This window comes from Vanessa cardui, chromosome 28 (assembly GCF_905220365.1).
Source record: "Vanessa cardui chromosome 28, ilVanCard2.1, whole genome shotgun sequence".
Taxonomy (NCBI): Eukaryota; Metazoa; Arthropoda; class Insecta; order Lepidoptera; family Nymphalidae; genus Vanessa; species Vanessa cardui.
In genome coordinates, this window is record NC_061150.1 from 4,749,666 (window position 1) to 4,821,754 (window position 72,089).

Below are 72,089 nucleotides of genomic sequence, written 5' to 3' on the forward strand. Positions count from 1 at the left end.
CGAAATAAGATTTTTTACAAATGTTCTCTTGCTGTCTGTTTGTATGTTCTGAGTAATCTTTGAAACGGCTAGACCGATTTTGATGGGACTTTCACTGGCAGACAGCTGATGCGATGAATAGTAACTTAGGTTACACCAATAACTTTTAATTTAATTCCAAACGCGCGCAAAGTCGCAGGCACACATATTTATTAAAAGTTCTTTTAATATGCCTTACAGTTGAGTTGAACAGTAAGAAGTTCTTACGTAAAAAAAAAAAAAAAAACGTAATTATAAAGCGTTACGAACCTCCAGTCAAACTTTCCCTTTACTTATTGCTCTTTTATAAAATCTTGCTATCGTTTCATTTCACGCAGAATTTTTTTATGTTATAGGGAGCAAACTGTCAGGCTCACCTGATGGAAAGTGGTTACCGCATATGGACATCTGCAACACCAGGGGGCTTGCTTGCGTTGGCTGCCTTTAAATTTATCATTAAATTACAAGATATTAAGTTGTTATAAGTTTTTATAACAATTTAATTTCTTGTTGTTTGATGACAACCTCCGTGGTCGAGTGTGTACACCGGTTTTCATGGCACGCCACTCCGAGTCGATGTGGAAAAAGTTCATTAGTTTTCTACGTTGTCTTGGGTCTGGGTGTTTGTGTTGCCGTCGTGGACACCTGCAGCTTGCAGGTGCATTGCCGCCTTTTAAGGATTGAGTAAGCTCTTTGATTGAGTCGTGATGGCCCAGAGAATAGAACGCGTGCATCTTAACCGATGATTGCGGGTTCAAACCCAGGCAAGCACCGCTGATTCATGTGCTTAATTTGTCTTTATAATTCATCTCGTGCTCAGCAGTGAAGGAAAACATCGTGAGGAAACCTGCATGTGTCTAATTTCAACGAAATTCTGCCACATGTGCATTCCACCAACCCGCATTGGAACAGCGTGGTGGTATATGTTTCAAACACTCTCCTTAATGGGAGAAGAGGCCATTAGCCCAGCAGTGGGAAATGTACAGGCTGTTACTTTACTTTACTTTAAGCATAACACCTGTATACCCTTAAAATACGATATAAGTCACCGGCTACTAATAGTATATACTAAATAACCCTAAAGAAAATATTAGAACAGTATAGTTGTTATATTTAATGTAAGCATTGTGATATTATATATGTATGTAATTTATAAATCAACGTTTGGTTGTACCCATACAAAGTATATGAAGCGATTACTTGTAATTTGATCAGAATTGACAGGGGTGTAATTCTACTAACAAATTGTCACTAGTTTTGGTTGCAGTCGAATTGTTACCGCTCAGCTGTTCTCCAATTCTATTAACACAGGAATACCGCTTCGTTTTGGGTTCCTCTAAATCATAGCTGGAGGACAATTCTACTAATCTATAACGAAATATTTTCGATTATATTTCAATCCATCTTTAATCAGAGCCATCTCAACCATTTCTCGGGCCCTTGGGCACTCCTGAATTTGGGGCCTGATTGGTAGGTATTTATTACCATCTACAAATATTTTGCTCATAGCCAGGCCTTGAGTGTTGTGCCAAATAAACGGTTCGATATTTTTTGTATTTTTATTTATATATTTATTATTTATAAGCAATTTTTGTTCTGATTGGTTGTACAATCTTCTGGGCATAGTATATCTATATATCAATATATTATATCATGATGTATTGATATATAGATCATGAGCACGTCTGTAGCTTTCTACTTTTAATAACGACTATCGTCACTAGCCTTTTGATATATATTTTAGTTATTTCTTACAAATAAGGCAATTTCGAAAACATACTTATCAGTTAACATGAGCACAAACGTGTGAATGGCATTGTTGGTTCTTTGGTGGCCCTCTCAGAAAAGGGGCCCCGTCCTTTGGTAAGATGGTAATGACTTCAATTTTTCCTCACTAAAATAATTGAAGGCGTTCATTTGTGTAGAGTTATAAATTCGTAGAATAACCCAGGATGGATTCTCGGAAGACACGTAAGGGAAGCGTCGCATTTCGACACGTAGAGATAAAATGCCGGATGTTTTAAACAATAATCCTAAGAGACATTCGCAAATGACATGACTTCGAACTGTCAATATCGTTTAAAAGAAAATAATACTGAAATAACAAATTAAATGAATGCCTTCTCGTTACCTCATATTATAATTCAAAAAGAAAATCAATGATATCGTATATATTTTTCAAATATATTACTTCTCTGTTTAACATTTTAACGATTCTGGAGGAAACCTGCATGTGTCTCTATTTATTTGACGCTGACTGCAAAACACTTAAATTCTAATTATCTTATTACGCGTTAATTCTACTTTCAAAATTCACAAACATAAGAATATACCTCAATCAATAATACACGAAACCTTTTTTATGAATAATAATAAATAAAAAGTACGTCTATTCATACCAAGACTATACAATGTGTATTCTGTATTGATTGATTATTGCAAATGAATTATGTTTGAGTGTAAACATGGCCGTATTAATCCGTCATAATTCGCAAATTCTTCTTAAAACAATTGATGATTGGCAGCATGTACACATTGCCTATTTTTTTCATAAAATTCATAAAACAAAGTTATTTCTTCACGTGTATTGCTATGACATATTATTGTTTTACGTAAGAAATGGCTGTCTGCCCGAAATGTCGATGACGTAACGGGTGCGGCGTTTTCGTGGCGTTGCGTAAAATATCCCCATTGCAGTGTGTAATAGAATGGAATAGCATTTTGGGGGAGGGGGTTAAAACATGTCTTATGTTTTCTTATAGGGTGGGAAGGTAAATATATTCAGCTTATTTCGTCTAAACAGTAAAGGTTGGAGCCTTTTTTTAAGTGCAGCAGGGTACCTCTGCCAGAAGACACCGCTCACCCAATCAATATCTTACATAAGCATATGTATATTGTAAGTGTGTGTGTGTGGTGTGTGTATGTATGTGTCTCTTTTACCCATATAAGTTATATATATATAATATATTAAATTCAAATCAATCGAAAAAGCGTACCTTTAAAACCTTTAGAATTACCAATAAACATTTAAAAAAAAATGTTACTTTGATAAATAAACTAAACTCATTTATTTTTTCCTTTTGATTCTTACGAAATTAATATTGTACATGGGGAGGAGGTCGGACTATTATCTTTTCTTATAATAGGGAAGGTGTTGCAGATGTCCATTAGTTGTGGTAGTCAATTCCCATAAGGAGACTACTGCTAGTTTGCAACCTATCATATAAAAAAAATAATTGTGGTATTTGGAAACCTGACAGATTTTGAAATAAAACTAGCTATAACGGATTTGAATCGCGTATATTAATTTATTTTTTTTTGTAGTGTAACTGTAAAAGTTTTTTTGTAACTGTAAATTGCTCGAAACGTCGGGATGTTAAAAATAATTAATATACGCGATTCAAATCCGTTATAGCTAGTTTTATTTCAATGTGTAATCGCGAAAATTTAAGACTGACAGATTTTGTTTGGATTTAATTTCATTGTGAACTGACGACGTCTGTTCGCACGTTTTTCATTTGTTTTTTTTTTAATAGCGCCGCTCTCTACTCGGCGAGATTTTTTCCGTTCTCTAAAATGATTTGTAAAATCTTATATATTAATGGCGTAAGCTTATTTTTGTCCCAGTGTTTATGGGGCGGTAGTTGCGCGTAGAACGGTTATGGTCTCATTTTGAAGATTTTTTTGGGATTTTATAATTTTTTTTTTTTTATAATAATATGAGACAACATCACATACATTACTCTGATCCCAATGTAAGTAGTTAGCACTTGTGTTATGGAAAATCAGAAGTAACGATACCACAAACACCCAGACCCAAGACAACATAGAAAACTAATGATAATCTACATCGACTCGGCCGGGAATCGAACCCGGGACGAAGTGGCGTACCCTTGAAAACCGGGGTACACACCACTCGACCACGGAGGTCGTCAAATTTAATAAATAAATAAACTCCAAAGAAGTCAAACTTCTCATGTGTACATCTGAACACGCCCTTTTGTATGTCATATAGACAGTTGAACTGGCTTACAGGCATCCAGGTAGTAAGTCACCAACACACAAAAACATTGCTACTACGTAATATTTTAGCAATACAAGGCATAAGAACGAGGTAGCATTTTTTTGTAATACTAATTTCTATTTAAAAAAGAAAGCCTGCTGTGGTTTTCCAATTTTATTTTAATAAGTTTACAATCGAGGAATTAAAATTCTTTCTTTGAATAACTAAACATGATTTACAATGATTAAGATGAAATTGTTAGTGCTTTTTTGGTAGTTAGAAGTTACTTTTGTTAAATAAAATACGATTGTTTCCTATTTCAGCTGACGCAAAATTCCTGTAGACGGTAAATTTTGTGTTTTTTTGTTGAGACTTTTTTAATTTCTATCTAGACCAATCCAATTACTAGGTACGGTTTGAGGGGTCATGACAGGCCTCCCCCCTAATCGTACCCGCGAAATCGATAGACCTTCTAAATATAGAATATTTATGAGACTTACATAAAATTAACTTTATGCTTAAATCGTCAAATAGTTCTTACGTTAACGCAGGCTTAGGTCTATAAATATTCATCCAGAACTGAAATCTAAAGTCAATTTGTATAATTAACCGGTTTAACAATAGCAATACAAATTTAAAATTTGTTACAATTTTAGTTATAAAATAATATTTTTTAATATATAAAAAATTTAATAAGCAATATTTTTTTTTATAAATAGGTACGGGGTCAGTTTATTTATTCTCAATACACACACATTCGTAAAATGAATAGAACGCGTTCCTTTTTTTAAAAAATCGAACATTGTATTCTGTCAAGCATTAAATAATACGTAAGTTACAAAAATGTTTATTTTTTTTTATTATATACGATACTGAAAAATCTCTATTCAGCATTTTAAAAAAAAAGAAAAAAAATGAAACCGATTAATCCTAAGAATTAATGGAATTTTTTATTGCAGGAAACCTTAGTTACCAATATCAGAATAAACATAAATTACAGATTACAAAATGATAAAAATAACAAATTATTTTTATTGGCTGAAAATTTTGCGATCAATGAATCAGATCGAGATTCAAGTAAAAGAAAAAATCTTATATAAGAAGTCTGTAGATTATAGAGGAAATGGTCGTCAAACCTAATTGTTTCTGTAGTACGACCTCGTTGAAACTGTTACATAATTTTGCCGTGTGACGCGTCGCTCGTGATGTATGGAGCCAAAACGTATTTTATTATTAGGAGAAATTGTTCTTTATTTTGTATTGTTGTTACAATGTAATGAAATGTAATTAAATCGATTTAGAATTGAACACGTGTCTGGATTTATATGTAGAGTTCTTTGTTCCATTTAAAAAAAATGAGGATATTTTTTCTGTTCTATTTTTAAATTTTAAATATTCACTCAAGGTCGGATTTAGGGGGAAGCAACCAATACCCCTCTCCCCCCTATTACAGAGATTCACATATTAATTAACAATTTTAATGCAATGTATGTTCACATATCTAAATATAAATATAATTAAATTATAATAATCTTACTAATTTGTATTTGTGTATATGATTGACAGATATTAAAATGTACGTTAATGAGTACTATAATGATTAGGGGCCTCAATTTCTCTGCTGTTTCAGGGCCTCTAGTTCTTTGTGGCGACAGAGCCTCAAGATCTGTTTGTCCGTATGTCAACGCACCACACAATATTTTTCGCGTAGTTTTTAAACAACACATTCTTTTTTGTTTTTTTTTTGTGGAATAAGTTGGCGGGTGAGCATGTGGGCTATCTGATGCTAAGTGGTCACCATCATAATTTAACCACCATCACCATATTAACTATACCTTACATCATCAATGCGCCGCCAACCTTGGGAACTAAGATGCTTTGTCCCTTGTGCCTGGAGTTACACTGGCTCGCTCACCCTTCAAACCGGTTTAGCGGGTGAATATCTGATGAGTGGGTGGTACCTACCCAAGCGGGCTTGCACAAAGCCCTACCACCAAGATATCTTAATACGTAATTTCGTCTAATTCTACTATATGAGGAAATATCAAGTAGTTAGCTTCGTATATATCTTTATCATCATTACATAGTATTTGTATTTTGTATGCTTATATCTTTGAAATTACGCAACGGATTTCAATGCGGTTTTTTAAAATAGATAGATTTATTCAAGAGAAAGGTTTATATGCATATGCATATACATGCTCAATATATTTAAGTAACACTGATAATTTTAATATTTTCTAATGTAATGTCCTTTTAATTGTACTACATTATGTAGTATATTTAGTATAAGCAGTGCGACCGTGCGAAGCCGGGTCATATTAAAACTAACCAAATCAGTTGTCCAATTTGGCAGACCGTCTGCCTATCATTACATAGTATAAAACAAATGTCTGTGGAAGGATCCCAAGAACGCCTTTAATCATTCAGAATTTATGCATCACGCCATCAGAGTTACAGTAAAGGACATACAGTACTAATCAGGCACCATACACACATACAAAATAGAATCATATAAACTATTTTTTCCATATATTTTATCTATACTAATATTACAAATAGGTAATAAGTATGTAATATCCTAGATAATGATCGAATTCTAAAAGGCTTCGTCTTCGTTCGTGTTTTAGGGTGTTGGCAAAAAAGTAGCCTATATCCTTCCATGGATTTAATGTTTACTTCATACCAAATTTCAAATCAAATCAAAATAAACTTTTACAAGCACATTTGACGGTTCGGAAAGTAGATTCTACCGAGAAGAACTAGCAAGAAACTCAGTAGTTAATCTTTTTCAACGTTTAAAAAATACAAAGTCATGTTAGTTAAATACAATTATTTAAATTAACATATCCTGCTTGGAAGTCAACAGGTATTAACTCCACGCTTTTTTATTATCTATAAATTCGTGTATCGAATAATTCTTTTTCTACCAATGTGATGAAAATCGGTTCAGCGGTTTGGTCATGAAACGAACGAAATGAACGACAGACAGACAGAGTTACTTTCACATTTTTACTAATAATTCAAACATAATTCCCACAGCTGGGCTAAAGGCCTCCTCTCCCTTTGAGGAGAAGGTTTGGAACATATGCCACTGCGCTGTTCCAATGCGGGTTGGTGGAATACACATGTGTCAGAATTTCTATGAAATTTGTCAGATGCAGGTTTCCTCACAATGTTTTCCTACACCGCTGAGCACGAGATAAATTATAAAGACGAATTAAGCATATGAATCAGCGGTGCTCGCCTGGGTTTGAACCCGCAATCATCGGTTAAGATGCAAGCCTTCTAACCACTGGGCCATCATGATATCATAATATCATGATATTGAACATTTTGTGATAAAGCTGGATCGCTAGTCATTATCATCATTATTACATAGTATAAAACAAAGTCCCTTACCACTGTCTGTTATGAATGCTTAGATCTTTAAAATTACGCAACGGATTTTGATGAGGTTTTTCTTAATAGATATAGTAATTCGAAAGGAAGGTTTTTGTATATAATACATCTACACTAATATTATAAAGAGGAACTTTGTTTGTTTGGTTGTAATGAATAGGCTCAAAAACTACTGGACCGATTTTAAAAATTCTTTCACCATTCGAAAGCTAAATTAATCCCGCATAACATAGGCTAAATTTTATTTTGAAAAAATTAGGGTTCCGTAAGATATTTTGGGTTTTTCGGACAAAAAAGGAAAAAATCTACCAAAAAATGTGTTTTTTTGCGTATGATGCCTAAACTATAAAAGATAGAACTATAAAATGTTCTAACTCCGGTCCTTAGAGGGCATAATGGCCTCCGACCCTAAGAACCTCATCAGATTCGTGGCTGATGTTGGTCTGGCTGAGGTGTTGTGATCACGAATTTGAGGTTTATCACAATAGATCCAAGCGCCGGTTGCAGTAATTCTTCAAATGTGACCGTGCCTCAGCAGTAGGGATATTAGAAGACTGATTATGAACCGTTATCTACGCGGGCGAAGCCGCGGGCGACCGCTAGTGGACAATATAGTAAATAAACGCTGATACTTTTCGACGACCTCCGTGGTCGAGTGTTGAGTACACCGGTTTTCATGGTTACGCCACTCCGTGGTCCCGGGTTCGATTCCCGGCCGAGTCGATGTAGATTTTAGTTTTTTATATTGTCTTGGGTCTGGATGTTTGTGGTGTCGTCGTTACTTCTGATTTTTCATAGCACAAGTGCTTCAGCTACTAACATTGGGATCAGAGTAATGTTTGTGATGTTGTTTCATATTTGTTTATTTTACTTTTCGAAGTTTCTAATGTGATGTCGTAAATAAACTAATTCTGTAGTATATTTAGTATCAGTATTGCACCCGTGCGAAGCCGGTAGTGTATAATATTTATTGTTAATTGGTTTGTATGTTCTGAAATGTAATGAAGTTCAACGTATATTTGTTACTTAAAATAGGTGATTCGTAGTTGTCACAGTAGCATGAGATAAGCAATCCCCCACGTGATGGAAAGTGTGGGATTCCCCGGAGCCCTGGACGCGGAGTGCGACCAAGTACGCCGGGTGTATCTACTAAAAAACCAGCGGTACCCTCTCCGTCTTTCGGCGGGCGCCACGGGATCGCTTACGCATGCTACCTGCTACCGTGACGAATGTAATAAGCGATCCTGTGGCGCCGTTGAAGAGAGTACCGTTGGTTTCTTAGTGGAGGTATACCGGTGTGCCGGGATAAACCGGCATATCCCACATACAATCCCCCCTCTTCTATGTACGTAAGGGGAAACGCGTAGTGCGTTTTGCCAGCGAGAAAATAAGAGGTGATCCGCGGTTAATGGCTTATTTTTCCACTGAACCATTTCGCTTCTTGCGTAATAAGCTGTCAGGGAAATAAAGCGAGTCTCGTGTAAGCGTGACGTAGCCTAAGAAACAGGGCTGCCAGACCATATAATTGCGTGCTGACATTGTATATGTGTGTGTATCTATACATATAATAGAATTGGAGTGTCTGTTTGTAATATTAAAATAGAACTTTTTACTCAATGCATAGGTACATATTCCAAAATAACATTTTTTACAATTTTTGTCTGTCTGTCTGTTCGTTCCGGCTAATCTCTGGAACGGCTGGACCGATTTTGACGGGACTTTCACTGGCAGATAATCGATTTAATAAGGAGTAACTAAGGCTGCAATATTTTTTGTACAAGGTCGCGGGCACAGCTAGTTACATATATCGATTTACTGTGAATTACTCTGACCGGCAAATCGTTTCAAATTTAGAACAATTGGCAGAAACATGACATTATTGTTACAGACATATTCGTTTTTTTGCCATTCCTGCGATACGGGGCGTTTAAGACCGCGTCTGAAACTATCACAATACCAGTACGGGGCTTATTAGATATGGTGTGATCGAATTTTATTTCTTCAGTGCTGTACGTGGTCGAAGAGACCCCGTATTAGAGTACACCATAGCATTCTGTTTTCAATAGGCATCATATAAATATATGTTTGTTTTTTCACATATGTTTTTAAAATATTTCATAATCAGATATGATTCTGTATGATTACAAACAGCCAGTGTTATAATATAAGTTGGTTACTGGCAACCCTATTAACAATAATACCTAATAATAGTGTTAATATTATCTGAACGCTACGATAATATGACGCAGTGCGCCATTACATAAATCTGAAATACTTCGACTATCATTTGTTTATCTACTTTTATCACTCACGCGTACTCGTTACAGGGAAAGATGATTAATCATTCAAATCTTAATCCTGAAACGTTACGTAACCGAACCGGATTGTACTGGTTTTCATTGAGAGAAAGTGTTGCCATGTTCTGATACACTGACAGATCATTTTCAAATTAATAATCAATAATTATTTTTATCAAGATCGTATATAAGAATATCTTATATCTGAAGTTTGATACGTTCAGGTTCAGTAAACATGTAAATTTCCCACTGCTGGGATAAGGCCTCCCCTTTCATTAAGCAGAGGGTTTAGAAAATATTCCACCACGCTGTTCCAATGAGCCGAGATGGCCGAGTGGTTAGAACATAGATGATTTCGGGTTCAAACCCAGGCATGCACCAATATATATATATATATATGTGCTTAATTTGTGTTTATAATTCATCTCGGCTCGGCGGTGAAGGAAAACATCGTGAGGAAACCTGCATGTGTCTAATTTCATTGAAATTCTGCTACATGTGCATTCCAACAACCAGGAACAGCGCGGTGGAATATGTTCCAAGCCCTCTCCTTAATGGCAGAGGAGGCCATTAGCCCAGCAGTAGGAATTTTACAGGCTGTTACTTTACTTTAATTTTAGTAAACATGTTTTCAGACATTAGATTCGTCGTCTTTTGTTAAGTATTAATCTTTTTTTTTAAGTCATTAATACATTGTTTTTATACTGTGTCCTTTTCCATGAATTTATTATTTCAAGTATCTTATTATTCTAGTCTACTGTTGTTTCGTGAAAAAAACCTACTTTATTAGAAATATTATTGAATAATAAAAGCTAACTAAATGAAAAATAAAATCTATGAATCAGAAATAGTCGGTTTCAAGGAACTACACTTCGCGCCAAAAGTAAACCCAAGCGTCTGTGGCAGATGACAGCGTGTTTTTTTTTAATGTATAACGTTCCAAGGTATTGATGCAATAGGCGGTAGTAATATATTTGTGTTTACCAATAGTTATAAACAGCTGAAATTTTAAATGAATCACATTAAGAAAATTGTAAATTCACTAGAAAAAGAAAATAAAACGATAGAGATTTCGTTTTATAGTAAGCGCCTTTTTTTCAATGATAAAAAACTGTCAAAGCAATAGATGTACATTCCGTTCTGAAATCGACATAATTATGTTCAATAAAATACAATAACATGAAATATATTAATCGCACTCATTTTATTACATAATTATTAAGGTCACGTTATATTTATAAAAAAAAAATTATTGGTATAATTATGTTATAGAAGGGCAACAATTTTGTGTACATTGACATTTCTTTAAAAACAGACCAAATACAGACGACCTTAATGTCTTATCACAAGCGGAAGTTCATTTTTATTTTGTCGTATTATCCTAGAATTTATTTTGTTACCATCCAACTATACTTATAGATTCCAGTTTGATGGGTAAGACAGTGTAACACAAGGGACATAACATCTTACTTAGGTTAGTAGTTCATTGGTGATATAATATTTCCTACACTATAAATTCCATTTCAGGTCCCTTTGGCAGCCTGCCTGCCTACATCATATCGTCAAATATGAGACATATATTATATCCTTGACAACAAGTGACATTATGATAATATGTACACCGCTTCTAAACGTCTAACCTTGATTTATGATAACGTGAATGAGGTAAAAATAGGGCTGTGCTGTTATCAAAGATAATTACACGAAACATTGTGTTTTAAATACCATTCGTGTAAATGAATATATTCATTATTTTCGAACGCGAACACCTCCGTGGTCGAGTGGTGTGTACACCGGTTTTCATGGGTACGTCACTCTGAGGTCCCGGGCTCAATTCCCGGCCGAGTCGATGTAGAAGGTTTATTAGTTTAGTGTAGGTACCACAAACACCCAAACCCTATATTTATTTGTGGTACCTTCGTTACTTCTGATTTTCCATAACACGCGTGTGTTATGCTTTAGATACTTACTTTGGGATCAGAGTAATGTATGTGATGTTGTCCAATATTTATAAAAAAAGAGCATGCTTAATATAATTTATTCTTCTATACGTGTGTGTTACTGAACCCTTTCTCTAAATGGCTATGGCGATTGTAATGTTGTTGTGTGTTGTGGATCTACTACTGTTTTGATTAGAAATATATCAGAATGAACTCGTGCGAAGTCGACACAAGTAACTAGATACTACCTTAATTCGAACAAACAAACAAACAAATTATCTCATAAAAAACTCAAAGTTTGTTGCTTTTATAAAGTATTAAAAATATTATAAAAATTTATTTCGACATCGCTTTTTATCACGCCTGACTACAAGTTATGCATTTTTATTTGAATTCGTATAATCAATATCTAAACATTACACTAATTGATAGTCGGTATAAATATCACCGGTTCGGAAAATACCCTGACTTTTGATTAATCTATGAAATTAGCTAAAATATGGCGTTTTGAAGTTCAAAGAATTTTGGAAGTAATATTAATTAGTTAAGTCGCCAAAATTGTAAGCCTGTTATATCTAGGCCATATCTTTGTCATATGTATATTTCACTGTGTGGTGTACAATAAAGAATAAACTAAACTAAACTAAGTGCAGTCAAAAATCAAAATAAACTTTATTCAAGTAGGCTCATACAAGCACTTTTGAATCGTCATTTTACAATTAAGTGAAGCTACCACCGGTTCGGAAAGTAGATTCTACCGAGAAGGATCGGCAAGAAACTAAGTAGTTACTTTTTTTTAACATTTTAAAAATACAAAGTCATGTTAGTTAAATACTATTATTTAAATTAATATATCCTGCTTGGAAGTCGACAGGTATTTTGTTTCATAAATACAAATATACAACAACAATAACAGACTGTATTTCCCACAGCTGGGAAGGCCTCATCTCCTATTGAGAAACAGGTTTGGAACATATTCTACCACGTTGTTCCAATGCGGGTTGGTGATTAGAGATGAAGTATAAACACAAATTAATTACATCAATATTCAGGGTTACTTGCTTGGATTTGAACCCGCAATCAGCGGTTAAGATGCACGTATTCTAACCACCGGGCCATCTCGGTTCTTAAAAATATATCAATCATAAACTCTTAGTAGGGCACAATATAGTTGTGTTATAAATATATCGCATGAAATTTGTAAATCTGTATTTCTGCTTCCCTTGCAATACACAGAAGAATATACTTTAATAAAATTACTTATTAATATTTTTAAAACAAATATAATATAATATAAACTTTTTATAACTAGACAAAATAAGCTAAAAGCTTCATCAAAAGTATAACACCTCGCCTCATTGCCTCCACTGGTGACAGGAGGGCTGGTTCGTTTGCCCAGTAGATCGGAATTGCGATTCAACGGGGAAATGCTGCTAGCATCCTTGCCACCATTCCACGCGGTCAAGATTTATACAGTAACTAGTTTTAGTTCATATTTGTATATATTTAAGCATTTAATGTTATTAATTCGTTACTAGACTAGTTTTTCCACATGACCTTATAAGCTTATTCAATGCTTTCTTGCTTGTTTAGCTCAAAAATTTTCACCCAGAATTACAACCTTTTTTTATTATCTTGTAGAATTGTTTTACTGTCAGTACTGTTTCCATGACAATGCGTTTTAATGGTTTGCATGACTTCTCTTTGTATAATCATATTTTAAATTACACATTACAGTGAATTTATAGCATTACGTTATGGTAAGTGGTCACATCACTGAGAGACATACACGCTGTATGAAATATTATAAATTGCATCTTCGGAGCTACGATGATATGTCTTGTATAAGCTAAATTTATTTTGTTAATTAATTGTTGAAAGATAACTTTGGATATTAATTAATAACGTACTTCTTTATTCAAATTAGGCAAAGAATATATAAAGAGATACAGTAGTGAAAATTAAAGTTATCACAATGTTCCCGGCTGCAGCGTATTCTGCCGAGAGCGGGTTTAAATTCCCGCCAATTTTTCCATTTTTTATAATGTTGCCCACTTCAAAAACCATAGGGACAACACTTGTATAGAACAGTTATACCTGCTGGTTCAGTCATGTGAGTGTGTGGTACCTACTTTATCCAAGTCCAGATTCTGCACCTAGGTTTTTTATCAGACACAGAAACTCTTCAACTGTAAAACATTATTAATAAAGTTCATTTGTGACAATGATATTCTAATAAACAGATATGTTATATCCATACTAAACAACAGAAAAAAGTGTGCCGCGCCGGGGACCGTTTATTTTAGTTTATTTTTACATTTCGTTAAAAGTAAAAAGGATAGCTTGATAAAAACAATAAGAAAAAGGGATAACTAGATGTTTTAATTACGCAAAACGTATTACTACGTAATTATGATGTATTATAACGTATTACTACGTAAAAAGACTAAAGACGAACGTCACAATTAGGACGTTTTCTAGTCTTCACTTTTTGCGCGTTAATAACATATCTGTTTACTAAAACATCATTGATTTGTGACTAATACTTTATGAATTTAATTTTAAAATAAAACCTATAAAGGGTCCTCTAGATGTTACATCGTTCATGCGCCAACCTTGGGAACTAAGATTACGCCCCATGTGCCTGTAGACTGACTCACTCATCCTTCATCTTGGATCATAACACCTTTCCCTTTGAGAAGGTTCCCTTGTTTTACGATGCTCAGTTAAGTACTTTCGTCTCACACATGCAGTTTTCCTCACGATGTATTGTGTATTTTCATCTTTAAGCATGAACAAATTAAACGTGTTTAATTTGTGTTTATAACGATGTAATTGCAGACAGATATTTATATTGCGTTCGAATACCATATAACAATAAATAAATCTTCAAACCTAATTTGGGTCGTTGCTTATAAAATTAGTAGGCACACAAAAAAAAAAATTCTGTAACATTATACAACAAAGACACTGGCAATATGGCTGTTAAGCTACAAATAACAATAAAAAGTAAAAACTGTGACTTTACTCGTCATGAAAATTAAGTTATTCTTAAACTGGCTTTCAATATACAATTAAAATTCACCTTTAAACAAATTTGTCAATGTTGTAATATTAACCTAAATATAATGATCTTTGTAAAAAAAAAATCTTGCAAGTTGATTATATAACCTCTTTATTTTAAAACTGTTTGACCCGAAGTGGTTGAGCGACCTTGTTGGTGTGCGTAGAAATATTGGACGCCCGCCAAAGAGCCACACGCGCTCTTACCGCCGGCTCCATACGTTTGGGCCAAAGATATTTAGGGTGCATTCATTGCCTTAACCTGCCAATGTTAGTTAAAAATAAACTATTGTCAATGGCTACGATTGTAGGACAGCGAGACGTTTTAATGTTTTATATTGCTCTTTAACAAATTTGTTTTTTTTTTTTTGTAACGTGTTCAAGTTTATTATGCCCCAATTTTATAAACATAAATATTAATAGCATTTAATGCTTAATTACAAATATGAATTAACTAGTAATTGTATAAATCTTGACCGCGTGGAATGATGGCAAGAATGCTAGTAGCATTTCTCCGTTGAATCGCTAATAAAATATTTTATATTATCTATGAAATATTTTTTGTAAATTATACAAGCGTATTTTATTGTTTCAGTGAAATGTCAAGTTAAAAAAGTTGTCATGTGCAAGAAAGTGTTTTAGTAAATTTCAACAAAGATAAAATTTTTAATCTGCCTACATAATTCGTTACGTGAGCGACAGTGGCGCTGCCTAGGCTGTCAATGAAACTAAAATCGTAAATGTCTAAATTAAATTAAATGATTTCACCTTTTTTATTAAAAAAGTATATATGTACCTATTTATTGTATCCAAAAATTTCGACGAAATGTTAATGTCGACGTCCATCTTAATTGCATTAAGAAAAGCAGAAATTTATAAATGACAAAGACGTACAAGTGGTGAAAGAGAAAGATGTGCAAAGATTGATACAATCGAGCATAAAAAGAGAGCAAAAAGAACAAGGAGTTTTATTGAAGAATTTAAAAAGTGTAAGCGTGCACGAATTGTGTTACACGAATTATACGGATGAGAGGAGAATGCCAGTGTTCATACGGAGATAATTATTAGACCCATCATCGTCGGAACACCGTCGCAATCGTCTAGGATACACGGAATGAATCTCTCATACATTATTTTGATGCAGGTAACATGGACGTGGAAGAAAATTTGCAAACCTTCCAAAATCTAACATCAACCAATAAAATTTATCAAATACAATTTATTAAATTAATATTCTGTGATCCTGATTTGTAAACAGCTACTTACTTACGATTATACTTTTTTGTTTGCATGCCAGAGTAATGTTTTACCGCTCGTCGCGGATTTTCAATTCCAGGTGACAATTTTTATTCAGCTAGAACTCGGCAACTAATCATTTTACAAGAAAAAGTTTTAGCCAAAATTTGTAGGAAATTTCATGCTCTCCAACTTTAATTCAAACATTTTTTTCCTATCTCCAAAAACTATTGAGTTACTTTACAAAAACAACAAAATTGGTTTTTTACTTAAATATATCGGAAAATATTAGCAATAGGGGGAAAAGTATGGAATAAAAAAGATGGGAAATTTTGTTCTCTACAAAAAAGATCTCTTCGGTTTTTAACGTAAAACTTACCGTTTCCGAGATATACGCAAAAAAACGTTTTCAAAGATGGCGGCTCGCAGTTTCGGGCGACAGAAACTCGGTTTTATACTTAGGGGGCACCCTCCGACATAATCCAATCGAAAAATCACGTAGAAGGATTTTATGTAAAGCGGACCGATTTTTGGTGCTAAAATTCCTGGACTACATCAAGTTGTGTCGTAATGTACATTGTAACGCGTATATTTGACATTTGTTTATTATATTTTTAAAATTAGAACCACTAGCTGAAGAAAAATTAAGAAAAAGGTCGCTGTTCGTCATTTGTTTTAACGGAATGACGCGTAAAGACGTTTTTTTTACGAAATGTTTATTTTTATGAATAGTAAATATAGAGGTTCGATATTCTCAATGCAATGCTGTACCGGGGTCTATATCCACTATAATGTTTGTTGTTTTATTTATTGGCAATTTATACTATTGTGATATAAGCTGTTGGTAGAAGGCACTATTATGGTGATGGCATTATTATTATTTTACATATCATTCTAAAATAAAAGAAGCTTAAGCTACTTCTTTTTATATCAAATTTGTTATAATGTTACATAAATAAAAGAAAACTTATAATTATATGTACACATTACGTCCGAAATCCGTATAATCGTCACTACAGAGCGGGCTAAATAATCTAGAACTGACAGAAATATCACCTAGTTCATAATCATACTAATAACGGGAAAAAGCTGATGTAATGAGGACGATAGTTGCAATTTCAGTATGAATGTAATCAATATGATTGTGAACTAAACTAACGTATTGAATTTCAAAAGTTAGAAGGGGCGGCAAAAATTGAATAATCTACTAGCGGCAATTTTGTAAATCCGCCTTTGAGCTGTCTACAAGTGAAAGTCCTGTCAAAATCGGTCCTGTTGTTTCATAGATAAACCGTAAAAATCAGAGAGACAAAAATTGTAGAAAATAATATTTTGGTATTTGTACCGTGTATACACACATGCATTTGATGCAACACATAATCCAATTATATTATGTTTTATTTTGTGTAAAAGCCTACTTGAATAAACTTTATTCTGATTTTTGATTTTGAACGGCTAAGCAAGGGGTACAACCGGAATGGAGGATAGAAAACAGACCATGTAAATTAAACTTGTTTATATAAAATATTTATTCGTATGCTCAATTTTCGATATACGAAACACACAATTTGAAGCCTTATTTCTAGTGGCGTAACCAGGTACGGACCCCGGTGCGTAAAAAAAGAATCAGAGTCTAAAACCCTCTTTAACGTTTAGTGCATAAATCTTGTGAGTAATGTCGAGTTTTTTTTCACGAGCTGGCGAGTTAGCTAACCTGGTTTTTTCAAAGCTTAAGTTAGAGGCCCGCTGATCTTCGTTGCCCTGTTGCACTCCACCAACTGGCCCTACGATAGCTACGTTTTTGTTATTTTTCTTTTTAAGAAATTAATTATTTGATATTTACCTGGAACAGTTAAGTTCTTAAGCAGATGCAGATAATTATCAAATATACAGAATATAAAAGTATATTAGTTCGTTAGTACAATATTTCGCTACGTGTGGAGTGGGCTTAACAGAACATAAATGATACGACTGTATTACCTAACGCATCCACGTGATTCTTTCGGACGTGTACTTGACATTATTCAACTGCTTTCGCTATATCTATTATTTTTACATTTATTTATAATAGACTAAAGATATAATATTGTGTTGGGTATATATTAGAAGTACTCATAAAGTAAAAAAACGTAACAGCCTGTAAATGGCCTTATCTCACTGCTGGGATAAGGCCACCTCTTCCATTAAAGAGAGTGTTTGGAACATATTCCACCACGCTGTTCCAATGCGGGTTGGTGGAATGCACATGTGGTAGAATTTCGATAAAATTAGACAGATGCAGGTTTCCTCACGATGTTTTCCTTAACCTCCGAGCACGAGATGAATTTTAAACACAAATTAAGCACATGTATATAGTGCTGCTTGCCTGGGTTTGGCCCGCAAGCATCGGTTAAGATGCACGGGTTCTAACCACTGGGCCATCTCAGCCATCTCATTTTGTTATTGTATCAGATTTTATGAAAATATGTTATATTTCAGAACGTCATTCGTTTGACTTTAAAATTAATACAAGATGTTTTCCTACGTAAAAATTAAAACAAAATGTTTATAGATTCTGCTTCCAGGCAGGATAATTAATACGATATAATTGTAATTAACTAACAGAAACGCGTGGCCCTTGGAGTAGTGGTGCAAAAAGCTTCATCAAAAGTATAACACCTCGCCTCGTTGCCTCCACTGGTGACAGGAGGGCTGGTTCGTTTTTTGCCCAGAGGATCGGAATTGCGATTCAACGGGGAAATGCTGCTAGCATTCTTGCCACTATTCCACACGGTCAAGATTTATACAGTAACTAGTTTTAGTTCATATTTGTATATATATATTTAAGCATTTTATGTAGCTTCACTTAATTGTAAAATGACGATTCAAAAGTGCTTATAAAAGCCTACTTGAATAAAGTTTATTTTGATTTTGTTAATTCTTATGTTAATAAAAACTTTTCTTGTGAAAAAAAAAACTAACATAATGTATTTAAAATTTTGAGATTAACTACTGAATATAATCTTCAATTTTAATTGTTTGTAAAAGACTACTTCAATCAAATATAGTTGCTTTAATACAATAACCAAAACGAGCTTTATTGACCAATTGTTACAGCTCTTCCTCTGGCATGTACCCTGCACTATTTCCATCGAAATAGGAATAAAATTAAACAAACCTTTGTTTCACGTATTTCATGCGATTTGTTAATATCTCAGCTATATTGTGCGGTACTAAGATTTTATGATTATTATGATTAGTGTGGTGTTTGAATAGTTTCATTCATATGCCACCCTGTTGTCTCGGCTGAGTAGACCTTTACTTCTAGATTTGTCCCTGAGCAGAGTGAATGCTCCTAGCCCTGGTAACCCTTACTATTTAATGGGAATCTTTAATTTTAAATTAAGAAAAAATTTAATTTAAATCAAGAAAAAGGTCATCTACATTCACTGTTCGTCATTTGTTTTTACGGAATGACGCGTGAAGACGTTTTTTTTTTTTACAAAATGTTTATTTTTATGAATATTAAATATAGAGGCTCAATATTCTCAATGCAATGCTGTACTGGGGTCTATATCCTCTATAATGTTTGTCGTATCTTCTATTGATAATTTATACTTTTTACTTGGTGGTAGGGCTTTGTGCAAGCTCGTCTGGGTAGGTACCACCCACTCATCAGTTATTCTACCGCCAAATAACAGTACTCAGTATTCTTGTGTTCCGGTTTGAAGGGTGAGTGAGCCAGTATAACTACAGGCACAAGGGACATAACATATTAGTTCCCAAGGTTGGTGGCGCATTGACGATGTAAGGAATAGTTAAGATTTCTTACAGCGTCATTGTCTATGGGTGATGGTGACCACTTACCATCAGGTGGCCCATATGCTCGTCCGCCAACCTATACCATAAAAAAAAAAACTTTTGTGATGTAACGAGAGGAACTTCCTCACAATACGCGCCGTGCCGAGGAGTACTGCCTTCTGCATCAGGCCCTTGACCGACCTGCCTAACGAGAGCCTCGTATTTATAATACATTATTATTGCACTTAACTACTTATTTCTACTTTAATTTAATATCCGAAGTTCTGATCGACGTTCGAAACGCCATTTTCTCGTAGATCCATAGAAATTTTCTAAAGAACCCAAATGAAAACGAAAAAATGTTCAATTAATTTTGAAAATAATTTACTTTCCCTATCATCTTCAGACCTTCAGAGATCGAAATTCCTAACTGCATTGACCTTGATCTAAAAATCGGTTCATTAACGGAGGAAAGGACTACTGAACTATAAATATATGTTATGTGTTGTACATACAGCGCCCCTAGCGGATATTTAACGCACTTTTGATGCTGATGTAATTGCGATATTTTTTCGAATTTTCAAAAAGGACGATTCCAAATAAAAATATGAATAAATGTACTGAATATACATAAATAAATATAAATAAATGAAACTTAATACAACAACAGCTTGTAAATTTCCCAAAGCTATGAGCTCAAAGCTCCCTTTGAGGAACATATTCCAACACGCTGTTCCAATGCGAGTTGGTGGAATACACATGTGACAGAATTTCTATGTCATTTTACACATGCAGGTTTCCTCACGATGTTTTCCTTCACCGCTGAGTACGAGATGAATTATAAAGACAAATTAAGCACATGAATCAACGGTGCTTGCCTGGGTTCGATCCCGCAATCAACCGTTAAGATGCACGCGTTCTAACCACTGGGCCATCTCGACTCGATGATTTGACAATACATCATAAGGCTATGTTAGAACAGTGTACGTGGTATATACATCCTTGTTTTTTGATATAGGTAGGGCAAGCAAATGGATCACCAATGGTAAGTGAGCACCACCCATAGACAATGGCGCTGTAAAACAATACTGTTTGACGAGACAATATCTGATGAGGAGATGATCGCGAAGGCGGGCTATAATAAAGCCCCAAGACCAAGATTTTTTGGTTTTAATGTTAATTTTTTATCACAAAGTTATAAACAAAAACGCTTTTCACCCTCTCAACACACTATAAACACAAATTAATCATATGAACATTCTGCGGTGCTTGCCTGGTTTTCAACCCGCAATCATTGATTGAGATGCACGCGTTCTTACCGCTGGGCCATCTCGCCTCAAGGAAATTAAATAATTAAAGGTTAACGCAGTACGAACAGCTGTTCTTTTTTAAATAAAAAACGAACACTGGCTTTACTTTTTTTAATTGTGTAATAGAACAAGGTAGAATGTATAAAAGTTTTTATTTATTCTTATCGACAAATAATAAAATACTGTCAATGACATACTGACCCGTTGGTATTTCTGGCGTCCTTGGCAATGCCTGAAGATATCCCTGACGATATATTTAACTCGTCTAAACATACACCGTCCTCTATGGAGATCTATTTATAAAGGCCCGTTAGCGCAAAGCTCATTATAAAGCTATTAAGTACATACATCTTAAATTAAATCTCAATGTCGCTATTATATTTTAATAAATTACTAAATTTATAATTTTGATTTATGTGTTATAGTAAATACTATGACAGAAAATTTTAATGAAACGAAAAGTCGAAGAATGAATTTATGACATTTTTAAATTACGAATAAATCATACCAGAACATTTATTAAAAGGATATAAAAGAAAAAAACTTTTAAAAAATAAATTTAAATAATTTTGTTGTTTCTTAATTATTACAATAACTAAAAAACTTACCCAATAACACAGGACATCTGTATAATAACATTTGAGTACTTACGTACTGGCGCCAATAAAAGCACCAATATTGATTACTTTAGGTTCAGATTTATTTCATTTAAAATAAATAGTAAAACAAAACCTTACCCAACTTATGTTGGGGCATTCGCAGGATTTTTTACACGAAAGCATAGTATTAGTAACATTTCTTCAATTACTTAGAAATTTTATTTATATTATAAATTGTTAATATAAATAAATTCAATAAAAACGTACAGCGCCATCTTTCGAACATACAGTATAAATGCAGAAAACATACCTTGATAGATTTTTTTTTTGCTTTATTTGTGGCATGAGAGCACAGATTATTTTGCCAATGTCACGTGTGATGGAAATACACGATGGAGATTGAAAACTACGCTCAAGATAACAGACATAGAACTTTTCAGGTACTTATAATTTTCTCAATTAATTATGCTAAAATTTCTCAATGAATGTATATATTTTTTAATAATTATTTTTTATTCGCTATAATAATTAAAATTGTTTAAACCAAATTTCTAGATTTAAAATAAACAATAAAGAAAATATTGTGTATATTGTTTTATTGAGTTTTAATAGGACACCGTCATTTTATTAGCCGAAGACATTTATCGAACTTCAGTTACTTAGCATGCTTGTTTCACACATTATTTTTAATGTTAAATTTTTATTGAATACCTTGTTAAATTATTCTTACATGTATTTATTGTAAATATTAGTATTGACCTAATTAATTCTTTAAAGTAAACAATTAAATAGTCAAATAACATGTTTCGTTTTTGATCGTATATTTCAATTGTTTCGATTTATTTGATTTTTAACGTATTTGCATGTTTTTTTCAGTCACGTGGCAGCATCACTGTACGCCTTGGTCATCTGGCCTTAGAATTTCACATCGGCACTTCAGTAAATGTTAATATTAAAAACTCCTTATAGGTATTAATTCTCCACTTTAAATTAAACAAGATACATCTCCTGTATTTGTAATTAAGCTGACTTACCTTTTTAACCAAGTAAGTATTGGATCTTGACGAGTTTGCAACGTTAATTTCTTTTTTAGCGGAGATAGTTTTTTTATTAAAGTTATGACATGACCTTGACATCGTCGCGGCTCCAACCCATAGATCCATTTTTGTGTTTTTTAATATGTGATTATAAATCCGATAATACGGGTACGTACGTGTATGTACGATTGTACACGTGCGGAGCTCCATTCAAATGTATATTTAGCGTCGCCATTGGCATTGCCAGACTATTTGATTCGGTAATGTCATAGAACATTGGTTTTAAATATTTATTGTGGTCAAGTTAGAAACCGTTTTTTTTTTTAAATTATTTGAATTTTAATACACTAAAAAAAATAGATCAAGGATGGTGTGCCATGATGATATTAATTTAGTTTTATTTTTTCTCATAAATATATTTTTTTTATGTGTACTTTCATTAATATAGGGGGTGTGCTTCCATTTAGATAATACCACTAATTGATCTAAATTTTGGTATAGATAAGTTTTCAATTATACCAACATATTTCATTTTCAAAGTTAAATGTAGATAAAAAATGATTTTCTACTTTTTTACATTTATTACAATATATACTTAGAACAACATGATTCCCATTAGTGTTGTTATTAATAAAATATAGTGAATATTTATCCTAATAAACACGACACACTTTGAAAATAATGTTTTTTTTTTCAATGGATTTGACATTTTTTTCCGTTATTCTTGGACAGAAACAGACCTCATTTCTGTACAAAAAAAGTTTATATATTATTGTGATGTGAGAGATTGCGATATATCTTATGGCACAATAATGACTGTTCATCATATAAAATTTTGGTCGCCAACTCGGGCAAAATAAATTTTATTTGACAAGCGAACGTATTTTTGGCAGTCATGACCACTAGAGAGCCTCGAAAAAATAACGTTTAACTGACACATACTACAGGTGAAACTAAATAAAAGCTTCTACAATTATCTGATTGCTTGTTTTCAATCTATTACTTCGACAAAGCGTCGCAGCATTCCAACCCCCTGATATCCGAGGCGAGCAAGTACAGCCCCTCTCAACAACAACAACAACAGCCTGTAAATTCCCACTGCTGGGCTAAAGGCCTCCTCTCCCTTTGAGGAGAAGGTTTGGAACATATTCCACCACGCTGTTCCAATGCGGGTTGGTGGAATGCACATGTGGCAGAATTTCTATGAAATTTGTCACATGCAGGTTTCATCACGATGTTTTCCTTCACCGCTGAGCACGAAATGAATTATAAAGACAAATTAAGCACATGAATCAGCGGTGCTTGCCTGGGTTTGAACCCGCAATCATTATAAGATATAGTTAAGATGCACGCGTTCTAACCACTGGGCCATCTCGACTGACATTATCTGATTACTTATTTTCAATCCGTTACTTCGACAAAGCGTCGCAACACTCAAACCTAATATCCAAGGCGAGCAAGTACAGCCTCTTGGAACCCTATCTGATCCGTAGGCGTCCTAAGCACGTCCTACACGATCCCGTCGACAGACTCACTGCCGACAACACTACCCAAATAGGTACAGTCAACTCACACCGCCCCCCGCCGGCGGGGTCGAGGTCCCTATTTACCGACACGTCGGCGCCTAGGCGTACGACGTTGAATGCACACGTCATTCCTCCCTGGAGTCGACGACGGCGTCCTAAGCCGAGGTCCGGCCTCATAGGAGGCACCCTTAGGATGCGCGTATTCTGAGCCCTTCAGTGGGCTCCCAACACTAGGCTTGAGTAATTTAGCTCGCCTTCCCCACCCGGTGACGCTGTAGAGGCCAATAGGGCAAACAGCAATACACAGTTCGAAAAAAAAAGAGATTGATGTTAGCTGTCCTCTATCAATTTAAATTTAAACTAAAACAAGTGAATTTGACATACAAATAAAATACGATTCGATTGATTAAAGGCCCGTATAACTAAGTTTGACTTTTGTGGTCTCTGACACACGGTACAAATGTAAAACATTCTAAAATCAAAATGCAGTTTATCGAGTAGGCTTTTACAATAGGCCAGTCAATGTCCGTGAAGGTCAAGTAATTAATATAATTATGATTTTTTGATATGTGGTTTGGAATGATAAAATAATAACAATTTAAAATTTTCAACCCTCCGGGGTGAAGGGTTAGGTTAGGTTAGGTTAAAAAAAATTAAAATTTTCAACCCTCCGAGGTGAAGGGTTAGGAGGGTGATAAGCTTTTTTGTTTATAACTTTGTGATAAAAAATTAACATAAAAACAAAAAAAATCTTGATCATGGGGCTTTGTTATAGAACGCCTTTGCGACCATCTTCTCATCAGATACTATCTCGTCAATAAAGTGCCTAGTATTGTTTTGTTTAAAGGGTGACTGAGCCAGTGTAACTACAGGTACAAGGGACATAACATCTTAGTTCCCAAGGTTGGTGGCATAATAAATAAGGATTGTTTTTTTTACAGCGCCATTGTCTATGGGTGGTGCTCACTTACCATTGGTGATCCATTTGCTTGCCCTACCTATATCAAAAAACAAGGATCCGCGTAGATCGTGCTCTAACATAGCCTTATGATGTACTGTCAAATCATCGAGTCGAGATGGCCCAGTGGTTAGAACGCGTGCATCTTAACCGATGATTGCGGGTTCAAACCCAGGCAAGCACCGCTGATTCATGTGCTTAATTTGTCTTTATAATTCATCTCGTGCTCAGCGTTGACGGAAAACATCGCGAGGAAACCGGCATGTCACAAATTTCATACAAATTCTGCCACATATGTATTCCACCAAACCGCATTGGAACAGCCTGGTGGAATATGTTCCAAAACCTTCTCCACAAAGGGAGAGGAGACCTTTAGCCCAGCAGTGGGAATTTACAGGATGTTGTTGTTGTTGTTTTGTAAAATCAAATTTTATAAGGATTATGACATAAACAATTTGATTAATCGTTACGTTAGTAACAAGCAAATATAAGCATTTGCTATTCATTTAAATAGTTCTAAATTTGATTGCCATTCATTTAAAAGTAAAAAATACTTATAAAAAGTTTAATGAGTTTACATAATACTAGCTATGCCTTTGTGTGTTTTAATTTAACAAAAAAGTAATTATTTTATATTAGTCAGCTTTTGTGATTTAAGTTTTGGCTGGGTAGCAAACGGCGTGATGACGGACTGGTGAGATGGGCGTGATCCCCGCGTTGTAGTGAACAGTATTTAGGTATGGTAGCCTCACTTTATTATTATTTAAATATTAAAGTAGCCTAAGTTACTTCTTACTACATCAGCTATCTGCCAGTGTTAGTCAAAGTCTCGTCAAAATCGGTCCAGTCGTTCCTGCGATTAGCCAGAACAAACAGACAGACTTACTTTTAAATGCTACTTTGGTGTAAACTATTTCTGTTTCTAAATTTTATTCTAATTTTTTTTCATTGGTTGTTATTTTTAGTTAATTTTGTGAGAATTTTAAAGAGCGACCTTTAGTACGAATTCGTTCGTGTTCAAATATCCATTGTTTTATAAAACAGAAGAAAAAAGTAATTTTAATTGATACTTTTTTTGTATAATAATTTTTTTAAGTTGCATTTATGAAAAATTCTGAAAAAATTTAAAAACGTGATAAGGAAAAGGTATAAATAATTAGTGATTTAACTAATATGTTACATATCAATAAAACCCAATTTTGTTAACTAGATTTATTGGAACAAAGTATATATTTATTTATAATTTAAATATTTTTTTACAGAGAGGTTAAACTTAAAAATAATATTTAATTAATTTTTACTATTCGTTTGAAATGGAATGATCATAATATTATTAATCTGTGCAATGCATTCCAAATAAGAAGTCAAATTTAAAACTCATATAGGAATTATACAGCCGTGATCGAGTTGGCTCCAATATTTATTTAAATTATTATAATCAGTATTAATAATCAATGTTGTTTATTTGTAATCACGGCATACATTTTCTCACATTCATCACAGCTGAATGGTGTTGCCTATTGCTTGTACGATTTGCCCTGAAAATAAAAACAATTAAGAATTAAAAAAATATATTTAGCACATGAGAGCTGAGATGGTCCAGTGGGTAGAACGCGTGCATCTTAACCGATTATTGCCCAGGCAAGCACCACGATATTTATGTGCTTAATTGTGTTTATAATTCATCTCATGCTCGGCGGTGAAGGAAAATTTCGTGAGGAAACCTGCATGTGTCTAATTACATCGAAATTCTGTGGAACAATGTGGTAGAATATGTTCCAAAAAACCTTCTCCTTAATGGGAGAGGAGACCTTAGCCCAGCAGTGGGATATTTACTGGATGGTACCAATTTAGCATATTGGTGTTGCTAACTTTATGATTTGTATAGTGGTTTAAATAATAAATGTTAATTAACAGATAAACATAAAAAAAAAATCCTATTTAGCATCAGGTCCCAGGATGACATATGCACAATACTTTCAAAGCTTCATTATAATCAGATTAAAGGCTTAGGAAAGCATAAAAGACATAAAAAAACATTTATTTATAATTATTCCTGGCAACACCAGTGTCTATGGCAGCATGTAATTCCATTTGTGTCAAAAATAAAATAATCTGTATATTTATTACAGATTACACAAACAAAACTCTAGGTAGTTAGGACAAAAAGAATTTGTTTTGACAGCTCCGGTGCCACAAACACCCAGACCCAAGACAACATAGAAAACTAATGATAATCTACATCAACTCAGTGAACCCAGGACCTCGGATTGGTGTACCCATGAAAACCGGTGTAAAAACCACTCGACCATGGAGGTTGTCAAATATAAATAATACATGTTGTCAGGGTGTCAAACAGGATATAAAGTACTTAATAGCTACTTCACATGCGAGCTAAGCTGTGGGTATTAGTACAACATAAACTATACATACCCAAGTCTGAGAAATCCAGATAAGAGTCTCGTTGTCCAGTCTGGGCCCAATGAGTGGGTTCATTTGCGCCATGTACGCGCACAGCCAGCTGGAAATTACGGACATAATTTGATTAAAATATCATATACTTTATTACAGTAATATATTGCGGTTCAGGATTAATATGTAAATAATATAAGAACAGGGAAATTTATTTATTTAATTTCATTTTTAATATGACTATGTTGAGCAATATAAGGAAAATTGACAAAAATAGGAGCATGAAGATAGCCTTCAATTAACTTTGGACATCCTTATAATCTTTAATGACTATAGATTCATTAATAATTATATGTTTATAAGTTAATTATGCACAAGGCGTTGCATTATAATGCGTAATCTTTTATACGTAATGTAGGAACTACAGGATGAAAATATCATATTAGTCCTATGTAGATGTAATAAAAAGGTATACTTACAATAACCAACACGTAGCTGCTGTTAGCATCAATACGACTTGGATTATCCTGTAATGTTAAAATGTAGGGTTTAAAATAAGGCAATATAAACATATATTACTAAAAGGAGATAACTAAAAGCACTTGTAAAACTTACCCCCTGTTGGGACCTTTAGGGGCGAAGAAGGGACAGACGATACCCACAACACCCCAGAAAACGGTGAAAACCGTGATGGGAACGAATGAGGCACCCATTTTAGGACAATAATATAATTATTTTTATAAAATCTTTACTCAAACAAATATCAGCTGCCCTAAAATGGAGACTAAAAGATTAAGTTGGTAGAACTGAATGTCGTAAGTCATATGACAACGATCGGATACTCGTAGCTTACTAAATAAAAAACTAATAATATGTTTTGGCAATTTATTTTCCCTTGTGAAAGACAGTAAAACATTTACAACGAAGGTATTCATTGATATTTCAATTTTAAAATTATTTTATAATAACGATTCAAAAAAACAGATAATTTTTTTCACATCATCACAATTATTTACTAAAATTCATTTAATTTTTTAAATCCTCCAATTCTATTTGAAAAAAATATATAATATTTAATACATTAATCTTATTAATTTAAGTGATCTAACTGAAAAATAATGTTGTTTTTCCATTGACGTATGATAGACTTATTTTAAGTCAGTTATCAATAATATTTCATAAAATTCAAAAATATTTTTTACTTTTATACTATTCCCTAAATGCGTCCAGTGTATATTAGTAGAAAAATGAAACGTAAAATTAATAAAAAGAAATTATCAAAAACAAAATCTAAATTTTTTGGCGGTCGAAGGATTCTTAAATCTGATATTGATAAAATTAATAAAATTTTACGTAATAGAGTAAGTACGTTTTATTTAATTTTGAAGTACTGATATACATAAATTTATTTATTCCTTTTGTAGCGTAATATTAGAAAAGTTAATTTTAATAATACGTAATAAATATATCGGATCTCACCCAGTATTTTTCAGTATAATACTAATTACAGTAATAGTTTAATTTGTTTAGTTCGGAATTGCGATTCAACGGGGAAATGCTGCTAGCACTCTTGTCATCATTTTACACGGTCAAGATTTATACAGTAACTAGTTTTAGTTCATATTTGTATATATTAAGTAGTAATAGTTTGTTTCGTTTTGAAAGGTAGGTACAGTAATACCCCGAGTTACGCGATAGGTGCCTACCTACCCAGCGCTATCAGTGTAAGTGGAATTCGCGTAAGTAAGGGTACAATTTTGCATATAAAGACAAATAAGGTATGTTTAATTGGGGACCGGATGCTAAATGAAACAATAATTTAGAAAATAAATGTGTAAATAATAGGTCATTTGTTTTTAATCGTTCGTTGGAAATCTATGCCATCTAAAATTGTTACACCTCTTTCTATTTAACTGAGGGCTTCTGACAAGTTTCCAACTGTCATTTGAAATGGGTCCAAAGAATCAAGATTTTCAATGCTTCCGCATTTTTATGAGCTCGTAAGTTCAATTGTAAGCTCCTGATTGTGTAAATCCAGAAGTTCTTGAACGCTTCTAAATTTATTTGTCTACCAAGTTCGACAACTAGAACAGGCATCGGAATGGCAGAGGGAGGTTTATCTAACCTTTGTCGACTTCAAAAAATCCTATGATAAGTTGAAGTGGTCTTGTCTGTTTCTACCTCTTGGAAATCGGAGTGACGCCGAAAATAGTTCGTTTGCTACAATGCATTTACAAGAAGTATTCCTGCAAAGTAACTCACGACGGCCTCATATCGGATGAGGTTGCTGTGCACGCGGATTTTCGCCAAGGCTGACGACTGACTGAGCAAGTTCTTGACGGTATAATGCTTTGGATCTTAGAACACAGGCGTCGCGGCATTGAGTGGGGATTATCCAAGATCTTGGAAGACTTGGATTACGCTGATGACCTATGCCTGCTGAGTCGTACCCACGGTTATATGCAAGCTAAGTTGATTGTTTATAATCTAAGTCAGGAAGCGGCAAAAACAGGGCTTAAAATCAACATCCAAAAAATCCAGGGATGAAAACTCGTGTTAAGGATAGCTCACCGTTGCTGATTGGTACGGAGTTACGTTTACACAAATTTACGTACCTCGGGAGCGTCGTGTCAGAGACTGGAAGTGAAGAGAACGTCACGGCATACAAATCCGTTACCTAATGCTACCGTATCTCTCTTAGCCGGAGATAGAATTCTGTGCTAAATATTATTTATAATTCAACAAATTCCTAGGCTTTTATTTATTTATTTCGTTGTCTGGAATGATAACTTGTTTCATTAAAATCAGTTTCGACATTTTACATTGGCCGGGTGTACCATGACAGCGGAATCGAATTTAGTGCCTCGTTGGTGTAATTTATTATAAGGCAGCAGAATCAATAATATGTGATCTACAGTGATCCAATGGCTCAACTCTCTGTGGTGGTCATATTCAGTTTTTGTCAGTGAACACATTCATGGACTATTATGTATGTCCTGACCAATTGGATAGTACAGATGAATAATGGCCGCTCTGACCGAAATCGTTTAGAAATCCAGTCCACACAGTATTATTTTTTTTTTAGAAATTAGAGCTTGCAAGAGGCAGAGGGACATGGAAAGTAATGCCTAAGGATTCTTGTGAAGTTTACAGAGCACGACGTCAGCGGCAAATCGTTCGCAAACGGCAATTGAGCGAGCGAGACAGCGATAAAAATTACAGTAAAACTGAGAACAGGATTACTAAAAGACCATCAAGAAAAGGAAAATCAAGTTACAAAGCCGGACAAAGAGGGTGGGTTATACTTATTATATGTATTTTTATTACTCCCTCTATTCAACTTATCAGTCAGTATTTTGTTGGGCGAATATTAATAAGGCTCAGCTCAGCGGTGAAGGAAAGTATCGTGAGGAAACCTGCATGTAACAAATTTCAAAGAAATTCTGCCACATGTGTATTCCACCAACCCGCATTGGAACAGCTTGGTGGAATATGTTCCAAACCTTCTCCACAAAGGGAGAGGAGGCCTTTAGCCCAGCAGTGGGAATTTACAGGCTGTGGTTGTTGTTTGTTGCCTGCAGTCATCAGTTAAGATGCACGCATTCTAACCACTAGGCCATTTCGGCTCTAGTATGTATAGTACGACACAAATTAGATGTAGCATCGGAAAATGCAATGGAATGAAAATAAAACCGATTACTGCCGATTTACACAACCAATAGAAATAGCTCCCTATCGCGCCATTCGACGCTATTCGTCGCTATAGATTCGCGCGTCAGACAAAGCAAGTGCATGTTAATCGACGCGTCAAATTGATGAATATATTAGGTCATATGATATTACAAGTTATTACGTTTGTGTAAAGATCATATTCGCATGAGAAATAAATTTTGATAATTTGGGATAGCGTACTCAATTCGGTTTTACGAATTTTGCCGATGGTACATCTAAGTTGTGTCGAACTATACAATTAAGTACATTTAAACTTAGTGCAACTTGGTTAGAGTTTTCGTATCTCTAGCGTATGGGTCGTCTCATCTCGGTTACTATAATGATGTATGTTATATATCAGGCTTAAACGGAGGCAGCTATCAGTGTGCTCCTGTTGCAGTTCCCAAACATACTGTACGTGCTCTGAGACAGACACATATTCGTCTTAGCTTAGTAACAATACAAGAACTTTTCGCTGAAGCTGAATTAATGATTTTCCTTTCTTTGTTATGGATTTGTGTGAAATTTTAAAAAATAAAGTCGTTTTTTTTTTTTTTTTTAATTTTGTTGAGTTATTTTCAATGTAGATAAGTAAATTATTGTTGGTAATACTTAATAGTATTTAATGAAATAAACTATGAATGAAATTTGTTAAGTGATTATATAATATATTTGAATCTGTATGCCAGTCTTTTTATTTTGTACGTAAGAATTTAATTACTACATATTATAAAATAAATTGTTCATACCGCGTCTGCCTATTTGTATGTTCGCAAACTCCAAAACTACTGATTGGATTTTTATGCGGTTTTAACTTACGGACAGAGGGATTCATAAAGAAGGTTTAGATATATACTTTAATAACGACTTTGTGTATTAACACTTAATTAACTTATTAAAGTTGTAAATCTAATCGTTAAACATGAGTAAACTGAAGAAAAGAAGGGAAAAATTTAAAAAAAAAATGTCCACACCTGCTAAGTCGAGACAGGCCGCTAGTAATAATTTTAAAAAAATCTATTACATCTGAATGTAAAATTTTTAATGTAAATGACAATAAAAACTACTTAGCAAGATTTTCTTATCTCTTTACTCTAGCAAGGTTTTCTGTATAACTGATTGTTTTGTGCCCTGATATTCCGACTGTCATCTAATTATACCTTTTTCATGAATATTATGTCAATGACCATCAGGCAGAAGTCTTTGTTTTGCAAAGTGATTTATGGGATAAATTAATTTTGACCTAACCTCGACTCTAACCTCGCGCGCTAAGCCGACGTCAAGATTTGAAGGTACCCAGTAATAAAAACAATTAAAAATGTATTTGTATATAAATTTTAGGCATTATTTTATTAGCAAAGAGCGGCAATCAAACATTCATTGCTAAATCGTCTACAGATAGCTTCTGTTTGTTTTTGCTTTTCCTTTAAAGAAATGTTGCTAGTGTGCACCGAGCTTTATCTATTCTTATATATGTTCAGTGATTAATAAAAATGCTGGTTGTAATTCTTCGATGGTAGCTTAAGAATCAGACAGATGCCATAAAAATGACAGTATTCAACACAAAATTACTGTGGTAAAATAGACTTATAATAGTATAAAAATTTTAGAAATGTAGGTAAAAATTAACTGTGTTTCTAATGTCTGGGCCGTTAAATTTTGAGGAAAATGCTTCTATTGATTGGATAGGTATCATCTCTGTGTATATAATTCTCCTAACGGTCACGGCAATTGGAGTAGCCTTTATTTTGTAAGTTCTCGATAAGGTTTATTTATAAAAATAATATAGTAGAAATAGTCTTTCTTCAAGCATATTCATTAATTATTGATAAGTACGATCGATAACATTTACGATTACTAAATGAAAACAGTATAAAGTTAAACCCGGTGACATATAATATTTAAAAGTAAACTAATGACATGTAATGTCTTTTTAAATGTGTCTAATTTTATTCGTAATAAAACCATAATTCTATGGTGTTGCTTATTTATTTATATCAATTTATTACGAATAAAATTAGACACATTTAAAAAGACATTACATGTCATTAGTTTACTTTTAAATATTATATGTCATTCACCCGCTCTCTCAAGACAATACGTAATCGTTTAAATAGCTCAAAAAAAAAAAAAAAAAAAAAAAAAAAAAAAAAAAAAAAAAAAAAAAAAAAAAATTAGCAGGAACGTTCGCATATTTAGATGATGTCACTGTTTGTGGTAAGAGTAAAGATGACCACGATAGAAAACTCAATGAATTTATGAATGCCGTTAAGAAATACAAATTAACTCTAAACGAAAGTAAATGTGTCTTTGGAAGCGACTCTATAAATCTTTTAGGATACTCAATATACAATAATACGATTAAACCTGACAATGACCGTCTTAAACCACTACTGGATCTTCCAATTCCTACGGATTTACCAACCTTAAAAAGGACTTTAGGTTTATTTGCTCACTATTCCAAGTGGATCCAAAATTTTTCTCAGAAGATCAGACCTCTTATTGGTATTAAGCATTTTCCTTTAAACCAGGAGGCTGTTACATGTTTTAACTCTTTAAAGTCAGATGTTTGTAAATCTACTTTGGTAGTGGTCGACGAAAATGCAACATTCATGGTAGAAACAGATGCATCTGAATTTGCCATTGCTTCTACACTCTCTCAAAACGGTCGTCCAGTTGCATTTTTTTCACGAACTTTAACTGAGTCTGAGTGCAAACATTCTTCTATAGAAAAGGAGGCAAGTGCAATTGTTGAATCTCTGCGTAAATGGCGGCACTATTTAATGGGTAGACATTTCTTGCTTTTAACTGATCAACAGTCTGTAGTATTCATGTTCAATCAAAAACATTCAAGCAAAATAAAAAATGAGAAAATTGAAAGATGGAGGCTTGAACTTTCCAGTTTTAAATTTGAAATTATTTATCGACCTGGTAAGGATAATACAGTGGCTGACGCTCTATCTAGAGTATGTGCTCATATTAATTTTGATAATAGTAAGTTGAAAGAAATTCACGAACTTCTTTGTCACCCTGGTGTCACAAGATTAGCACACTGGGTAAGGACGAAAAACCTTCCATACTCTATCAATGACATTAAACTTATAACTACTTCCTGCAGAGTGTGTGCTGAAATCAAGCCTCGTTTTAATAAAAATAAATATCAACTCATAAAAGCTACTTCTCCATTTGAACGATTGAACATAGATTTTAAGGGACCCTTACCATCTAACACGCAAAATAAATACATGTTAACGATTATTGATGAATACAGCCGATTTCCATTCGCTTATCCCTGCAAAGATATGACTGCTACGACTGTAATTAAATGTTTGAAGGATCTTTTCTTTATGTTTGGTACTCCGCTTTATGTACACTCAGACAGAGGAGCGACATTTATGTCTGAACAATTGAAGCAATTTTTTTACTCTCTTGGGATAGCTTGCAGTCGAACAACTCCATATAATCCCCAGGGAAATGGACAAGTTGAAAAACTTAATGGAACTCTTTGGAGAAACATACAATTATACCTCCGATCTAAAGATATGGAGATATCAGATTGGGAAAAAGCTTTACCAGTGGCTTTACACTCCATCAGGTCACTTTTATGTACTAGTACTAATGTAACTCCTCACGAAAGAATGTTCAACCATGCCCGAAGAACTTCAAACGGCGAATCATTTCCTTCTTGGATGTTAAATCCAGGACCTGTTTTAATGAAAAAGAACGTGAGAGCTACCAAGTACGATCCTATAGTTGAAGAGGTAGAGTTACTCCAGCCCAATCCGCAATATTCGTATGTCAGATTGTCAGATGGAAGAGAAACTACAATCTCTAACAGACAATTAGCTCCACTACCAGAAAATTTAGAAGATTGTAATGAAAATAATGAAATGCAAAATTCTGAAAATATTCAAGATGAAAATCCTATTCCTAATCAAGAATCTATTGAAAATAATCAATCTCATGAACTTCCTTCCACGAGTTCGTCATTTAAAGAACGTCGTTCAACACGACAGCGAAGAATGCCGAGCTATTTAAACGATTACGTATTGTCTTGAGAGAGCGGGTGAATGACATATAATATTTAAAAGTAAACTAATGACATGTAATGTCTTTTTAAATGTGTCTAATTTTATTCGTAATAAAACCATAATTCTATGGTGTTGCTTATTTATTTATATCACCCGGTAGCATATTATTTGTAAAGCGTAGTGATGGTCTTTTCTTTCATTTTATAATTATTTTATGATAAATTACTCACATTAATGTTGCTCAATTTAAATAACTTATAAATTTTTAATCTGATGACTATGTCACTTTAATTATCATATAATAAGCATTTTTATTTTGATTTTATAATTAACTATTAAAACTGTTTGGGTATATTTTAGTATTTCATTCAATCTTATATATCTTTTTATTAATAATTTATTTACTATATCTTCTATCAATATAAGTATAATTCTAAAATAAATAAATTTAAATAATCGTGTAAATCTTTAAGTGAAAAGATTTTTAAGACTACTTATAAAAAACAACCGTAATAATATTATTCACTATTTTACAACAGATTATTACTAATTTTATCGAAACGATATTTTATCTGTAATGTCAGTTTGAAAGTCAATGCCAAATTTGAACAGTAACCGTTTGTGTTTTGCTTTGAAAAATCGCTATCATTACGTATTTGTATTATTTACACTTATTAAATTGAATATTTATTATGATAACAATAATATTGTGAGGTGAAAAATATTATTTATCCAAAATGGATGATACCGGGGCATCATTAAAGACTGCAGAGGGGGCAGCGGCTACGTAAGTCTGAAATTATTACTACAAAGGAGTTTTGTTACGAATTGAGTAAAAGCTTCCTGTTATTTCATTTATTATCAATTGATATAATATAAGTCTTTACTTTAATTTCAAAGACGACCTGTTACTTCATTTCCTATCAACTAATACAATATGAGTTCTTACTTTAATTTCAAAGACGATAAAAGAGCAAATAATAATCTATTATGATCTATTGAACACGTAAAATCTTCAATTTTAGTTTAACATTTAAAAGTTTGAAATGCTATATTACTTTTGTTATTAATTTAAGAAAAATGTATGTTTACATTCTAGTATAAATAACTAGTTTATACTCCAGCCACATTCGATCTGGAATTTTAGTAAACAAACCTTGAGTCATCATAATTAGGGTTGATACACTCTGAATAAAAAATAATAATTATTATAATTACAACTATATTCATTATAATATAATTTCCTGTTTAAACACAAAAAATTTAATTAATACAGTATCCAAAAATTTTATTTACCCAGTCAATAAATAATTTATATGAAAATTAGTTTAAAATAAAAGTTTAAAAATTTTTAATTACCACTATAATATTACTACAAAACTAACAACCCTATATTTTAACACTGACGTAAAGAAATCGCAGGTTTGTAACATTTGGAGTGTTTTTTAAGCAATTGGCAGATTTAGGAAGGTATATAATAGTGATACAGGCTCTTCGTAATTGGTGGTGTATATTTTTGGTCATATTATAATGGTAGTATAACCATAACAGGTTAAGAATGTTAACATTGCACACAACTTTTCATTACACACAGATTAAAAAAAGACATCTTGTTTTGGCTAGCCTAAATATAGCACTACAATCAATGTTTCAACCACATATATTTAGAATATCTTCTAATATATATCAATTTTATTGCGGTTACATTTTAATTAATTTAAAAAAATATTTTTTTAACGCATATAAAGTTAAACGAAACGTAACTACGTAATTTTGTTGCATTATAGGCCCACCATAATGTTTGTTTTGTTGTTAACTTTGCTTACAATTCGCGACTGATATCATTTTAAAATTGGAGGTATTATTTTTGAGATCTACATTATTCCAGATGATCATAAGTATTATAATTATATAATATACAACCAAGAATGCGCTTAGTCCTTTGTCTTAAATATTCTATTATTAATCATCAATTTTAATTTTTATTTACATCAAAAATAATTGTTGTACATATTTCTAAAAATGTTTTGAGCATCTGCCTGACGTTGGTTGCTAAGCAACGCTTTGTTATTAAACATTCCACATCGAATTTGGCTGGAATATAGAAAGATTTATTTTGGATCGTATTAAAAGAAATTATGAAACAATAAAAATAATTTTTGTCCAATAGTAAATAATTTAATTTATCTCAGTATAGACTCACTATTTATTTTTAATGCATAATATCAAAGAAATCTCACAATAAAGTTTATATAGAATATTTAGATATAATTCAATGCTGCAGTATGAACTATCTACTGTGTTGCCTAAAATGTATCTTAATCTCTTTTATCTACGACACACACAATCTATATGATTGGTAGAAACTCATTGATGGTTCATTTATTTTTATTAATTGGTATTTTATTTTCACTCGGACAACCAATAGTAGATACAATATTAAAACAAAATTAAAAAAAATTACATGTTAAAATGATCATCAAACTAATAAGATGTAACGATAAAATTAGAAATGAGTACAAATTAAACTTCTTTATTTATTTGTTTAACTTAGGGCAGCTATCGTAACATATAATAATAATAATGTTTTTAAAAATATAAGCATTACAGTATACACCAATTCACTTATATCTACACTAATTCCTAAACAATTTTTTAAACATTCTTACTAATTTAATTAAAACATACTGCAAGGATAATTGAAATAAAATTTAGTAAAAAATAAAATTAAAATTTATAAACAAAATAAGCTTAAATCCATTAAGGAACTACAAAATTAATCTTTAAAAACCTGGAATATGTAAATTTCTTCCAATATAGTATAAATGGGATCATATCATATTGTAGACCCTATTGACCCTTTAAAATTGCTCATAGTCAAAATCAAGTCAAGATCAAAAATCTTTATTTAAAATAGAAGTGATTATACTTTCTCATTGGTAGTCAATAATCAACCACCGGCTTGGAATTTAACACCTCAGACCTTAGAAGAACCAGTGAAAGAAACTCAGCGGTATCATTTTACATGTACAATATATATTTTTAATAATAGTATGAATATATTTTTGTTATTTGAAATAGCCTGGAGGTGATCATCTAATTCCCAAGGTGTGCTGACAACTAGAAATTCATTAGTGTTAGTGGTAGTATCCTTAAGCACACAAACATTCTTTATCGATTCTTTTGATTTTTTTCTTATTATGCCATTTCATATCTTGTTATGCCATTTGAATCAAAGCTTAAATTTTAATTTTATTTTATTTTAATTAAGTAATATTATAAAACTTGTAACTTCTATGATGACAACTCAAGTTGGAAATGAAATAATTGCCATTTACAGAAATATAATTAAAGTAATTCCATTTTTAATACTTGATGCTTCTTTGAAAAAATAAAGAGTGCCATTTATTTTGTTTTGGTTCTTCGTGGTAATTGAATGATTCTGAGGTATTTATTTCTGGAAAAGCTGTAGATTTTTTTAACAATCACCAATAAAGTGTGATGAAGAAATATTTTGATTTGCAATATGTAAAAATTGTAGAGGTGTTAACATTTATTAGTTTTACTGGTAGAAACGGGGAAATGGGCCATGATAGTGAGTTACAAGCAGCCATAGATGGCACTGTAAGAAATATTTTCCTTACATTACAACTGCTCCACCAACTATGGTAACTAAGATGTTATGCCCCTAGTGCCTGTAGTTACACTAGCTCACTCACGCTTAAACATTGCTGAGTACTGCTGTTTATGGATGTAATGTGGGTGATACTCAGCCTAGGGTATGCATAAAAGCCTACCACCAAGCGAACATATGTGGTTTACACACAGGGAAAACGCTAATTCGAAATAAAAAAAATCAAAATATACTAATATATATTATTCAAGTAGGCTTTTGCAAGCACATTTGAATCATCATGTAACAACTATTTGAAGTGTAGTTACCAGTTTATTTCATGTTGTTTATGCCAAGATTGTGTGGTCCTTGTCTCGGTTTGAACCTGCATTGATTGGGTAAGATTGAGCCATATCAGCTCGACTCAATGTTTTTTTTTATGGTATAGTTTGGCGGACAAGCATATGAGCCACCTGATGGTAAGTGGTCACCATCACCATAGACAATGACGCTGTAAGAACTATTCTTTACATCGCCAATGTGCCCAACCTTGGGAACTAAGATGTTATGTCCCTTGTGTCTGTAGTTACACTGGCTCACTCGCCCTTCAAACCGGAACACAAAAATACTGAGTACTGTTATTTGGCGGAAGAATAACTGATGAGTGGGTGGTACTTACCCAAACGGGCTAGCGCAAAGCTCTACCACCAAGTAAGTAAGTAGTAGTCATATTGTTAACAAATGTTCCGCTTTACAGTAGGAAACGCAGATCATCTATACTAAAAAGCCAGCGGCCGCCGCGGACGCCATTTTCGGAGCTGGAATTCAACGTAGCCACGCCCACGGATACCGCGAAGAGTCGGCGTGTTAGCTTCTCACGGCGCACCGGCGTTGCGTAAGATTACTATCATATTGCAATAAATGTGCCTGTAGGATACAGGTTTGGGTGACCACCCATCTTTTAGATTATAGTCTTCTAGCCTCAAAACATGAAACAAAGGTAGATTTAAGATGGATACGTAGATTTATAATGTAAGCACTTATATTTCTTTCTTTCGGTTTTTTCCGATTTGCACCGAATACTTTTGATTCAATCCCTAATTGCTATAGAATGTAACTATTCAATATAGCAACAGCCTGTAAATTTCCCACTGCTGGGATAAGGCCTCCTCTTCCGTTAAGGAGAGGGTTTGGAACATATGCCACCACACTGTTCCAATGCGGTTTGGTGGAATGCACATGTGGCAGAATTTCGATGAAATTAGACACATGCAGGTTTCCTCATGATGTTTTTCATCGCCTTGATCCTTCATCGCCGAGCACTTATTTTTTTTTAATTAACAGTCTGTACAAGGATTGAAAATTTTGAATAATAATTGTAATATATTTTATTAATTACAGTGAATTTGTAACGAATGAAGCAACGACGACTTGGAAGAACTTCTACGAAGAGCATAATAAATCATTGGAATCGTCTGGCAACGAATCAGCAGCGAACGCTGGCCGTCAGGTCATAGGTCACATCGGGAAGAGAATATTCGATCAGCAGTTTGAGGAAGTCGAGGTTGTAGACATCGGTGGTACTCTGCAAACGAATACAGTGCTTCAGGAGTTTCAAACGTCACTAAATAATGTCAATTTAACTCAGCAGCTAGCCGCACTCGAATGTACCGGTGACGATAGGAAGCTGACTGCTCCTGTACAAAATTTCGATCTAAGTTCGTTCACTGATCACCATAGCAAAGTATTTGGAGATGATCTAAGTATACCGGTGATGAATGAAATGTCGAATCAGATTAATATAAATTTTTCGAATCTACAACCGTTAGGTAACAGCAAGTGTGATGATTTAGATGAGATGCAACGCGATTTAGAACGATCGAATCCGTCTAATGTTGTCTGTCAGGGTCCGTCTAGAGGTAGGGATCTGTCAGAATATATCGAAATTGATCTAAATATGACTAGTGTTGGTGTTAGAAGTGATGATTGTGATATGTCCATCACTGATACAATCCAAAGTCCAAAAGTTCAAGAGGTTGTGAAAACGAATACGTCGAATGTAAACGAAGATTGGGTGGTGGATAAAGAAAATATAGTAATGAATCCATATACGACGCCGAAAGAATCACTAAACTTCGCTGTCAATGAAGTTTCTGATGAAGTTTTGGTGTTTGATGGGAAAAAACTAACAGTCCAATCGGAAAAGAAGAAGGTACCAGATCCAGAGAGTCAGAATACTTCGAACAATACACAAACTCCAAACAATGTGACTCCGAAGAGAAAAACAATAGTTTTGAATATGAATGATGATTTACCCAATTTCAATCAAGACGGTTCAATGATGGCAAATCAAAGTTACAACGTTCCTAAAGATAATGTACAAGAAAAGAAAACAGTTATATACAACGATTTCGATTTGTCGATAACGCAATCAGTTGATAACAAAATAGATGTACCGAAACGGAAAACGATCGTATTTGAAGATGATATGGGTAACATATCGATCACTCAAGCTGTGCCAGCTAAGGTAATAATCCATAAAGAAGAAAAGAGAAAGACAATACTGTACGAAAATGATTTGACGAATCTATCAATAACACAAGCTGTTCCGACGAATATAATTAATGGTAATAGAAGTGTGGTAGAGAAGAGAAAGAGTACTGTCTATGATGACGGTGATATATCGTTTACACGCGCACTACCCTCGAATTTAATTTTGAATGATAAAACAAAACCGTCTCAGGATAAAACAGTATATTTTCAAGACGATTTAGAGATGTCAGTTACGCAAGCGATTCCGCAGAACATTATTTCGTGTAAAGTAGAAAATATCGAAAGCACTAAGAATGATTTGACTAATCTATCAATAACTCAGGCGATACCTTGTAATATAATCATCAATGAAACGAAGAAAAATGATCTAGGTAAAACAGTATACTACGATAATAATCTAGATGCAGATATTGAAACAACGCAGGTCGTCTCCGATGGTGCCGTTTTCACCAAAAAGGGTAACATTGATAAGAGGAAAACGATTGTCTACGAAGAGGATGCAGGAAATGTATCTATCACCCAAGCTATTCCTTCTAATATCATATTCAGTAGTAAAAATAACGTTCCCGATGTAAACGCATCGAAAATAGATGATAAAACAAAAGAAAATCTCGAAAAAATATCAGTTTTCGATACTGAAACAATTTCTGAAGCTATACAAGAACTAAACACTGATAAAAGTATTCCAAAGAGTGAAGTTACACTTTACGGCGATCAAGCTGAAATTTCATTTACGAAAGTTATGCCTACGAATATTTTACAATCGAACGTGCATGAGAACGATATGGAAACGACTTCATGTGATAATGATATCTCTATAACACGTGCATTGCCTACTAATATACTGTTATCAGCTGACGAACAGGGTAAAACAGAACCGTTAAACAAAGAGGCTGATGTGCCAGATGTAAATAAAACAGAAAGTAAAGATATAACATTGGATGCATTAGGTAACATATCGAGACTGTTACAAGAATCTAAATTTCATAACAACGATTTAAGTAATTTATCACTAACGAAGCCAATACCGACCGAAATATTGAATATTCATAATGATTTTCCGCACAAATCTGAAATTGATTCTGATAAGAGCATATTCAGAGATAACAATGCATCCGTCAATCAAGATATTATGATATATCAGAATGCAGAACATAACGCAACTGTGATAAACGAAATCAATCATAGTAACTCTCCTGTAGAAGATATAAAAGAAATATCGAATAGTTCCTTCAATAAAAATGATTCTATCAAACATGATCTTACAGTAAATCGCAGTGCAATAGAAGAGCATTCCAGTGATAAATCTAATACATACAGCTTTAGAAAGGATTTCCAGAACGAAGAGGGACTCATAGAAAGAGAAAGCTTGAAGGAAATAGAAATACTGCCAATTCGAACGCAGGAATCGAACGTTGTATCTCTTGAACAAAAGTCTAAGCTCAAAAAGTCTATTCTTAGTGAGTTATTAGATATGTCGTGTGCGTCGTTAAATGACGTCGATAACATTGAAATGAAAGTGTTAAGTGAAAACGAACAGAAATCACCAGAGGTTGAGAAACAAACAAGTGACAGTCTATTTTTGATAACGAAAGACAGTGGTGATGATATCAATATAGAACATATTGGGGAAACAGTGAATAGTAAAAATGATGATGAAATGAGCAGTGACTTTCAAAAACCATCCTCACAGCTACAATCGCACGATATAGAAGAATCTGAAGAGGGTTCCTATTTGAAACAAAAGGTCGATGAACTAAAAACAAAATCGTTAAACAGACATTATGAAAAAGTTATCAGCTCAGATCTCCGAAAGAGTATTGAAGACTTTGATAAATCTATCGTCACAAGAGGCAAGAAATCGTTTCAAAATGCAGACGATACTGCCGAGTTGCTGGAAATGCTATCAGATTTTACAGACGGACAATCTGATGAGGGAAAGAATAAAACATTAGGCTCGATAGATGTAAAAAGCTCCGAAAATTTACTGAACAAAAGCAAGTTGGCGCGTTTAAGTTTCGTTCCAAAGAGGCAATCAATCGCGTTTAGTCGAGAAGATTTGCTAAATAATATTTCAATGGCTCAAGCCGCGTTGCAACAGTCACGATTTGAAATGGACGAAAGCGGAAGTACAGAGGACACGCACGAGTCACCTCACGAAGATAATCAATCAGAGGAAGACATCCGAAGCGATAAATCGCCAAAGAAATCAGTACGAATGAGTACAGAAGTTGTCAAAACCTTACAATTCGAGGATGAATCAATCGACGATAACAATTCGAATGCAAACGTAGAAATATCACCGCTAAAGAAAACAGCGTTTGGTGAAACAGCTTATATGAAGGAAGATAAAGCAAGAGTTATACCGACTTATTTGAAAGACGTCTCAGATGGCATAAAGGCTCTGATGCACGATTTAGTAAAGCCAATGGCAGATGTTCTGCCCTACGAAACGCCTGAAATACATAAAATAAAGAAATCACCTTCAACGTGCAGTACACAGATACAAGCGAGCCTCATAACGTCGAGTCAGATAGATATGGATGTGGAATTACTGTCCACTGCGGAATCACTTGATAATGTAAAGTCCAATCAATCCATCGTCACAGAGATAGCTAAGAGTAAAGAATCCGTGTCTGAAACTTTAAAGCAAATTTTTAATCCGCCACCATCAAATATACCCCTGGAAAGAAATCTGTTAAATAACGAAAATAGAATACCAAAAATAGAAACAAAAATGAATACTCTGATAACCCATCATTCGCGTACTGGACCCGTTATTCTATTCGATCATCACAATCCATTAAACAATATACTATTAACTCAGACTGAATGTACGAAAGTTCACAGATATAACCCGTTATCTAAAAGTATTTCTAAGGATGATGATTCGGCTGAAACAAATAAAAATAGGAAATCGGAAGTTGCGAGTGTATCGATGCACTATAACGTTGAAAGTCGTTTGAGTCGTAACCAATCCACATCACAACCTGCGGAGGCTTGTGGTGATAAAACAAGCGAATCTATCAGTATGGGGTCAAATGTTAGTAAACCTCTATCTGTCAATCGATCAACAGAAGGCATAGGTACGGACGTGAAACATACAGAAGTGAACACAGTTATCGCTATGAAAGTTAATCAAGAACTCCTACAATCGAATTCGTCCCTAACACTGGTGGATGATGCACTGGCTCAATCTGCGTTCGATTTGAAAGTTGATTTAATCTCTTCAGACGACGAACAGAGATCTTCCCTTAAAGTTATTTACAACATGGATACAGATGAAGCTCAGATACAAAATGTCGACCCGGACAGCGATGACTTCGAAAGGGACAATGAAAATTCGACCACGAGAAAACGCAGCTATAGCCCAACCAAACAAGACAAGAACAAATCGATTCGACCGAATGTGGATACAACTCCGAAACCAGTTAGCAAGATGCAGAAAATATCGAATAGTCCGCACATGAAAAGCAAAGATCAGTTCAATATAGAAAATAGTCCCGTTAAAACGAAATCGCCGAGGAAAAGAAACAGCTCGAGGCCAGAGGACCTGATAACTGTTCAACAATTGATATCGGAGTGTTACAGGATAACGCAAATGGATCTTGAAAATAAACACGCACCTGCTATAGAGAGTCCGTCGGTTACCTTGGATACGGAAACGATATCTGCAACAACGGAGAGTGTGACGAGCGTGGATACGGTTAGTGCGAAAGAGAGGCAAGATGCGGACAGCGTCGAAACCCGAGCGGTCACGGTGGTGGGCAGCGATGTTTCCCGAATTAATTGGCAGCCTGAGGTCGTTGACGATTTGAGCTCTAAGAACTTGTTAGCTGAATTCAGCTCGAGTGCGAATGTCGTCGCTAAGATCAACACTCTGTCATTCATGGGGTGAGTGACACGATTTGTTTAGACATTTTTAACTTTTCCCTTTCATGAATAGGCTATTTGACTGGTTTTTAAAATCCATTTTATATTATTTAGTAGATTTTAAGGAACCCAGTAAAAGTTGTTTTTTTTTTATTTCTAGTACATATTTGCCGAAAAATATCATATTAAAAATTCCATATTTAAATAGCGCAAAAACGCTACTTGGACAATATGGCGCTGCAAATGGGGTCGGTGACGTCACTTTCCTGTATTTTAATCTGTGGTACATATAGTAGAAAAGCAAAGTTTACAAGAAAGTGACTTCATCGTAAGCCCGGCCATTCAGGTGCGTTTTGTGTCACGTGACAAACGTTTGAAAAAATTCATTTTTATTTATGGATCTTTTAATAAATTAAGTATTATTTTCAAGTATCGTTGATAAATAACCATTTTTAAACTCATAATATACACTGATTACAATAATTCACAATTTATTTTTCGCATTGTCAAATAGCCTACTCAAATCATTTGTATACATTGGTAAATAAGGCATATTATTCAATAAAAGATTATATATATATATAGTACGACACAACTTAGATGTCGCATCGGCAAAATTCGTAAAACCGATCACATCCGAATTAAGTACGCTATCCCAAATTTTCAATATTTATTTCTCACGCGAATATGATCTTTGCACAAACGTAATAACTTTTAATATCATATGACCCAATATATTCGTCAATTTGACGCGTCGATTTACATGCACTTGCTTTCTCTGACGCGTGAATCTATAGCGACGAATAGCGTTGAATGGCGCGATAGGGAGCTATTTCTATTGGTTGTGTAAATCATTTTCCGATGCTACATCTAATTTGTGTCTTACTATACATGGAATCAATACTTGTCAATACAGGTTGTTTTCGACATTCCAAAATCTTTTGAACGCACTTTTCTTACCAGTGAACTACAATAAAGTATGAAGTAGGTTCTCATGGTTATGCCACCCCAAGGATCGGGTTCGATTCCCGGCCAAGTCGATGTAGAAAAAGTTCATTGGTCTTCTATGTTGTCTTGGGTCTGGGTGTTCGTGGTGGCGTCGTTACTTTTGATTTTCCATAACACAAGTGCATTAGTTACTTACATTGGGATCAGAGTAATGTATGTGATGTTGTCCAATATTTTTTTATGCTATTGGTTGGCGGACGAGCATATGAGCCTGATGGTAAGTGGTCATCACCGCCCATAGTCAATGGCGCTGTAAGAAACATTGACCATTCCTTTCATCGCCAATACGCCACCAACCTTGGGAACTAATATACTATGTCCCTTGTGCCTGTAGTTACACTGGCTCACTCACTTTTCAAACCGGAATACAACAATACCAAGTACTGTTGTTCGGCGGTAGAATAACTGATGAGTGGGTGGTACATACCCAGACGGGCTTGCACAAGTAATAATAACGTACAACAACAACAACAGCCTGTAAATTCCCACTGCTAGGCTAAAGGCCTCCTCTCCCTTTGAGGAGAAGGTTTGGAACATATTCCACCATGCTGTCCCAATGCGGGTTGGTGGAATACACATGTGGCAGAATTTCTATGAAATTTGTCACATGCAGGTTTCCTCACGATGTTTTCCTTCACCGCTGAGCACGTGATGAATTATAGAGACAAATTAAGCACATGAATCAGCGGTGCTTGCCTGGGTTTGAACCCGCAATCATCGGTTAAGATGCACGCGTTCTAACCACTGGGCTATCTCGACTTATAATAACGTGTTTATCTAATACTGTACCGTTGATTTTGAAGGCGTGAGTGCGAATGGGAGTCTTCAGGTGGCGACGTGTGGATGTTCCGTCTCCTTCGTTCCCGTATCCGGTTGACTGTCCGTCTCGCTCACTCGCACCACAACGCGTCCCGCTCGCGAGTACGCGCCGACACCCATCTGGTCGCTGTAATGGTGGACCCTGTTCAAGGTTGGTATCGAGTACTTTCAATGTTTCATATATATTTTACGAATACGTTCCTCAAACTGTTACATTTGTATAAAATTTAGTCTAAAAATCTCGTTAGCAAAGCCGCATTAGATCTCTATTGCAGCGGCCAATTTGTGGGGAATTCCCCAAATTGCAGGGAATTGCAAGTCGATCGGTGGATTGTCAGTATGCGGGGAAAGCGAGGGGAATTTTCTCATATATTTATATTATACTAATTGTTTTGATAGTATGAAAATTGAAATTGTAGTCTATTATTTGTTAGCAAATACTTTTTCAATATAGGACACCCCTAGTTTGTGTATATATAGTAAAGGATTACACATAGACACAATAGTTTCGATAACGACTAGTAGAGACGCCATAAAAAAGAAAAGCACAAAAAAGACATAAAATAACATAATTTTTTTTCCTTTATTTCTTTGTGGTCATCAATGGTCATTTATTTCTCCGAATTTGGGGAATTTTGCTTAGATTTTTGGGGAATTAGGTGAATAGGCATTGGCAACCCTGTTCTATTGTCCACCATACCTCCCGTGGCTATTCTCTCATATCAATATGAGTTTTGCGGTCGAAATTCTGTACAAGTCTGTGAGGTAGGACAATATTTTAATATTCGTCTGTGCTAGACTTGTCCGCTCCGGATCGCCTCAGATCCGTTTTACTGTAACAGACAATTTACCGATGTGATAATGACTGTAGATATTTGATACAATTCGTATAGGGAAGATGCCATATTTTTATTTTTGTGTTTATTTTAAAGAACTTCCTATAGAATAGACCACAAGTATATTAAGTGTGACGTCACTGAACGATAAATAGTGTTTTGAAATCCGTTCCGTTTTTATTCGTTAAAAAACAGCCTCCAGTGGTCCTTCTTTTATATTTTTTTAATAGTGACAATCTTAGAAATATTATATGTTCGCTATTGCGCTTCGTGTTTCAGAGGAGAGCGACCCGCTGGCGGCGCTGTGCGTGCGGCTGGCGGGCGAGGCGATGCGCTACGAGTGCTCGCGCGCCGGCAGCGCCGCCGACGTGCCCGCGCTGCTGCGCCGCTGCGCCGCGCTCGCCCGCGTCGCGCTGCGCTGGGCGCGCGCCATGCGCGACGCGCGCGCCCGCCTCGCCTACGCCGTCACGCCCGACGGCGACCTCACGCTCAAGGTCAGCCCCCCCGCGTGACGTCACCAACGACACGACCGACTTATGCCCGCCTCGCCTACGCCGTCACGCCCGACGGCGACCTCACGCTCAAGGTCAGCGCGTGACGTCACCGACGACCGCGACCGACTTATGCCCGCCTCGCCTACGCCGTCACGCCCGACGGCGACCTCACGCTCAAGGTCAGCGCGTGACGTCACCGACGACCGCGACCGACTTATGCGTCGAATGCTACTTTTTATTGGCGAGATGGCCCAGTGGATGGAACGCCTCCATTTTGACCGATGATTGCGGGTTCAGCGCCACTGAATTTCATGTGCTTAATTCGTGTTTATAATTCATCTCGTTCTCGGCGGTGAAGGAAAACATCGAGGAAACCTGCATGTGTCCAATTTCAACGGAATTTTATCACATGTGGATTTACCGTCCCGCATTGGAGCAGCGTGGTGTGATATGCTCGAAATCTTCTCCTCAAAGGGAGAGGAGGCCCTAACCCAGCATTAAGAAATTTACAGGCTGTTGTTGTTGTTTAAATAAAACTAGTTTTAACGGATTTAAATCGCGTATATTAATTATTTTAATCATCCCGACGTTTCGAGCACTTTACAGCGTTCGTGGTCACGGGTAGACTGAGGTGACATTTGTCTATTTAAAGTACAAATTTTAAATAATATTTCTTTTGTAAAGTGCTCGAAACGTCGGGATGATGATGAAAATCGCGAAAATCTAAGACAACATTATGTTGTTGTTGTTACTGGCGAGACTAGATCTCGAGTGGAGGAAACGAACGATGTATACTGTAACGTAATTGTGGCGCACGTTACATGTTTCATCAATTTTTAAATAATTTCATAGAAACATATATTTGCCTTTTCGTAAATCTACTTGTAATGTTGAAGGGTTATTTAACTGAATTCCGGAGCACATACTTTCGAGGATTCGTTTATTTTAAAAAACTTTGTCCAGCTCTATCGAATTTTTAGTTTGCCTATTTATTTTTAGCCAACTATAACCATTGGCTCCCTTTAATTATATTTTCATTCAATGACTGTTCCAATCCAAAACGCCTTAAGTGACATGAGAGGAAATTGAAAAATAAATTCTATAAGCAAATTTTTACAAAGGTTTGGTGTAATTATATATATATATATGAGACAACATCACATACATTACTCTGATCCCAATGTAAGTAGCTGAAGCACTTGTGTTATGGAAATCAGAAGTAACGACGGTACCACAAACACCCAGACCCAAGACAACATAGAGAACTAATGGTAATCTACATCGACTCGGCCGAGAATCGAACCCGGGACCTCAGAGTGGCGTACCCATGAAAACCGGTGTACACACCACTCGACCATGGAGGTTAATTATACTTTACGGTACGATGCGATGGTCCGCAGGTGGCGAACGTTCCGCTGCGCGCCGTGTGGGAGGTGCGGCTGTCCGTGGAGCTGGTGGCGGAGGGCGGCGGGGCGTGGCCGCGCGCGGGCCGCGTGCGCGCCGCGTCCGTGCTGGCGGGCGCGCGCGCGCCCTCGCCGCCGCGCCTCGCGCGCCTCGCCGAGCGCCTGCCGCGCGACTGGGGACACGCGCCCGCCCTGCTCTGGTCCGTGACACCACTGCCCTCTTTGTTATAAAAATATATCTACATACTATTTATTATAGATATTGTATATATTATTTCTGACGAGAGACAAGAGCTGAGATGGCCCAGTGGTTAGAACGCGTGCATCTTAACCGATGATTGCGGGTTCAAATCCAGGCAAGCACCACTATATATATGCGCTTAATTTGTGTTTATAATTCATCTCGTGCTCGGCGGTGAAGGAAAACATCGTGAGGAAACCTGCATGTGTCTAATTTCATCGAAATTCTGCCACATGTGCATTCCACCAACCCGCATTGGAACAGCGTGGTGGAATATGTTCCAAACCCTCTCCTTAATGGAAGAGGAGACCTTATCTCAGCAGTGGGAAATTTACAGGCTGTTACTTTACTTTACTTTACTTTATTGTATATATTATTTTTAAATATAAAAGAAGAAGACACGCGCCCGCCCTGCTCTGGTCGGTAACACCACTGCCCTCTTTGTTATAAAAATATCTCTACATACTATTTGTTATAGATATTGTATATATGTATTATTTTTAAATATAAAAGAAGAAGTCAGTGTGGGTCACGTCTCCTAAGAGGACGACAAGAATGAAATCCAACGAAGATCTGCTGATTTTTAGTAAAAATATATAACGCCAAAATGGTTAATGTAAAATGTAAAAAAGACACGGGCAATTATGCGCCTATGGATGTAGTGTAAATTAAATTAAATAAAACAATCAAAAAAAAATCTCTGCAACAACGATGGTCACATGTATTAAATATTAACAAATTCAAACAATACTTTTAATCATTATAGTGAAAATATATAGCAGATGAGTTTTGAAGAAAAAATTAAACAGAGAATAACAAGAAGAAAAAATTAAATATGAACATTTTGTTCAGTATACGAGTACAAATAAACATATATGTATACAAACATATGTACATACAATACACTTATTATTAAGAAGCACATATATCTAATTGTTATTTATGCATGTTTAATATGATTATTATTACAATATTGGAACATCAAGCGTCGGAACTAGAATGATGCGTGTATGAGCGTATGTCCGTATTTAAAGAATGGTTATAATACATTAATAACTAGTCATCCCCTACGGCTTCTCTCGCGTTTTATAATGTTGGTTGAAAAATGTTGAACTTGGAGTTCAAGTTGGCTTCATACCATATTTCATCAAAATCGGTTCAGAGGTTTGGTAGTGAAAGAGCAACATACAGACAGACAGATTTACGTTCACATTTAAAATATTAATCTAGATTGTTTATATTTCAGGAAGGTGTTCAAATATTTGAAGAATAAGACGAGGGAAGATGATTTGATTGGTTTATAATCGTAAACGACGTCCAAAATTAGCATTTATTATTAAGTTGTCAAAGACTGTCCCAATCCAAAACGCCTTAAGTGACATGAGAGGAAATTGAAAAATAAATTCTATAAGCAAATTGTTACAAAGGTTTGGTGTAATTGTAACTTGTGCAGAACTTTACGTATCTACTACTAAAATTACCAATAAAAATAGTATATTTTTTATGTAAATATTTATAATTGCAACAATTAAAACATTTTTGAAAGGCTAATAATATAAAAACTCTTTAAATTTTAAGGAAAGAAGAAATAAAGAACTGTCTACGCTTAATTCTTCTTCTCTATAGGACACATCTCATTTTTTATAGGGTACACCATTTTGGTTTGGTTTAATAAGTATTTCCCACGACCCATAAATTAGAAAAAAATAAATAGCTTATAATGTGACGTCACACTTTGATCGTTTCTAAAAGGTCATATCTCATCTATTTCAATTGAAAAATTTGATAATTCGGATTCACGTACTTAAAAAAATATATAATTATGTTTTCTATTTGACGTAATAGTTTTGTTAAAATTAATTTTATTATACACAAGTGATAAATTTCGTAAACATAAAAATAGGTTGTATAAATAGTATTCCTGTTAGCTTGCCTCTTTGATTATAGGATCTTTACGTGTAGTTTTAACTATTTCACTGAGCTCTTTGTAACTTCCAAGGTTCCGATATCAAAACCGCTAACATTTAAAATGCTATTTTTTCACGAATCCATAACGGGTATTATATATTTACTCGATAGAATAAGTCATGTCAAATCAAAGCTGTTTAATGATCTCTATTCCAGCCCTTGGAACAGGCTATACATATAATAGATACGAGTCTTGAACGCACGTAGGTAGGAGTGGGGATAAGTTATCCTATGTACAGTCAGAGCAAGAAAACCTTGGTCAGTTTTCAAAATTATTCCTTTATCAAGTCGTAAGCTCTTAGTACCTTTTGAATCTAAACATCGAATCATTGCGACGCAATATGTCATTCTCGATCGGTAAAGATGATTATCGCTCATAATGTGCACGCGAAAATAGATCTTAAGGTGACGGACCTTTTCTTACCCCGACTACACGTTCGACCAAATTACAGTAACCAATGAGAAGGGTCCAATACACAAGCGTTATCTGATGGACCAATCGCGTGCAGCCTCAGCGCCCCGGGTTATTAATCCAAAGACTTAATATTACTGCTCAATTCAAGATTGTACTCACGATTCATAAATCTAGACGGTATGCTTTCAGAAAAGAAATTTTTAAAATATACATTTCAAAAAAAGAATAGTATTAATTGCATTATTCCATTATATATAAAAAAATATAGGTGGGATTTACATAAACACCTACTTTTCCTACATCCACTCTCAATGTCTGACTGACAATTTTCATCGAAACCTTTTTATATGATTTACAAAAACTATGAAAAAAATTGTATTATTTCATTTTTATTTCCAATTTCTTTTATTCCAACCATAACGGCTTTATTTATAAATTGTATGTTTGTAATGCTGTCCTGTTCTCATTAAGTATGAGAGAAAGAGAGGCGATAATTCATGTTTAACTAAGTCTGTGAGCAACGTTCGTAAGTAAGGCCGTTAGTTCAAATGAATTTATTAAATTCAAATATGGCGGGTCCACACACTGACTGATTAAGATTACTATGTTCCTCAATTATATATGTAAATATTAAAACGTTTTAAATTGAAATTTCGGCTTTTAATTGTACGCAAGACAGAGACAATAGTAAAACCATAAATGAGTTACATGTGAGTTAAGGGACAAAAAAATGGTAAATTTAAGGTAAACAATGTAAATAAATGTTATTTTTCGTTTAAATAAATCGTTAGAATAAATTTTAAACCAAGCTCAAATACAACTCCAATAATCAATGTGATACATTATACGCAAATATTGCGTTTGCGCGAACTACCTCTTTCATTTTCAAACAGGCGCTTAACTGGGCAAACTAGTTTTGCACAATTAAGCGCGATTTGCACGAGTAAACGTTATATATGTGCAATTATGTAATTAATTAAATTCAACAAAGAAATAGAAGTTCCACTGTTTTATTACCTTGTAAGTTTGATGTTATCGTTATGTATACTATACTATAAGTTTTTGAAATAAAATTTTATATTGTGTGACTAAATAGTTGGTTTTATTTCTTATATAATCTTAACTTTTATAAGAATGTGATTCGAACTCCGCAAAGTCAATAAATCCTTCTTGGGGCAAGGTATCCGTTTCTATAATAAAATTTCGCAGACATTTTTAATTTTGCCGTTTCGTAAATTCAAATCGTTTATAAAAAATACATTGGTAAAAAAGACATAATTTTCGATACAAGATTTGATAGATGATAAAAAAGCGTGGAGTTAATACCTGTTGACTTTCAAGCAGGATATATTAATTTAGATAATTGTATTTAACTAACTTGACTTTTTTTTTTTAAATGTTGAAAAAGAGTAACTACTGAGTTTCTTGCTGGTTTTTCTCGGTAAAATCTACTTTCCGAACCGGTGGTAGCTTCACTTAATTGTAATGACGATTGTCAAAAGTGCTTGTAAGAGCCAACTTGAATAAAGTTTATATTGATTTTGATTTTTGAACTTTCGTAACTGAGGAATGCGTGCCCTATTGGCGACATCAGAATCTCACGTAGTTTTGGGCGGGATAAAATGTCTCATAGTGGCTTTTGATGAAATGTAAGATTATTTTTAGGTCTCTACATAGTATAAAACAAAGTCGCTTTCTCTGTCTATATATCCCTATGTATGCTTAGATCTCTAAAACTACGCAACGGATTTTGTTGCGAATTTTTTTTTATGGATAGTTATTCGAGAGGAATCTTTTTTATATAATACATGGACATTGGAAAATAAAGATGTAAATAAATAGTTTCTGTATTTAGTATCAATATTGCACCCGTGCGAAGCCGTGGCGGGTCGCTAGTTAATAATAAAAAAGTAATTAGGAGAGGTGAAAACTTTATCTGAATCCTGTGTCGTTATTTCTAAATTAGATATATTTGAAATCACAATATCCGTAAAAAGCTTTTTTAATGTAATTTAGGTCTATATACAATTCATAATTAATACAACATATTATTTCACAGTGCCTACATTTTCAATACCCGTCAAAATCGAGAATGTTATTCTGGTTGGTTCATACTACGTAAATGTTAAATGTTTGAAATAAATTTACTTGGTGGTAGGGCTTTTGCAAGCCCGTCTGTGTAGGTACCACCCACTCATCAGTTATTCTACCGCCAAATAACAATACTCAGTATTCAGTCAGCAGTATTCAGTATCAGTCAGCGTATGTCTACGGGGCGGTGATTTTTTTTTATGCTATAGCTTGGCCGACTAGCATATTGGCCACCTGATGGTAAGTGGTCACTATCACCCATAGACAATGACGCTGTAAGAAATTTTAACTATTCCTTACATCGTCAATGTGCCCCCAACCTTGGCCTGTAGTTACACTGACTCACTCAACCTTCAAACCGGAACACAACAATACTAAAAAAGTAAAGTAAAGTAACAGCCTGTAAATTCCCACTGCTGGGCTAAAGGCCTCCTCTCCCTTTGAGGAGAAGGTTTGGAACATATTCCACCACGCTGTTCCAATACGGGTTGGTGGAACACACATGTGGCAGAATTTCTATGAAATTTGTCACATGAAGGTTTCTTCACGATATATTCCTTCACCGCTGAGCACGAGATGAATTATAAAGACAAATTAAGCACTTGAATCAGCGGTGCTTGCCTGGGTTTGAACCCGCAATCATCGGTTAAGATGCACGCGTTCTAACCACTGGGCCATCTCGACTCTTCGCGATGCCTCGATCTTCTTTAATATATATCTATACATATAATAAAATTGGAGTGTCTGTTTCGTGTCTTCTTTTTATATTGAAATAATAAAATATATTACGTATAAAAGCTATTTTTATTTCCAAAATCTGCTTTGTACATGTTTTCTGACACACAAGATTTCATATAAAACACACCGTCTTCTTTCTAACAGAATCTTTATCTAAAGATTTTTTTATTATCATCATATGATTGTTATCTGTGGTAGATTTACGAATATGTTAAGTAAGCTGGAGCTCAGGGCGGCAGATTTAGAGGGGCGGCAAATTTAGTCCAATTTGTTATTATCTTAAAGAAATATGAAAAAAAAAAACACTTATAATTACATGTATACACATTACGTCCGTAATTTATATACTCGTCACTACATAGCGGGTTAGAAAAATAATCTAGTAACTGACGGAAATATCACCTAGTTCATAATCATACTAATAACGGGAAAAAACCGATGTAATGAGGACGATAGAACACAAATCATAAATGTTGCTATTTCATAATAAATGTAATTAATATGATTGTGACTCTTCCTTTATTTGAATTAAATGTCAGTAGGGGCGGCAAAAATTGAATGCTATGGGCAAATTTGTAAGTCACTACTGACAATAATATTATTTCACTTTTATTTATTTATGTCTTTTGAAGTGAGTCTGCATTTTAGTGTTGGGAGTTCCTCGTACATATCGGTTGTCAATTCTTCTTCGTGTAGCCGCTATTTCTATGATAGGATGCGAGCTGAGCGGAGAACCCAACGTCCGGATAACTTCATATGTCGAACATGGACGGATGATCTGTTGGAAATAATATACCGTGGTACAAAATATCACATACTATTACAGCGAGTTAAGAGGCGAGATGGCCCAGTGGTTAGAACGCGTGCATTTTAACGCGCGATTGCTGCTTGGAAGTAGATTGAAGCTGGTAAATTTCCCACTTTTGGGCTAAGGCCTTTTCCCCCCTTTGAGGCTTGGAGCATAATCCTCCACTGTTCCAATGCGGGTTGGTGGATTCACCTGTAGCCGACTTTTGGTGAAACTAGGCACATCCAGATCCTCATCATGTTTTCCTCCACCGCCGAGCACGACATGAATTATAAACACAAATTAAGCACATGAAAATCTAGTAGAGTTTGCCTGGGTTCATCGGTTAAAGACGCGTTCTAACCACTGGACCATCTCGGCTCTCTGGATCATGCCGAAAAATTGGTATATAACAAGAAATATTATCAGAGGCATCTTTTTATTTTGTTTTACATATACATATCATAGTTACCCTTCCGAATACGACATTTTTCAAATCAAATTGAGGCAAAGGCTTGAATGTTATGTTAAACACTCCACACACGAGCTCGTCTGCGAACACGCGCATTGAGAGCAACCCTGGAAAGTAACGAAAGAAAATACTTCATTTAGTTTGAATAGGTCAGCAAGCCTTATTGAGCGGTCCAGCGTAACACCTTGATGTCCGAAAATCCGCAACAGCGCGATTTATAAGTCATTTTCTGTCTCGCACAACCACTTTGTGGAACCAGCTTTCGCCGGTGGTTTTTCCGAATCGATACGATTGGGAACCTTCAAGAAAAGAGCGTAAGGAGCACGCTAAAGGCCGGCAACGCACCTGCGAGCCAAGGGCGGTGGTAGTCACGGTGGTAGGTGCTGCAGATGTCCATGGGCGGTGGTAGTCACATTACATCAAATGAGCCTGCTCTTTTGCAATACATCCCATAAAAAAATGTAATATCGAGCTTAACACGTTTAATGTGGAGTGAGTCTAATACGCCTAGTATGTGACTCCGTCACATGTGTCGTGCGAAGGCCGGAACGTCTACTTGATATATTGTAGGAAAGTGATAAATATATTAATATGATGTCTATTGAAAACAGAATGCTATAGTGTACTCTAATACGGGGTCTCTTCGACCACGTACCGCACTGAAGAAATAGAATTCGATAACATCACATCATCATATCACATGTAGCTTTAGTTTCTTAAACGTAACGGGGTCTAATAAACTACGTAGCGCAATCGTTTACACATAAAATGGCAAGCATTAAGTAAAAAAATATTGGACATCAACCCATACATTACTCTGATCCCAATGTAAGTAGTTAAAGCACTTGTGCTGTGGAAAATCAGAAGTAACGACGGCACCACGAATACCCAGACCCAAGACAACATTTTCTACATCCACTCGGCCGGGAGTCGCACCCGGGACCTCGGAGTAGTGTGCTCATGAAAAGCGGTGTACACACTACTCGACTACGTCGTCAAAGTTTTTATTAAAGTGAACGCGCCTGGCATGGAATGTGAGAAGTGATAGTTCTCGGCGCTGATGGGCCGCACTCGGCCGCGCTGGGCGTAGCACCCGAATCCGTTGTCGTGGACCACGTCACCGCCGCTCCAATACAAGCCCGGTACTTTCCTGTAAACAGACTACATTACAGTCCACACGCTTTGGCAATTTGTCACAACAACAACAACAACAGCCTGTAAATTCCCACTGCTGGGCTAAAGGCCTCCTCTCCCTTTGAGGAGAAGGTTTGGAACATATTCCACCACGCTGTTCCAATGCGGGTTGGTGGAATTGTGTATTCCACCTGTGGCAGAATTTCTATGAAATTTGTCACATGCAGGTTTCTTCACGATGTTTTCCTTCATCGTTGAGCACGAGATGAATTATAAAGATAAATTAAGCACATGAATCAGCGGTGCTTGCCTGGGTTTGAACCCGCAATCATCGGTTACGATGCACGCGTTCTAACCACTGGGCCATCTCGACTCAATTTGTCACAATCTATCGAAAATCATAGTTCTCTGGATAGATTCTATAAGATCGTCATGTCGCAGAAGGAAGCAGCGGAATGGGAGGAGGATACAACATTACGTACACCTTGTCCAACTGCCTCAATAGGTGCTCCTAGTCTAGGAGGGTTCTCAGTACCTCGGGAATCTCCCCTAGGAATTAGTGGACCACAAAGGTCTGACTGTCGGGGCGTCACAGTAGCATACGCAAACGATCCCGTGGCGTCCGCTGAAAAAACGGAGAGGGTAGCGCTGCTTTTTTAGTGGGTATTCCGGTGTATTAGTCACTAGCTGTTCTAGGCACAGCTGAGGCCCCATACCCCTCCAATTCAGGTGGGGGAAACGCGTAACGCGTTTTTCCAGCGAAAAACAAAATAATTCTGAACGATAATAATTATAAGATAGGCAAAGTCAGACCGCGGATGTTTCACAAGGTCATTTCAAACGTGCGGGGTTAATATAACAGCAGTTCACACAAGTCAAGAATAATCGAGCATCAATAATCGTCCTGAGAATTGAGCATCATAATTACTTTATAGAGTAACGTTGCGATTACCTCTATTTATACTAATATTATAAATGGAAAAGTCACTCTATTGGTGTGTTATGTGTTCAGGATTATACTACTGAACCGATTTTGTTGAAATATGGTACAAAGCAAGCTTAAAACAAATGTAAGTTTATAGGTTTCAGTCTGTACTGTATATGTTATTATTTAGCTTTATTTGTCCTAGGTATGGTAGGATATAATGAACTACGGCTAAGGAGAGAGCTAACTCTTGTAATATATGTTTTTAAGGTTTTGAGAGGTGTAGTCTATAATGCTGATGTCCTTAGCCAGTTGAGTCTGTGCGCCCCAGATAGATATGTGTGGCGGAGACATCGACCGTCATTGCTAGCGGTGCCCACCGGGCGAACCAAGTTGCTCAAGGAAGCACCACTGACGCGCACGTTACGTACTCTCAGTGTGATAGCAGAGAGAGTGGATTTGTTTTGTTGCAGCCTGAGTGAGTCACAATAATTGCTGCTTGGAATATATCATATACAATTTAGTATTATATTATAACAAGGATAAATATTTTAAATTTCTTTTTTTAAAATGCTGTAATCGAATTGGGACACAATCCTGTACTTATTTGTATACAGTGTGGCATTAAATAAATAAATAAATAAGTAAATGTTGCTATATGTAATACTACTGGGTGGGATATATCAAGACAAACTTGCACAAAGTGACCAAATAAATTTTAATATATCTAAATAAGTGTTAGCTCGGTTACTAGTCAGGGGTAATTATTTTGTAGTCGTATTTGTAAACTGTGATTACTAAAATCAGACTGATTTTAATATCTTCTGGCACTCATGTAGACATGTCTGAGCACGTCGCAGTTGCCACTGATATAACCCATACATTTATGCTCTACCAAGACCTCTCAACGCAAAAAAAAGTTTTCACTTCAAAAAGACACTTGCAACAACTTGCATTACTTGATAAATAATAAAAAAATTAATAATATAGATAGAAAAACTTCGATTAATGATTTATTAAACATTCGGAATATCATAAAATAATTTCCAAAAGAAAAAAGATTGCAGTTCATGGTTTCCTTTGCTTTGACGTTGAAGGTTTTGAAGCCTCTTGTCTCTCCGAAAACTGGTTCACAGCGTAGCAGTATTTTTCTGAATGATAAGTCCTCGATATTTGTGATAGCAATGGACTCCCGTGAGGAGAGTTCAACCATAGGGATGCGTTGCCCGTCTGGCCGACCATAGCTATGAACGCGATCAGCATTCTCGTATTCAGAAGACCACGTTGTATTTGTGGTTGTTTTAATAAAGTCTGGAGGATGGACCCGTCTGGTAAACCGTTAATCAATTCAAAGACACTCGATCCCCGTTCACCGATCAGCCAAGATGCGGCAGCTGGTATGTTAGATCCTGTAGTCCGGAGAGCTAAATCAGCATCCTCGTCTGAAAAACCAAGGTCTTTTAGCGCAGCGATGGATTCAGGATTCGGTGGTTCCATAATCCTCGATCGCCATAAGCGGAACTTCTCCAGAAACCGTCGTAAGTATTCAGCTCTTTTGTACAGCTCGTCTCCTACTACCGGTGCTGTTGAAGCGCCATCCGTTTCGGGAACGTTGAGTCTGGCTGCGATTTCTTCAGGCGTTATAACTTGAACGACGATTTGTTGATTCCGCAGAGGCTCATCCAGCGCCGCGGAGAGTTGTGCCAACGTCAACTCGTAATTCCTTCCAGCCGCTGCTAATCTCGCCCCAGCCTCCACTAACGATATCAAAATTTTCCTCAATTCGTAAGACAGTTCATTGGTCGAAAGTAAGGATTGTAAATTTGGCTGTCGCACCGTGTTTTGCGGAGTTGGTAGAGAAGCGGTGGCAGCCATGATCGCTCCACTCTGCGGAGCCCTGACCGCTCCCAAGTCCCATAGCGTCCCGGCTTCAGGAACGCGCCTCTCTATTAATAGAAGCTCTTCGTACATGGCTATCTGTTCCTGCCCGAGTGTTAAGAAATCGTGTAACGTTGTCGTGTCACAAACTCGTACGATTTTATACCGGCCGGTTCCGTTTTCGCCGGTCGGATAGAAGTAGTCTATGGCGCGATTCTTGACTTCTTCAATCAGAGTGTCTTCTGGGAAGTACGTTGTGAACATCTGCCCTTCAGGGCTGACGACTTTCACGAATATATCGCTGCTACCGGTCATAGCCGAGTCCGAAACTAACATTTTGAGAGTCAAACAGTTTTATCTCAATATGTTCGGTTGCTATTAGTATTAGGAAAAGGAATATGCTTGTGAAAAAGAACATAAGGCACAAAATAAGCTTTATCATAATTTTACGTCATTTTCGGTTTCATTTGTCATTTTTGACATTTTGCCTGAAAAGAGGTTACATATGTCTTACGTTTGAAAAATTAAATAAAATTAAAGTTTGTTTAATAAATAATTGTATAGAAAAATGATTATATAAAAACACAACATCACTTATTTTATCAGTTTTATTTGTGTCGTTGCTTCGATTTCTGTAGTGAGCAACATTAGTAAAAAAAGAAAAAAATGGCGGGAGATTTAGGGCTCTCTTCTGAAAACGCTGGAACAGGGAACATTGTTTTAACTTTATCTATATTACTGTTTTTTTTATTTACTTAACTTTATAAGTTATAAGAAATCATAATTCATTAATTTAGAGACTGATTCTCCAACTAGAATTAATATATTGTACAAGTATAATCGTCACATCCATGCTCAAAGCCACGGTTTAGTTAAATCGACAAATAAAATTAAATAAAAATGAACCGCAAAGTATGGAACCCAAAACATACATTTAAAAAAAGTCCTTTTGTAAAATAATTTGAAAATGATGATTTATAAAAATTTGCATAATATTTCTCCTTTTCAATAACAATTTGTTTTACCATTCTGAAAGATAAAGAGTCGGTAAAACTATGATACATATAGAGAGATTAGATACATTTTTGACCTCCACGCTGAGTCTAAACCCTTGTGAAAAAAGAACTTTTGTATTGTAAAGATCGTTGTGGAAACATACCTATATCGTCTTGCATTTAATTGTTTTGGATGTTGCGTTATAATCTTTTCAACTATTTATAATTTACACAAAAATGGTCTACGGACGATATAATTATACGTAACATTGCCGAAAAAAACTCATAAATAAAAAAACAGCCTATGCTAAACCTCTAAGAAATATTTGACAACCTCCGTGGTCGAATAGTGTGTACATCAACCGGTGTATCATGGGTACGCCGCTCCGAGTCGATGTAGAAAAAGTTGAATGAATTAATGAATTATACTTTATTGCACACCACAAACAAAAAAAAAACAAAAAAAATACATTAAAAGTGTTGTACAACGGGCGGACTTATGGATTATTAGCCATCTCTTCCAGACAACCCAAAAAAAGTTCATTATTTTTCTACGCTGTCTCGGGTCTGAGTGTGTGTGGTGCCGTCGTTACTTCTGATTTTCCATAACACAAGTGCTTTAGCTACTTACATTGGGATCAGAGTAATGTATGTGATGTTGTCTCATATTTATTATGAAATGTATAGTTATTTTAAATCAAGCACTTAGAGTGTTATAATTTCTAAAAGTCCTTTCTTAGGACTCATGTACGTTCCACAAGAGTCCTGGACAAAATTACATTCCTTTAGACCTATACCAGTTTGGAAATGCGTGTAGTAAATTAGTCGTTTTAAAAGGATATTACCTGAAGAATTGCGTGCCAACATATCCATACCCCGAGCCGTCACCGTCTAGCAGCTCCAGGAACAGCTGACAAGTAGCGGGACACACGTCGACGAACAGTTCCACAGTCAGCGTCCCGATAATTGAAGCGTGACGCATTCGTAATGTTATGTTCGCTCTATAATAATTATCTATTATTTTAATTATTTATTGAGCCGAGATGGCCCAGTGGTTAGAACGCGTGCATCTTAACCGATGATTGCGGGTTCAAACCCAGGCAAGCACCGCTATATATATATGTGCTTAATTGTCTTTATAATTCATCTCGTGCTCGGCGGTGAAGGAAAACATCACGAGGAAACCTACATGTGACAAATTTCATAGAAATCCTGCCACATGTGTATTCCACTAACCCGCATTGGAACAGCGCGGTGGAATATGTTCCAAACCTTCTCCTCAAACGGAGAGGAGGCGTTTAGCCCAGCAGTGGGAATTTACAGGCTGTTGTTGTTGTTGTAATTATTTATTACTAAAAGTCACCGGCGAGTTCGCTTACGTTTTCGGGGTTTGGTTGTTATTGGTTACACAAATAAGTGGCTTATGTCCTTCTTCGTAGTTCAAATTTGCTTCATACAAAATTTCAAATTATTAGTACAGTAGTAGAGATTGGAGTAGTGCAAACATAGCATAACTATAGCCCAGAGGATTGGAATTGGGATTCAACGGAAATGCTGTTGAGCATTCTTGCCACCATTCCACACGGTCAAGATTGATAACTATTTTTAATTCATATTTGTGGAATAGGTTGGCGTACGAGCATTTGGGCCACCTGATAATAAGTGGTCACCATCACCCACAGTGTAAGAAACATTAACTATTCCTTACATCGTCAATGCGCCACCAACCTTGGGAACTAAGATGCTATGTCCCTTGTGTCTGTAGTTACACTGGCTCACTCACCCTTCAAATCGGAACACAACAATACTGCGTACTGTTGTTTAGCGGTAGAATATCTGATGAGTCGGTGGTACCTACCCCGGCTTGCACAAAGCCCTACCACCCAGTATATATTAATAAATAGATTCAAATCAATAAAATATAAATCAGTATTATGGATCTATGCAGTAGCAGTAGATACTCCATAATACAAAGGACAGCCGGTATACCAGCCCTAGGCAACCTGGCAACCCCTGTAATCCGACTTCTCTATTATTATTGAATACTTTTTTGACTAATTTATGGAGATAATGCATGAATAGATTACAACCCGTACGCCACTACTATTGTGATCGACGCGGTTTTATTTTGTTTCTCATTGATTAATTTGAATTTAACTACATATACTTGCTATCACTTCTTTACACTGCAGAGTATAACATATAGAATTCTATCATTGATTATATAATCTGTCGGATTACAAGGGACTCTTTTGTTAAAAATATCCGGACTATTGAGTGTCTTACTTTTAGACAATAGGCTACTCTCTATTCGCGCCTACGATTTTATTTTAATAATATCTATATTGTACAGGGTTATTGAGCTGAGCTGAGATGGTCCAGTGGTTAGAACGCGTGCATCTTAACCGATGATTGCGGGTTCAAACCTAGGCAAGCACCGCTATATATGTATATATGTGCTTAATTGTGTTTATAATTCATCTCGTGCTCGGCGGTGAAGGAAAACATCGTGAGGAAACCTACAAGTGTCTAATTTCATCGAAATTCTGCCACATGTGCATTCGACCAACCCGCATTGGAACAGCGTGGCATTATATTTTCCAAACCCTTTCTTTGATCTCCTTTTACAAAAATAAATGTCGAGTGTTGTACAATGGGCAGGCTTATGGCTAATTAGCCATCTCTTCCAGACAACCCAATTTAATATTATTATTAATATAATATCATAATAATGTAAGTGTTTGTCATACAAATATTCAAAGTAACCAAACCAAATATTAACCGAGGTCGTGTTACTCCATCTGGTGGCTCAAAAGCGACGTCTTCAATCGTTTCAAATTGTTGAACAGGAAAAAGAATGAATGGATACTTCGACATACGAACGATATCCTGTTTATTGCGCGTCCATGCATCATTCAGATCAGTCGTTGGTACCACGCGAGCGTTCTGGTGATTTGAACGAATCATTCAGATACTCGATCAGATTTTATTTTAAGATTTTTAAGCAATCGGTATTAATAGATTTTCAGGCTATACGTAAGGCTTCCTCACGATGAAGAATTAAGCATATTTAAGTACGAAAAAAATCCGTGATGCATGCCCAGGTTTGAATTTGGCATCAGTTAAGGGGGCCAGAAATAAGTATCTAGTTTAAGGAAAATAGGTGAATCAAATCTATGGGGTTGATTTTAAACTTTACAAATAACTATTTGAGATTTTAAGTATCAAATATATAGTCTGTGTTTTCATTTGAAGTTCAAGCATCAAAATAAAAATATAAAAGACACATTCGTGAAAACGTTACAAAGTTACTTTCGCATTTATTAGTACAGAAATTACAGTCTTTACCATACATGAGGCACGTGGCAAGGCGCCCTATCTTGCTTAAGAAGACCCCTAAGAGCAAAAAATGTCTTTCACGACTCTCAATGTATATTTTTGTATTTGTCATATTTTAAAAAAATAACCAACATTTTTATCAAAATGCTAGTGACGATAGTCGATGTTAAAAGTAGAAAACTATACAGGTGCTCTTCGTGATAGAAATAGTAATACTGTACCCATAAGATTGTACAACCAATCAATACAAAGATTCCTATGAATTTACGAAAATTATCGAACCGTCTATTTGGAACTACCAATGATGTTGTAGTAAACAGATATGTCATTAACGCGCAAAAAGTGAAGACTAGAAAACGTCCTAATTGGGACGTTTACCTTTAGTCGTTTTCATCATAATTATGCCAGTAATACGTTATAATACATCATAATTGTGTAGTAATACGTTTTGCGTAATTAAAACATCAAGCTATCCTTTTTACTTGTAACGGCGCGGCACACTTTTTTCTCTCATTTAGTATGGGTATAACATATCTGTTTATTAGAATATCATTGGGAACTACACTCAAGGCCTGATTATAGTGCTTGAGCAACGCAGTACATTAAAATGAGATTTCATTCATCCGAATGTTCAGAAATATACTATTACAAAATTAAAAGAATACTCGTTTAGGAACATTTGTAGGTCAACGGATATTATAAAATATAATAAATATAAATATGAGAAACGATGGCTTCTAGGCTGTTTCTAGTTATATATAGTATCAGCAATAAATGCACAGTCGTGGTAAGAAAAGTTTGTCACCTTAAGATTTTTTCGTGTGCTCAGTGTGAGCGATAATCTGCTTTACCGATCGAGAGTGACATATTGCGTCGCAATGATTCGATGTTTAGATTCAAAAGGTACTAAAAGTTTAAGACTTGATAAAGGAATGAATTTGAAAGCTGATGAAGGCTTTCACTGTCTGTATGTGCTAGGAAATATCTATCAACAGGCCCCAAATTCATGGGTCTCAAAGGGCCCCAAAATAGCTTGAGACTTTGCGTATTCATTATTTTTACTAACAGTCTTCTTGATGCGTTTGTATATTTCCTTGTTTTCACGATTGACTATTTCGTACATGCGTTCTCTGTTGTTGAGGTTCTGGTTTCTCGGTGACGTCAGCTTCGACCAATGGCTGTCCACCCGACCCTGTTGAATTAAAACTTAAGATTCTGATACACATAAAAAGTAGTAAAGTATATAAGGCCGATAAGGCCTCCTCTTCCATTAAGGAAAGAGTTTGGAACATATTCCATCCGGCTGTTTCAATGAGGGTTGGTGGAATATAGATGTTGCAGAATTTCAATGAAATTAGACACATGCAGGTTTCCACACGTTTTATTCCTTCAGCGCCGAGCAGGATATGAATTATAAAGACAAATTAAGCACATGAATATTCGGTGATGCTTGCCTGGGTTTGTTGCAGTCATCGGTTAAGATGCACGCGTTAAACCAATGGGTCATCGGCTCCGCTTCAAAATGATATAAAATAACTTACTCCATTCAAGTAAGCAGTGACGATGGCGCATAACAATCGAACGTTGTCCAAATATATCTTCAGGATTCGGCGTTTCCATTTGGGCAGGGAGCGGTACATCCATTGCTCGTCGAAGTACGGCGGTGATGAGTCAACAATGGCGCGTACACGAGAATTCTGTGATGAAAACAGTACTCAGAACTTTTGGGAGATTTATTGGGTACTAGCTGTGCCCGCGACGTTCTACGCGTTTGAATTTAACAAAAAAAAAAACATTCTTGTGGCCTAAGTTACTCCTTATTGTATTAGTTATCTGCCAGTGAAAGTCTCGTCAAAGCGTCCAGCCGTTCCAGAGATTAGCCGAAACAAACAGACCGATAGACAGTCAGACAAAAATTATAAAAAAAAATATTTTGGTATGTGTACCGTTATACATTGAGTAAAAAAGGGCTATTTTAATATTACAAACAGACACTCCAATTTTATTATGTATATAGATAAACAACTATAGTCATAAGTTTCAGTGTTGTTTACGCCTATAAATAAATAAATAAATATTGGACAACATCACACACATTACTCTGATCCCAATTTAAGTAGCTAAAGCACTTGTGCTATGGAAAATCAGAAGTAACGACGGCACCACAAACACCCAGACCCAAGACAACATAGAAAAATAATGATAATCTACATCGACTCGGCCGGGAATCGAACCCGGGACCTCGGAGTGGTGTACCCATGAAAACCGGTGTACACGCCACTCGACCATGGTCGTCAAAGTCAGTCCTATAAAGTATCACCTTGAATGTTAGCTATATTAAATATTATTTTGAAGTGTTTAGTCATAAGTCGATGGTGTATCGTAAAAAAATAAATTTATTTATTTATTTACGATAAATAAATAAACAATAAATTTTGGTGATAGGGCTTTGTGCAAGCCCGTCTGGGTAGGTACCACCCACTCATCAGTTATTCTACCGCCAAATAACAGTACTCAGTATTGTTGTGTTCCGGTTTGAAGGGTGAGGGGGCCAGTGTAACTACAGGCACTAGGGACATAACATCTTAGTTCCCAAGGTTGGTGGCACATTGACGATGTAAGGAATAGTTAATATTTCTTACAGCTTCATTGTCTATGGGCGATGGTGACCACTTACCATCCGGTGACCTATAGGCTCGTCCGCCAACCTATACCATAAAAAAAAAGAGTCACCTTAATTTTCAAAAACCGAGGAGAATTTCTCTGTGTTCCTGTTCTGGTAGTCACTCACTCACTCACTCGGTCACTCACTTATTCATTCATTCACATGTTCTACCGAAACAGAAACACTCGGTTTTCTTGTGTCACGGATTGAGTCTGACAACAGGCACAAGGAAACTAATGTTTCATTTATCAAGGTTAGTGATGCACTGATGTTAAGAAATGGAATGGAAAGAAATACCTTCTTCGTTCGTTTTTTAATTTTACTGCGATGTAATAAGCTTTCGTCTATTTCTGGTGGTGGGGAGCCGTAATTACTGACAACCGACTCTTTGGACTGCACCTTCTTCAAAATCGCACCCATTAAAGTCATTTTGTTAATTCAACAATAATGAACCAATAAAGATATTTCTACGAGAATTTTGTGATTTGATAAGAAACGATAAAATCTATAAAGCTAAGATATTAATGACGGTAATCTTATATGCAATCAAAATTAAAAATAGCTAAAATGACGTAGGCGGGTTTTAACGAAATTCAAAATATTGTAGCTTCTATTTAGCTCTCGCTCGCACGCTTTTTCTCATTCTCTTGAAACGATTGCTTGTAAACACAGTGTGCGAGCGAGAGGTGAATAGACGCGACGCCATTTTGAATCTCATACATTATCTACAAGGTTTTTGACAGCTCATGTCATGTACTGTCATTTGATAATTTTTAGTCGGGAAATGATGCTACAGACAATGTGCAAGCTTGAGGTGAATATAGGCGACGCCATTTTTGATCTCGAGCTTTATCTGCAAGGTTTTTGACAGGTCCTGTCATGTTTTGTCATTTGATAATTTTAAGCGGGAAATGGTGGCACTATAAGAGTTAGCGCGCAATGGTGATTTTTGTCATGGTGACTGTTTCGTCACTCTTGTCAAGTTCGTGAATATGTATAGAATTGCGAGCACGTTACGACGTGACAATTGGGGGACATTTATGTCCGCCGACCGGCGAACAAGCCCATGACAATGCGCGCACTAGCGACAAATTTGTCACTCTCGTCGTCAATCTTTCGCCATTTGCATTTTCACTGCCGACTTTGGCGCGCGCAAAATGACGTCACCATCGATATTGATAATGATGTTCTAATAAGAGAAGTGGAAACCAGCTCTTTATTATAAAAAATTGAAAGAGTATTCAGATATTCACGTGAAAATTAAAGCGTGGGAAGAAATGAAGTCCCAGTATTTTCTTCGTTTTCTTTTTCTTCCGAGTCTCACGACAGTCTCTTCGAAATCCATAGTGGCAAATAACACTTCGATTTCGAAAATGTTTTGTCATTGTCTCTATTAATGAGCGCACTTCACTTTGGAAACGTGACGTGACAATGACAAACACTTTAAAGTCCTCGTGGCAAAAATCACCAGAGCGCGCTAGCTCTAAGGAATTAGTTATAGAAGGCGCCTGAGATGCGATATTTGGATACGTTTTATAAGGAAAATCTCAAATAGTCGGTCGCTTCATTATTATGTAAAGCCTTTTTCGATGTCGAACATATTAATGGTAACAATGACCAAATCAAATCAAATCAAAATAAACTTTATTCAAGTGGGCTTTTACAAGCACTTTTGAATTGTCATTTAACAATTAAGTGAAGCTACCACTGGTTCGGAAAATAGATTCTATCGAGAAGAACCGGTAAGAAACTCAGTAGTTACTCTTTTTCAACATTAAAAAAATACAGTCATATTAGTTAATGCAATTTTTTACATTAATATATCCTGCCTGGAAGTCAACGGGTATTAATTCCACGCCTTTTTATCATCTACAAAATCTTGTATCGAATAATACGCCTTTTTTACCAATGTATTTTTTATAAACGATTTGAATTTACGAGACGGCAAAGTTAAAAATGTCTGCGGAATTTTATTATAGAAACGGATACCTTGCCCCAAGAAAGATTTATTGACTTTGCGGAGTCGGAAACTTTGCGTTATAAGCTTGTCCTTACTTCTAGTGCATATACAATGATTATCACTATTATCACTATACACAATACTACACATAAACAACAAAATAATTATTATTTGAAAATGGAATGCATTCGAAACAGATTTATAATTGAGCTTAATAAATATCAGTGTTTCATATATTAGCAACATTTAAATGAACTGTCTTAACTTATTTTAATTTGTTATATTATTTAAAATTAATTTATAATACTATGTAACAATAATTACGATTCAAACTTATAATTTGAATTTAAATATCTGCAGTATTATTATTCCAAATTCAAAATTTGATTTTTTTTTTAATATTTCCTAAGCCTGAAAACAGTATCGTATAATAATGCCCGCATTCGCTTAGAACATTACACAATTTTAAACTACACATCTGTCGTCGTTCTGTTTGTAGTCAATATAAAAAAATAATAAAAAATCAACAATTTTTATTATTTAATTTTAATTAATTAAATTATTATTGTAATTAATTAATATTATTAATTAATATTATTATAATAATATATACACGAACTACCACAAATATTTTCTCATCATATACTTTTTTTATCTTTCATTTAATAAATAGAAGCCTCTCTAATAATTGAAAATACGAAAAAGGAAAGAAAGAAAACCTTACATTTTCAATACAATATCTCGAAATGGTTATATTGTAAGGGCCCGTTACAGTTTACAACGTTTAATCTTAGTTTTATCAAAATCGGTTCAGTCCTTCAATTACAAAGAGTTGTTATAACAACTTGGTTAACGTACATATTCAACCGACTTCCAAAAGGAGGAGGTTATCAATTCGTCTGTATTTTTTTTTTTTTTATGTTTGTTACCTCATAACTTTTCGCTGGGTGGACCGATTTTGATAATTTTTTTTTTGTTTGAAAGGTAGTGCTTCCCGTGGGGTCCCATTTTTTTTATTTTTTTTCCGATGATGGTATCCATGTGAAAACGACATAAGTCTTAAATTTGCGTTATGTATATGCGCGACAAATAGGTGAATAACTGAAAATCACGTTAACCAATTTTGGCAATTCTTTTTTTATTATAAAATATATACTTCAAGGGTAATTTGGTGAAAGTTTGGTAAGGTTCTGAGCACAGGATCCATGACAAAGTGACGGAACGGAAGGGAACGGAACAATTCTGAGGAGCACGTTAGCGATACTCGGTCGAATCTTTTATTTATAGGTTATTTGGATATTTGAGTCACCTTCCGTAATGTGGTTATGTTTATGTAATTATTCTCAAGTGGTAGTGCCACGCTGTATACCTTCGGGTTACAGCCGAATGGGCCGGCACGCCCGGGGAAGTACCACTCTCTCACTTAAAATCGGCGTAAAGTGGTAGTTATGCTACCGCGTTTCGTCCGGTAAGTGAGAGTTCCGGAGGCCCAATCCCCCTCCCCCCCAAAACTTGATGGTTGTGCAGAATTTGGTTAAATTACCCCAGGAGGGTACCATCAGCGACAGCGGTGGAGAATCCCTCTCTGGGCATCCATGCTCAGGACATACACCACCTGAGCAGGGATGCCCAGGCTGCCCTCCGAATTCTGGGGGGGGCAATTTTGCGCTCGCCACTGTTCGGGGCAAGCGGAGCAGGCATCATAAGGCAACCCCTACCACCCTCGCTGTGGACTTCTGCAACATAAGGGGACTCAACTCCAACCTCAACGCCGTTCACTACCATCTGGAAACGGCGAAGCCGGCCTTGCTCTTTCTAACCGAGACCCAGATATCTTCTCCTGCCGATACGACTTTTCTCTCGTACCCTGGGTACAAATTGGAACATTCCTTTATACCACGAGCTGGGGTATGCGTTTACGTCAGAGATGATATCTGTTCTCGACGCCTCGGCAGCCTTGAAGGACAGGACCTATCGATTATCTGGCTGCGTGTAGACTGCGATGACCATCCGCGAATCTATGCGTGCCTTTATAGGTCCCATAGCGGTAATGCCGAAACCGACCGACTGGTTGAGCACGTCCAAATGGCTACAGATTCCGTGCTTCAGCAGATTCCATCCGCAGAGATCATTATTCTGGGTGACTTTAATGCTCACCACGCAGAATGGCTCGGCTCACGCACCACCGATCATGCGGGTAGATCTGTTCTGGACTTCGCTCTAGCATATGATCTGACACAACTGGTCAACTCGCCAACGCGAATACCGGATGTGGAGGATCATACACCTTCCCTGTTGGACCTTCTGCTGACTTCACATCCGGATGGCTATCAGGTTATCGTCGATCCCCCTCTGGGCTCGTCTGACCACTGTCTCGTCCGGAGTACAGTGCCGGTTGTGCGGTACTCACGGCCTCGCTTTGTTGGGTGCCGCCGAGTATGGCACTACAAGTCAGCAGATTGGGATGGGATGCGGTCTTTTTTTGCATCTTACCCATGGGGGCAGATTTGTTTCTCGCCGGATGATCCGAACGCTGCTGCTGACTCTGTTGCCGATGTG

At 35.5% G+C, this 72,089-nt stretch overlaps 4 protein-coding genes across 4 annotated transcripts; 1 reads left to right on the forward strand and 3 right to left on the reverse strand.

Moving 5' to 3' along the window:
- Window positions 1-26,553: 26,553 nt before the first annotated feature.
- Window positions 26,554-28,406, reverse strand: LOC124541740 (V-type proton ATPase subunit e 2-like). The gene is made up of 4 exons (XM_047119682.1): window positions 28,197-28,406; window positions 28,061-28,108; window positions 27,603-27,690; window positions 26,554-26,707 (listed from the first exon to the last, which is right to left on the reverse strand). The coding sequence occupies exons 1-4, from the start codon at window positions 28,292-28,294 to the stop codon at window positions 26,687-26,689; spliced, it is 255 nt and encodes an 84-aa protein (XP_046975638.1). The 5' UTR covers window positions 28,295-28,406; the 3' UTR covers window positions 26,554-26,686.
- Window positions 28,407-35,943: 7,537 nt separating this feature from the next.
- LOC124541656 lies at window positions 35,944-52,098 on the forward strand. Its single transcript, XM_047119583.1, has 7 exons — window positions 35,944-36,110; window positions 39,694-39,831; window positions 40,338-45,383; window positions 47,174-47,340; window positions 48,305-48,519; window positions 49,920-50,122; window positions 51,410-52,098. The coding sequence occupies exons 1-7, from the start codon at window positions 36,061-36,063 to the stop codon at window positions 51,465-51,467; spliced, it is 5,877 nt and encodes a 1,958-aa protein (XP_046975539.1). The 5' UTR covers window positions 35,944-36,060; the 3' UTR covers window positions 51,468-52,098.
- Window positions 52,099-59,761: 7,663 nt separating this feature from the next.
- LOC124541480 (ubiquitin-associated domain-containing protein 1) lies at window positions 59,762-60,985 on the reverse strand. Its single transcript, XM_047119396.1, has one exon. It carries the CDS (start codon window positions 60,905-60,907, stop codon window positions 59,762-59,764), a length of 1,146 nt encoding a protein of 381 aa, XP_046975352.1. The 5' UTR covers window positions 60,908-60,985.
- Window positions 60,986-62,407: 1,422 nt separating this feature from the next.
- LOC124541481 lies at window positions 62,408-68,043 on the reverse strand. The gene is made up of 5 exons (XM_047119397.1): window positions 67,868-68,043; window positions 66,447-66,602; window positions 65,972-66,097; window positions 64,349-64,512; window positions 62,408-62,567 (listed from the first exon to the last, which is right to left on the reverse strand). Exons 1-5 carry the CDS (start codon window positions 67,997-67,999, stop codon window positions 62,408-62,410), a joined length of 738 nt encoding a protein of 245 aa, XP_046975353.1. The 5' UTR covers window positions 68,000-68,043.
- Between the last annotated feature and the right edge of the window lie 4,046 nt (window positions 68,044-72,089).

Excerpts from the sequence above, each read along its gene's own strand:
- LOC124541740 (XM_047119682.1), bottom strand. The coding sequence starts at position 28,294 with ATGGGTGCCTCATTCGTTCCCATCACGGTTTTCACCGTTTTCTGGGGT. Across the intron at positions 28,109-28,196 it reads CCTAAAGGTCCCAACAGGGG|GATAATCCAAGTCGTATTGA; the intron begins GTAAGTTTTACA and ends TTAACATTACAG. Across the intron at positions 26,708-27,602 it reads TCTGGATTTCTCAGACTTGG|GGCAAATCGTACAAGCAATA; the intron begins GTATGTATAGTT and ends TTTTATTTTCAG.
- LOC124541656 (XM_047119583.1), top strand. The coding sequence starts at position 36,061 with ATGGATGATACCGGGGCATCATTAAAGACTGCAGAGGGGGCAGCGGCT. Across the intron at positions 39,832-40,337 it reads TCACGGCGCACCGGCGTTGC|TGAATTTGTAACGAATGAAG; the intron begins GTAAGATTACTA and ends TATTAATTACAG. Across the intron at positions 47,341-48,304 it reads AATGGTGGACCCTGTTCAAG|AGGAGAGCGACCCGCTGGCG; the intron begins GTTGGTATCGAG and ends TTCGTGTTTCAG.
- LOC124541480 (XM_047119396.1), bottom strand. The coding sequence starts at position 60,907 with ATGTTAGTTTCGGACTCGGCTATGACCGGTAGCAGCGATATATTCGTG.
- LOC124541481 (XM_047119397.1), bottom strand. The coding sequence starts at position 67,999 with ATGACTTTAATGGGTGCGATTTTGAAGAAGGTGCAGTCCAAAGAGTCG. Across the intron at positions 66,603-67,867 it reads TTAAAAAACGAACGAAGAAG|AATTCTCGTGTACGCGCCAT; the intron begins GTATTTCTTTCC and ends TTTTCATCACAG. Across the intron at positions 62,568-64,348 it reads GATGGAGTAACACGACCTCG|AGCGAACATAACATTACGAA; the intron begins GTTAATATTTGG and ends TAATTATTATAG.